The 60,635-nt window shown below is 48.8% G+C and overlaps 1 protein-coding gene across 1 annotated transcript; it reads left to right on the top strand.

Moving 5' to 3' along the window:
- Positions 1-27,366: 27,366 nt before the first annotated feature.
- On the top strand, positions 27,367-56,853 carry Mfsd4a (major facilitator superfamily domain containing 4A). The gene is made up of 10 exons (XM_051147367.1): positions 27,367-27,658; positions 36,045-36,243; positions 37,194-37,445; positions 41,870-42,035; positions 42,392-42,504; positions 43,826-43,999; positions 49,979-50,126; positions 53,101-53,171; positions 54,516-54,636; positions 56,164-56,853. The coding sequence occupies exons 1-10, from the start codon at positions 27,429-27,431 to the stop codon at positions 56,217-56,219; spliced, it is 1,530 nt and encodes a 509-aa protein (XP_051003324.1). The 5' UTR covers positions 27,367-27,428; the 3' UTR covers positions 56,220-56,853.
- Positions 56,854-60,635: the final 3,782 nt, after the last annotated feature.

The raw sequence follows: 60,635 nt of genomic DNA, 5'->3' as shown, positions 1-60,635 counted from the left end.
GTGGCAGGGCTATTGTATAAGATCAAACCAGCCAAAATCTCAACAGGAACTGGGAGGAGATTTATAACATCCCACCCCTAGCTGAGAAGATACTGGACGATATGACTTCTGGGTGTGTGTGTATGTGTTAAGTTTTCTTCAGGGGTGTGGCCCTCAAAGGCTATCTGTTCTTTTGCTGATGGTTCTACACTGTGAACATAAAAACAAAACAAAAACAAAAAAATGGCACTAAGTGAACTCTGTTTTTTGTTTGTTTGTTTTTGTATTTTAAGATTTATTTATTATGTATACCGTGCTCTGCCTGCATGTACACCTGCACACCAGAAGAGGGCTTCAGATCACATTATAGATGGTTGTGAGCCTCCATGTGGTTGCTGGGATTTGAACTCAGGACCTTTGGAAGAGCAGCCAGTGTGCTTAACCTCTGAGCTATCTCTCCAGCACCCCCCTCCTTTTTTAAAAGAGTTCATGAAGTTGGTAGGAAAAGTGGTGAGGGAGTAGGGAAAGAATTGGAGCAGAGGTGTCACAGGCAGATTTGATAAAATCACATTAAATGTGCTTACGAATTTTTCAGTTAAAAAAGTATACAGGGACTGGAGAGACGGCTCAGTTGTTAGAGCACTTGCTGTTCTTCCTAAAGGAAACAAATTTAGTTGCCAGTGCTCATATCAGATAGCTCACCGCCCCCTGTAATTCCAGGTCCAGGAGAAGAGAGGCTGTTTGAATGCTCATGCACACGGTACACATATACATACTAAGACACACACACACACACACACAGACACATAAAATAAACAAAAAAATTAAAAATATATGCAAAGGGGGCTAGAGAGTTTGGTTGGTCCATAAGACTTGAGGACCTGAGTTTGGATTCCTAGCACCCATGTGCTAGGAGAAAGCCAGCATAGTGATACACACCTGGAGAGCCAACCTAGTCAAAGCAGTGAGCTCCAGGTCCAATGAGAAACCCCCGCCTCAAAAAATAAGATGAAGAACAATAGAGGAAGATACCCAGTGTTGACCTCTGACCTTTATATGCATGCTAACACAGTGTATCCAAATGCAAGTCCACATACAGGAACATGAAGACACATGTAACACATACACGCACAATACAGGAACACGAAGACACATGTAACACACACACACACAATACATATTGATAGGTGTGGCAATACCCACCTGGAGTCCCAGTGACTCTGGAGGCTGAAAAGGCTGAAACAAGAGTTTCTCAAGTTCCATGTCACCCTGTAACTCAGTGGTATATTCTCGGCATGTCACAGGCCCTGGGTTTATCCCTAATGCCGCATGCAAAATTATAGGTACAGTATGTAGTATTGAGGGGTGTTAGGGAGGCAGCTTGGTGGGTAACAACACTTGTCGTGTGAGCATACAGACTTGTAAGACCCATGTAAGAAGGCAGGCATGGCTGTGTGAGTCTATAACCCCAGCACTGGGGGCTGGGAGCAAAGACAGGTGGATCCTGGGAGCTCAGTGGTACCAGCCTACTTGAAAAGGCAAGGTTCCAGTTCAGTAAGAGACTCTGGCTCAAGGCAATGATGTGGGGAGCAAGAGAAGAAGACATTGGACATGCTGTTGTGGCCTCTTTATGCATGTGCATCCATTGTACAGGGACGTACATCTACAGATAACACACACACATCTGTAACACATGCACAGAATTAGAACAATACACACACACATATGTAGACAGTATGTATTTTTTATTTGTTTTGCTTTGAAGTGCTGGTGATGAGCCCAGGACCTCCCACATGAGAGGTCAGTGTTCTGTTGCTTAGCTCTAGCCTATGATCCTATAGGCACATAGTGTAGCAAAATTCATATTTCATATTCAAGATTATGCTATACCGGTTGAGCACCCCTAAACTGAAGATCCAAAATACTCCACAATCTGGAACTTTGGGAGCACTAATATGACTTTATAAGTGGAAAAGTCCGCACCTGCCCTCATGGGCCAGGTTGCAGTTAAACTATAAGTGTAACAAAATGTTGTCTGAAAGTATCTTCAGGTGGCCGGGGTGGTGGTGACTCATGCCTTTAATCCCAGCACTTGGGAGGCAGAGGCAGGTGGATCTCCATGAGTTCGAGGCCAGCCTGGACTACAGAGCAAGTCTCAGGACAGCCAGAGCTGTCATTACAGAGAAACCCTGTCTTGAAAAACCAAAACCAAAACAACAACAACAAAAAGTGTCTTCAGGCTGGGACTATAGCTCAGTGGTGGAGTGTGTACAATGCTTTTGGTTCATTTTCAATAATAGTAATAGAAGAAAGAGCAGCAGCAGCCACCACTGCTTTTAAGTGTACATTAAGCCTAAATAAGGCAGAGACCTGCCTGCTGCCACATGGCACAGGCAGGCCATAAACACACACGCACACACAGAGGCTCACCTGCTGCCATGCAACGTAGTGTGGGAGAAGGAAGATATGCAGAGACCCACCCATCATGCCATGCTGCCCAAGTAGGCAGGGAAAGAAGCACAGGGGCCCGCCAGCAGCCATGACATATGGACAGAGGAGGTCACCCAGAGGCCCACCAGCCACGTGGCCCGCCCGCAGCAGGAGCCACTACAATGTACAAGTGTGTGATGGACAGATGGGAGAGAAAGGGCAGCAGAGCAGTTTGAGCACTGTGAAGAGAGATGGAGCTGGAGACTCGAGGGTAGCGAGGAACATCCTGCTGTGAGTAGCCAGCCCTGCCACCTGGGGCCATTGTGCTGCTGCTAAGGGCCATGTTTGGGCCCTTGGCCATGCAGTGGTCGGTGTTGATGTCTGTGGGTCGTATTATCACTAGAAACCATAGGGACATCCCTGGTCTGGGCAGCTGCTGGGGGCCATATAAATGTCCAAGGGCTGTGCAGGACCTGCCCCACATCCCTCACTGGTCTCTGTCCTCGGGAGAGCTGGCCCTGAACCTCATCTGGGCAGCACAGCAGAGCTGGCCCTGGTGGCAGGGGCTCAGGTGAGCTGGCCCAAGGACTTGAGCACTGAGCGTTCTGGCCTTGCCACCTCTGCTGTAAGGTGGTACAGGTGCACACATGGGCGCGTGCGCGCACACACACACACACACACACACACACACACACACGTACACAAACGTCTTGAGCATGGGAGAGCAAGCCCTGCCCCTCACCGGCTCTAGCACTAAGGAAAGTAGGCCCTGCACCTCGCCTAGGCAGCACAGTAGAGCTAGCCCTGATGTCGAAGGCACAGGTAAACCAGCCCCAAGCATGTGAGAACGGTACTGAGGGTGTGAGAGAGGGAAAGCTGGCCCAACCTCCTCACCAGCCACAACACTTGGGAAAGTAGGCCTTGTTCCTCATCTGGGCAGCATAATGGAGCTGGCTCTGGTGGCATGGGTGTTTGTGAGCCAGCCGAAGGCAGGAGAGCAGGGGAGCTGACCCTGCCTGCTGCCAGAGGCAGCACTGGGCAGTGCTGGAAAGCTTGCCCTGGTGGTGAGGATAAGGGAGAACCAACAGGCTGACCAGCTTGGCAGATCCAGGGCTTTGAGTTGGCCCACCCCAAAATCTACATCATCTGTGAACTGTTAGAGGATGTGAAAGGGCTGGTCCTGCAAATCCAAAGCTGCAGGATCTCCATGACACAGGGCAACAACAGGATAACTGGGAGGAGTTCTGGGGAGGATCCGGTATTGATGGTGTGGCAGAAGCCGGAGGCCTCGAACCAGACCAATGACTCATTGCAATGGACATTTGCAAGTGAAAATGTGTAGACGGAGGGGTGTACTGTGGGACACACTTCAGCTTCCGTGATGAGATGTTTTCTATGTTTTATTTTGTTGCTTGTTTGTTTGTTTTTATTTTCTGGGGGATGGTTGCAAGTCCAGAGGGCAGATATGAGGGGGAAGGAGAAATGAGTGAGACTGGGATGTGAAATTCACAGAGAATCAATTAAACACTTCGGGGGGTGGGGGGGAAAGTAAGTAAGCTGTGATCTCATCTACAAGGCTTCTCCTTAGATATGCGTGTTGATATTCTAAAAAAAAAAAAAAAATTTAAAAAGCTTAAATTTGAGGTCCTTCTGGTTCTAAGCATTACCTTTAAGGCGTATTCAGTGTGTATTAAAATAGTTTCTGAATTCAGAGTGCATGTAGATTAACATACAAATTATTTAAAAAGAATGTACTTAGCAGAATATTGTGCTTTTAAATAGTAACTTAGGAGGGGCGGGAGAGATGGCTCTTCACTGACCCCTCTTCCAGAGGACTCCTGAGTTCAATTCTTGGTACCACATGGTGGCTCACAACTATCTGTAATCTTCCAGAGGACTCCTGAGTTCAGTTCTTGACACCACATGGTGGCTCACAACTATCTGTAACTCCGGTTCCAGGTCATCCGATGTCCTCTTCTGGCCTCCTCAGACATGCATGTATATGGTGCGCAGAGACATGTATGCAGGCAAAACATTCATAGACACATTAAAAAAAAAACCCCAGCAACTTGATCTCAAGAGTCTCATTAGAAAAGGCCAGAGCATGCCATCAGTGGCTGTTTTAAACCAAAACTATTCAGCTCTCCAAATTGTCATTCAGGTTGGTATAGTAACACACACCTAGAGCCAGCACTCTGGAGGCTAAGCCATGAGGACGGAGACTTTGAGGACAGCCAGGCAGCAGCATCGGTTTTTGATCTGAGGGTTGAATAACCATTTCACAGGGTCGCATATCAGATATCCTGCATACCCGATATTTACATTACGATTTATAATAAACAGTAGCAAAATTACAGTTATGAAGTAGCAATGAAAATAATTTTATGGTTGAGGGTCACCACAAAATGAGGATTAAAGGGTCACTGCATGAGGGAGGTTGAGAACCACCGAGCCAGTGCCATGTGGTGTGACTGCCAAAAATAGAATTTAAATTTTAAAATTGCCATTTAGGCATGAGGGTAGAGAAACGCCGCCGTTGAGACCTGCAGATTGCTTGGCCTAAAGATGGCATGGCACATCACAGCAAGATGAACAGAAGAAAGAAGGAAAGGAAAGAGAGGAAGGAGGTCTGGGCCTGAGCATCATAGAGTACAGGATGTCTCAGCCAAAGTAAAGTGCAGAAGAGCTCTAAGCCTAAAGGAAAGCAGAAGGGCAGGGCTCTGTGTGATGTGTCAGGAGAAAGATGCCCAGCTCAGAGTTCAGGCCTGAGTAGTTTGTCTCTGTGGGTGGGACGTCTCAGAAGTAGTTAGGGCTTCCTTCTTGAGTGGATTAATCCATTCATTGAATTAATGGATTAAGGGATTGTCTTAGTCACTGTGCTATTGCTGTGAAGAGACATCTCGACCAAGGAAACTCTTACGAAAGCATTTAATTGGAGCTGGTTCAGGAGCAGTAGCTAATTGCTACATCCTGATCCACACATAAGCAGAGAGCAAGACTGGGTCCAGCATGGGCTTTTGAAACCTCAAAGCCCACCCCCCCCACCCCCCAACCCCCCATCCCCAGGAACATACTTCCTCCAACAAGTCCACGCCCCCCTAATCCTTCTAATCCTTTCAAACAGTTCTACTCCCCAGTGACTAAACATTTAGATGTATGTATGAGCCTATGGGAGGCAGTTCTCATTCGAAGTTCCACAGGGATCAGTGGGTTAATAGAGAGGGTATCTCATGATAAAGTCTCCTATAAAAGCTGGGCCAGTTGGGTCATGTGCTCCTCTTTGACCACATTCTGCACCGCGCTACCTGAGAACTCGGCTGGTAGATCAAACAGGTGTAGGCCTGACCGTGGGCCAGAACTGGGAGCCAATGCAAACTCCTCTGTTTTACAAGTTACCAGCCTGGCAGCCTGTTATTAGCAATAAAAATTACCCTAAGACACTGAGGAAATAGTTGAGGTACATAATTTTAAAAAGTAGAAAGGGAAAGGAAAAATGATTATTTGAAGCTATGAAACACGAAGGAAACAGGAGAAAGGAAATGAGTGACAGGCTACCGGGTGACTTTGCAATAATATTTACATAAGTATTCACAAAATGTAAATGACACCCTGGATTTAAACTTCTGAAACCAACCCATTGGCAAACTACGGAAGATCTGATTATGGTTAGAAAATTAAAATACAAATGCTATTTTAGAAAATTACAGGTGAGATGGCTCTGTGGGTCTAGACACTTGCTGTGCAAGCCTAACAGATCCCAGTGCGATCTGGGGAACCCAAAATAAGAATCAGCTCCCCAAATTTCTCTCTCTCACTCTCCTTCCCCCCAACCCAACACACACGATATGTATAAAATAAAAATTTTAAGTGTAAAATCATTAGGAGTGGTGGGGCACGTCTATAATCCCAAAGCTTAAATGACAGAGACAGGAGAATGGCAAGTTTAAGGCCATCCTAGTTACATAGTAAATCTGAGGCCAGCCTGGGCTATGAGACCCTGCCTCAAACAAAAATAATAAAATAAAGAGATTGAAGTGTGTTGCTTGAAGTGACAAAGATAACTAACAGACCTAATTTTATTTAGGGTAACTAAATAAAGACAGCTATCTAGTCACATCGGCAGTGGGAGCTGTTGTTCGGATGACGCACGTGCGCTCAATTTTCAGTTTTCATAGTCACGAGTCAACAGAGCATGTTTAACCGTGAGAAGCCGGGGGGGGGGGGGCCACAGCACGAGCATGTCTCAGAGACCAGCACATTGACCCTAGAGCAGTGATTCTCAACCTTCCTAACACTGTGACCCTTTAATACAGTTGCTCATGTTGGGGTGACCCTCAGCCATAAAAGCATTTTTGTTGCTACTTCATAACGGTAACTTTGCTACCGTTTGAATTACAGTGTGAATATCTGGGTTTTCTTTATGGTCTTAGGCGACCCTTGTGAAAGGGTTGTACAACCCTCCCCTCCCCCCCCCACACACACGCAAAGGGGTCGTGACCCACAGGTTGAGAACCACTGACCTAGAGTAAGCATCAAGAGTTGAGAGCAGTTGGGAAACACAGGCTGGGCCAGCTGGGCAGGACATGTTTGGGGAGCTCTTCTGTTCTGATATATTTTTAACTGTGTGCATACATGAGGTTGATATTAAAATGAAGGAACACTATGAGACAGAGGAGAAGGCGGAGGCGAGAGCTTGGGGCGGTAGCTGAGCCTGGAGGCCGATTCAGATGACACCAGACTCAGCAAAGACCAGGTCAGGCGGAAAAGCAGCTCAGGAAGATATTAGCTGAGCCAAGCCAGTGCTCTGATGAGGACACTGACAGAGCAAATGCTCTGATTTTTACAAGGAGACAGAAGATATTTCTGGAAACTATAGACCAAGTGGCTTGATATAGAATCCTGGCAAAATTCTTGCACAGATTATTAAACAGATGGCTTGGGAGTGTTTTGTGGTTTATTTTTATTTATACTCTGCCTCATTCCAAAAAGAGGGCTTTGCAGTAGTTTATAGAGATTTGTACAGTACAACAAGGCAGGAAAATTAGTGAGAACAGGGTCTCAAAAAACTACATATGTCTGTGATTATAACACAGGGGGTGGGGAGGGGGGTCCTGGGTGAGGTAGGAGGAGAACCATGAATTTAAATGTGGCCTAGGCTACATAATAAGAGCCTGTATCAAAGAAAGAGGGAAGGAAGGAAGGAAGGGAGGGAGGGTGGGAGGGAAGGAGGAAGGAAAGAAGGAAGGCTCCTCAACAGATCACAAGTTCAAAATCATCTTTGGCTACAGTGAGTTTGAGGCCAACCTGGGCTACATGAGGGCCTATTTCCAAAACGAAAAAAAAAAAAAAAAAAAAAAAAAGATGAGAGGTGCATATTTTTACTAGGACATGGAGGAACCTTGAACATTACTCTGAGCAGGATAACTAGGCATTAAAATCTGCATGTTACTTGATTCCATCTATGTGAAATTCTCAGAACAGGGAGTGGGAAGATGGTTCAGTCAATACAGTGTCCGCACCTCAAGCATGAGGCCCTGAGTTTAGATCCACAGTACCTACGTAAAACGCCAGCTGCTGCCGTGCACACCTGTAATGCCAGCACTCGGGAGACAGAGACAGGAGGATCCTGGGACTTATTCGTCCGTCAGCCTAGCTGAACCAGGAAACTCTAGTTATAACTAGAGGCTCTGTCTCAAAAAGTAATGTGGAGAGTTACTGAGCTGAAAAATATACACAACATCAACCTCTGGCCTCTACACACACACACACACACACACACACACACACACACACACACACACACACTCCAAAACCATGCAAATCCATAGAGAGAGAAACTATGGCAGTGGTAATGATCTTGCGCAAATATAACAAAATTCACTAAACTAGACACTTTAAAAGGTGAATTTTGTGGTATGTGAATTATCTGAAGCCAAAACAAACAAACAAAGAAAAAACAAACAAACCTACCACTACATTGGAAAAGCGGGGGCAGGGAGAAGAAAGACGGAAAATAAAGAGAGCTAAGCCTATACACCCATATAGAATGTAAAATTCTATGCAAGCAATACAGTTGCTTTATAACTTTGACTGTGTGCAGTTACTACAGGCCTGGAAAACTGCATGAGTTAAATGATTCCCAGAATCCTTTAGTTAAACACCAACTGGTTGCTAAGGAGATCACAGCTTTCTCTGCTCCTAATGCCCAGCAGAAATCTTTCTATGTGCTTTCATGAAGAGGAGCCATTACAGTGATACCCCCTAAAACTCCAGGAGCCACACAGCTCTGTCCTGGGGATATTCAAGTTAGACATGGAAACCAAGTGTAATTCACTGAAGACATTTAATAAGAGGCCTCAATGGTGTGAGCCCCACAAGCAGGTCTCCTGACATAACTGTGTGTCTGGAGCATATAACCCTAGCCTAGGGTTATAGACCTTAGCAGCAGCTTCTACAAGTGGTTCTCAATCTGTGGGTCGGGAGCCCTATGGCAGGTCACGTATCAGATAATCCTGCATGTCAGACATTTACATTATGACTCAGAACAGTAGCAAAATCACAGTTAGGAAGTAGCCATGCAATGATTTTATGGTTGGGGGGTCGCCACAACATGAGCTGTATTAAAGGCTAAGAACTGCTGGACCTAGGTAGACCCTCCCAAAGGGGGCTTGCAAAGCCCCGAAAGTAACACCCAAGGAGCCTCTGCTGATCTTCACGGTCGAAAGGGAAAGGGTGACTTAGGGTCACTGACTCAGTTTGGACACTCCCAAGGACAGTCCTGGTGTCACACACAGCAGAGGAACCATACTGTATCCTAGTCACAGCTCCAAAGGCCTCACCAGCTATCAAAGGATCGACTCGGAAAAGAAAGAACAGCTGACAAATCCCTGCAGCTTTCTGCCACACCTCTGGCTTGTTAACCTGAAGCCAGGAGAAGTCCTGACTCCCAGCATTCCCAGCTCCCCCAGAATGGCCCCAAACAGGCATCTCGGCATATTGCTATGGTGCCATTTTGTCATACATTCAACTACACAGATCTCTGAGCAAAGATCTGGCTTCTTCTTGAGGTCTACCTATGGGCTTAAAAAAAAAAAAAATGCTAGTGGCCGGGCATGGTGGCACACACCTTTAATCCCAACACTTGGGAGGCAGAGGCAGGCGGATCGGTGTGAGTTTGAGGCCAGCCTGGTCTACAAAGCGACTCCAGGACAGCCAAGGCTAACACAGAGAGATCCTGTCTCGAAAACAAGACAAAATGCCAGTGTAAGAGTTCTAGTCCCCAGACATTGTTCTTTTTTGCACTATAGATTCTCTGGTGCCTTCTCAAACCTTGCACATTGGAGTTCCGTAAAGCCAGTCACCACTGTGAATATTTCTAGGTGTACCAAGTCAAGGCCAGATGCCAAGTCTGTAATAAAGGCTCTAAGCACAAAGCCGGACGGTCACCCAAAGAAAGACAGCTTCATTCAGTTTCCTGTCCGACTGGATACTTGTCTGTGCTCTTCTCTGTAGTTAATAATACCTCTTCTTATTCTCGGATTAAGTCTCTGGCCTCTTTTAAAATTGCTGTTTTTATATAAACACCAGTGACGCAATAAGACAAGGAGTCCATAGGCTCTTACAAATACATCCTAACTCCAAGACGAGAGTAATCTGCCCAACCCGAGTGCACTAGAGCCAGAGAGACAATCAACTTCCTCTCTCCCTGGGCCAGTTTCACTAACTGTGAGGTAACACGAAGAGCCGTAGCTGAGCTCCATGAAGGAAATGACTAAGCAGCCCAGTGAGTCACTGGCTGGCCTAAGGCTCATTAAACCCCTTGGACCATGTCTAATTTCATTGACAAAACAGCGAAGGCCTGTCTGCTCCTTTTAACTTCCACTGGCTGAACACCTCAGGCAGGGCAAAAGTGCAGAAGCCAAAATCAGCATACATATAAGCAGGGTGGGTACCACGGAAGATTTGCGCCGAACGGTGCTTGGTTTCTCCTTGCTTCTGCCACTTTGGGGGCCATTAGAAACCCTTCTCTAACTTCTGTTTTATGTCTCTTGTTAGTCTGGCTGGTTTGTGTGTGTGTGTGTGTGTGTGTGTGTGTGTGTCTGCGTGTGTTAGGGTGAACATGGGGCAGGGGAGAGTCGGTGTACATGTGTGTCTGTGTGGAGGCCAGAGGTGTTTGTGTTTTCTTTTTGCTTTTAAAGACAAGGACTCCATGCTGTAGATCAGGCTGGCCTAGAACTCATGTGTAGCCTCAAACTTGCAGCAATCCCCCTGCCCCAGCCTCCTGAGTTGTGGGATCACAGCAGTAAGCCATGACTGTTCATCCCCTCTGAGCGTTTAACGTACTTATTTAAGTTCTGTGTCTTCCCGACGTCTCCAGTTCCAAGTTAAACTAATGTTCACTGGTTGGGGGGCAGGGTTTCAACACACTTCAGACAGAGACCTAATGTCACCAATCTTGTCCCCAGTACATCAGGCAAAAAGAAATGAATACCTCCAAGGACAGATGTGGGCAATGCCCATATATTACCCAGAAATAGTCATAGAAGGCATTAAGGAGGCAGAGCTCTCTGAGGTGTGGATGAAGTGACAAGGATGCTCATGGGGACTGTCCCAGTTTGCTTCTGTTTCAGTGATAAACTCCATGACTAAAACCAGTGTGAGGAGGAAAGGGTTTATTTTACCTTACAGTTTTATAGTCCATCACTGAGGGAAGCTGAGGCAAGAACTGAAGTAGAGACCATGAAAGAATGCCGCTTACTGGCTAGCTTCCGCTGCCTTACTCGGCTTGCCTAGACGGTCCAGGCCCTCCTGCCTAGGTATGGCACCACCTACAGCATACTGGGCCCTCATACATCCATTAGCAATTTTTTTAAAAAGCCCTCCAGACATGCATATAGGCCAATCTGATGGAGGCAATTCCTCACTTCCCAGCTCGGGGACCTCTGAGCCCTGAATTCATATTCTCTGAAAGGAAGATACGTCCCACCCTCTCCTGCTGACGGTGTATGTAGGAAATATGCCTTTCCTAGACTCCTGCTCTCATCTCAAAGACTAAAGCCTTCCAGGCACAGGATGATGCTATCAGGTCCTTAAAGAACTGGCTGCCTGTCTGTGTCTTACACAGAAAAGTCTTCACGTGTCAGGAAAGAAACTTCTTAAGATGCCATTCTCATTATTAATAGAAAATGCATGGGACTCCAGACCATGCAGGAACCTGGCGATGGATCCTGTCCTTCTGCGGATGCAGAGCAGACAGACATCTCACCCAGTGCTGGAGCGAAGCCTCTTACCCACTGCAAAAAGAAAAAAGGAAGGTGTGATAGGTCGCACTCTATAGCCTAGGCTGGCCTAAAACTCACTAGGAAGCCCAGACTGACCTCACACTTGCAGTGATCCTCCTGCCTCAGCCTCCTGAGGATTGAGCCCCCTGAGTCAAGCCTTCATTTTCAATTCTATTATTACCAGGTTAGAAGGTTCCCTACTTCCTGTATCACCGGGGGCTTTCAAAACACCAACGCGTGGCCACACCAAGTGATCATAGCCAAGTTCTGAGATTCCCAGGTCATAGACAAACATAGCTCCTCAGTGATGAACGTGGGATCCATCCTCACTCTGTTATGGATACAGAAGCTGTTCATCACATGAAAGGGCAGTGAGGGGATGGAGGGAACACAGGCTGCCCTGTGTTGAGGTAGGCGCTCCCAGCTCTCCTGCATCCTAAAAATTACAATCAGGACAAAAGTCAGAGAAGAGAATGGACCACTCACTTCAATATTTCCTCACAATCTGGATGAGTCTCGGTTACATCCCCCCAGCACTGTGAGGTACCACCCTTACTCCTGCCTGAACAGCTGGAAGGGAACCCAACGCTGCCTGGCTGAACTGGAATCCAAAGCCTGCTGACTGGCAGGGGAGCGGAGCGCTGAGCTAGACAATGCTGGAGCCAGGCAGTGTCTTTAAAACAGCAATTGGAGACGCCTTGTACACACTCTCATTTCGTTCCGTGTCAACAGTCACAGCTGAGCAATTTGGCTCCTGACACGGAAGTGTCAGCCTTGAGTTGGCACAGCAAGTGTTCGGCCACCCAAACCCAACCCATTCCATTACTCCCCATGGGCCAAGTCCTACTTTCGGATTGAAAACATGGACGGCACATAGACAAGGCAAGAAGGCTTGACTGATTCTATAGCGACAGGTTTGTAAATTGAGGCAGACTGTGAGAGGCAGACAGCCTCCAGGGAAGGGTCTAGACTTGGAGGCAGATCTGGGTTCAATACACAGTTCAGCACTATCCGGCTACGTGGCTGTGGGCAAGGCACTCGCCTTTCTGAGCCTCACTTTCCTGGTCCATAACAGGGATAATAGCTGCTATCGCACAGAATCACTATGAGGGTTAGAGATGATATTTGTGCAGACACGAAGATACCTGTGATATGTGCGTTATGATTAGGTTTAACTGTCAGTTTCACAACCTAGAGTCACCAGGCAAGACCCTTATAAAACATTATCTAGATCATGGTAGCCTGAGGTTGTGTCTTCGGAGAACTGTTTTGATTGCTAATTGATGTGGGAAAGTCCAGCCCCTTGTGGGTGGCACCATCACCTAGGCAAGGGGTTCTGAACAAAGAGGAGAAAGCTGGCAGAGAGCAAGCAAGTGGGCTGCATGCACGGTTCTATTTCTCGCCGTTCTTGACTGTCAGGGTGTGAGTTGAGTTCCTGCTTTGACCTTCCAACAATGTAGGATTTATAAGCCAGATGCTTCCTTTCTCTCCTACATTGCTTCCCCTCCCAGTACAGTGTCACAGTAACAGAAACGAAACTGGGACAACTAATTGCTCAGAGCAAGAATGTATAAAAAACTAAACCCCAAGTAGATAGCAAAGAGCCAGATATTGTTACAATGTATTTCAGGAAGCTCCTGTATGGAAGGCTGTATTCAGAGGTAGGGCTTAAGGGGTCACCAGGGCTCTGCCTTTATCAAGGCTTTAATCAACTGATGGACTCAAGACCGGGACAGACAGTTGGCAGGGGTTGGAAATGGGTCACTGTGGATGTGGCCTGGATGGACATACCTTGTTTCCAGTCACTTCCTGTCCCTGTGAGGTGAACAACTTTGCCCCTGCACAACCTTCAGCCATGATGCTCTACTACACCTCAGGCTTAAAGCACCAGATCTAGCTGGTCCCAGACAGACAGACAGACAGACAGACCCCGCCAAACCATGATCCAAAAAAGAAGAAAAAAAATTTCCTCCTTTGGATTGTTTCTCTCTAGTGTGTATCACAACAAAAGTACAACCGACACAGTCTAATTTTAAAACGATGCAAAAGTCCCAGAATGGCAATGCACACTGTAATCTGAGTACTTTGACGAGACAGGAGGCTCCTGAGTTCAAAGCCACCCTGGGCTACATAGCAAAACCCTGCTTGTTTGGGTTTTGTTGCTGTTTGCTTGTTTGAAAAAAAGCAAAAGCAACTTCTATAAAAATACTAATGATATTCTTTATGCATAGGAAAAGCTCCTAAAATTCATATAACACTACAAAGAATCCCCTCCCCCAAAGTTACATCAGTCCTGAGCAAAGAAAATAAAGGTGAGGGGAGTTGCAAGCCAGACTTCAAACCATACAACAGAGGATATGCCTGTAACAGCGTCATTCAGAAGCTGACGGAGGAGGAGGAGGACGGTGGCTCTGAGGCTGTAAACACCAAACAAACAAAAGCCACAGAGCAAATTGCAAAGCTATAGGAACTCAAACAACATGGCCTTGACATAAAAACAGATACACCTGGCCCTTGGGAGGCTGAGACAGGAGGATTGCCACAAATTGAAGGTGCCTCTGGATTACATAGTAATAGGTTCCAGGCCAGCCAGGACTACAAAGATAAATAAGACACTGTATCTCAATATAAAAAAAAAAAAAAGAAAAGAAAAAAAGAATGATTAAAAAGGCTATGTACAGAAACACAGACACTCTATTGTTTCATATGTAAGTGGAAAGCAAAGCTTTGTCCTGGGGCTAGAGGTGAGGTTCAGTGGGGTGGATCCCCAGCAATGCAAAAACAAAGCTAATGTCAAGGAATACAGAGTAGGGCCAATAAGATGGCTCAAGTGGTAAGGGCCCTGATGCCCTGAGTTCAAGCCCCTAGACTTACATGTTAGAGGAAGAAAAAGGATTTTGGAGACCTGTCCTCTGCTTTCTTCACGTGTGCCACAGCGCATTCACACTAGCACCTCCCCAACACACAAATAAACAAATGCAATATAATTTTTTTTTTTAAAAAAAAGAACAAAATAGAGAGCTTATGGTGCCTTGCGAAGGAAAGACAAGACAGGAGCCCAACACAGGAGACTGGAGGTGGGAACTGAAGCAGAACCCTGCTTGCTGTCTTGCTCAGCTTGCTTGGTTGGTCTGGACCAGGCTGGCCTCAAACTCACCTCTAGATGCCTGCCGCTGCTTCCTAAATGCTGGGGTTAAAGGCATGCATCCCTATGCATAGCCTTCGGCTTGCTTTTCCATTCAACACAGCTACCTTAGCTCGTGAGGCACAGCATGCCTGTATGGAAATATCACAACATACAATGTAGCCATGATAATTATACAGAAATTGAAGTTTTTCACTTCAGAGGAAAAAGTGGGCAGAAATCATTAAGGAGCATTCCCTCAGAGGCATGCAAATGGCTAATAAGCATAGACGATGCCAAGCCTTATTGAACACGAGGGAAATCATCATTAAAAGCCCTGAGATGCCAGCACTCCCCAAAAGGACAGTTAGCATTACCTTGACCCTAAGTGACAAATCCTGAGAAGATTGGGGAACATTAGTAAGCAATGACAACCGTCACACTGTAAAGTTCAGCCACTTTGAGAAGCTTTGGTGGCAACTAAATAGGTCTAGTGTTCTGACCTAGCAGCTCCGTTTCTGAGCATGCACTCAGAAGAACGAGAGCCACCGTCCACCCACCAAAGACAGTGTGGGGGTGTTCAGCTGCTGTCCACCCACCAAAGACAGTGTGGGGGTGTTCAGCCACCATCCACCCACCAAAGACAGCGTGGGAGTGTTCAGCCACCGTCCACCCACCAAAGACAGTGTGGGGGTGTTCAGCTACCGTCCACCCACCAAAGACAGTGTGGGAGTGTTCAGCTGCTGCCCACCCACCAAAGACAGTGTGGGGGTGTTCAGCTGCCATCCACCCACCAAAGACAGTGTGGGGGTGTCCAGAAGAACCTTGTGTGTTGTAGATTCTATTTGCAAACAGTCCACCTGTCCAGCAAAAGCAGTGGGGGGTGAGGAAATATGGCGGGTCGTCCCCAGAACATATCACTTGGCAGTGAAAAGGAACCAGACACTCTCTCACAGACATCACTCAATAAGCGTTCAGGCCACTTCCTGAGTGGCACTAGAAATGCCCTAAAGAAGCAAGCTTAAGTGTGTAAGTCTGTGGAAGAGAGTTTGCCAAGCATGCACTAGACTCTGGGTCCAATGGGCAGTGGTGGCATGCACCTTTAATCCTAGCACATAGGAGACAGAGGCAGGAGGATCTCTGTGAGTTCCAGGCCAGCCTGGTCGACACAGAGAAACCTTGTCTTGAAAACAAAACAAGAACGCCTCCCACCTCAGCAAAAACAAACAAAAGAAGTTATCGTATGCCAATGTGTTCAGAACAGAATAGGCCTGAAACAATTACTTGTCAGACTTCCAGACTAAAGGCCTATAATCCTGGTACTCCGGGGGCTGAAGGAGGAGGATCTTGAGTTTAAGGGCATCCTAGGCTACACTACAAAACCTCATCTCAAAAACAAACAAACAAATGAAACCAAAGCCCAGAGCTGGAGACGTAGATCAGTTGGTCAGTCCTGGCCTAGTGTGCCTGAAGCTCAGGGCTCCAGCCTCAGCACTATATAACCAGGGTGCACACTTAGGACCCCAGCTCTGGGATCCAGGCGGTGCTGTTCAAACAGACAAACCAATCAAACAAAACAACAACAACAAAACACCCACACACTAGAATTTCCAGCAGTCTTTAGGAGCCCTGACAGCATCCTTTCAAAAGTCACTCACTGGCCATCGGAGCACCCCTTGGTGGCCAAATGACTCTGCTGTGAGTGAGCATGGCTGCCAGAAGTGGAGAGTATCCAGTGGCTTCCCAGTGATTGGTGCTGTTGAATAGCCAGATGGGAAGCAAACTTCCTCTTCATGGCCCTAATGCGCGGGTTCTAAACCTCAGCCCCCTCCCAGCCCTTGGAAGACTGCTTAGACACAGCTACTGAGTCTCTCCCAGTTCCTAACTCGGCAAGACCTGCATCTCTAGCAAGTTCTTTGGACGTGCTTCGGTTGCTAGACCCTGTATACGCTTTGCTAACCTGCAGCGTGGCAAACAGGGGGCTGTTCGCGATATCGTTGAATTCACGGGGACTGCCGGAGATGTAGGGCCCCAAAAGCCAAGGGCTGGCCTTGGGTTCAGTCCCACCCCCCCCCCACCCACCTCCCCCCCCCCCCGCATGGTTTAAACCAGCTGTGATGGTGCATGCCTGCAATCCTAGCACCCAGGAGGTGGGAGTGAAAGCTCAGAAGTTCAAGGTCATCCTTGGCCACCTGTTTGGGGGGTGGGGGTGGGAAATAAGACAAACTAGAAGGACTGGCTTCTCACAGAAGAGAAAGGATTTCTGTTGCCTGACTTGTGAAAGAAATAATGTTTTTTTCATAGTCGTCCCCCCCCCCTACAAAAAAAACAATCGATGGGGACTAGACTCTATGCTGCATACTATTGATGGTTTCTCTCTGTAGGAGTCACAACCCTTGCCCATTTTAGAGAAGAACACACTGAGTATCTGTCCCTGCAGATGAGACCCCTCTGACCACAACCCTGGATGTGGTCAGGCTGAGACTGAACTGCTATCTATAAGACTGGGGGTGGAATTCCATTTTCCAAAGGGAGATCACAGGAGACAATCTCAGACGTCCTCTGGACTCTCTGAGCTGGCCTGGCTGCAACCAGGACTTTTAAACACTAGCACATAGTGCGAGATCCTGAGCAAAGGCTCTCACGGTGTTTTTCTTATCTATAAGATGCTTTCTCGGTCATCTCCCCTCTTCTCACCCCTCGCGTCCTCTTTGGCACCTGCCGTGACTACACCCTCCCCTTTGCAGGCAGGCAGGCCAGGCACGTGGACTTCACGTGGATATTTGGTAAAGGAGGTTCTCTGCCCACATACCTGCCTCTGCTCTGTTCGAGCTCATGTGTGGGAAGGTGGCCCAGCTATCAAGGTAATGTTCTTGGCACCAAGCTATCTCACATGCCCCGTGCCAACCTCTCCCCCCACCCCACCCCCATCCCATCCTCCAGCCTATAAAAGCTTTTTCCACATTGCCACCAGCAAGGCAATGATGTGGCCATGACAGTACTGAAGGTGTGGAAGGAGTGACCTCATGCTTCAGGTTGCCCACAGGAATGGCAGAGTGTTCTGACTGACCTTGAACTGCTCTGGGCAGGCCTGAGACTCTGCAGGGCCTCTGGGTCACTTAGAGGATCCTCAAAGCATAATGACAAGCCCAAGCCCAGTGACAACTCCCGCTGAGGGCATCAGTCCTTTTCTCTTTGCACTATTTTTTTTTTCTTTTTTCTTTTTTCTTTTTTTTTTTTTTTTTTTTGGTTTTTCGAGACAGGGTTTCTCTGTGTAGCCTTGGCCATCCTGGACTCACTTTGTAGACCAGGCTAGTCTCGAACTCACAGCGATCCACCTGCCTCTGCCTCCCGAGTGCTGGGATTAAAGGCGTGTGCCACCACGCCCGGCTTGCAGTATTATTTTTACTTTGAAAGTTTTTTCTTTTCTTTTCTTTTCTTTCTTTCCTTTCTTTTTTTCTTTTTTTTTTTTTTTTTTTTTTTTTTTGTTGTTGTTGTTGTTGTTGTTGTTGTTGAGACAGAGTTTCTTTATGTAGCCTTGGCTGTCCTCTGCCACAGTGCTGGGATTACAGGTGTGCACCACCACGCCCGGCTGAAGGTTTTCAATTCCAATAGAAACAGTGACAAAATCAAGCTGGACAGTGTGGATGTAGACACTAAGAAATCCGGCAGCCGCGAGGAACAAAAGGGGCGTGGTGAGGGTGTGGTCAGCTTCTGCCCCTCCCACTGACCCCTCCCACTCCCATGGGAGGGACTGCAGGTTGATGCAACTGCCAGTCAAGTGCAGGAATTAATTCGGTGTAAGGAACTAGGGGGCAAAGGCATCCAGCAAGTCACAAACTCTGTGTTTTTGTCTTCAAAGAACATCAGTGATAGAGATAGGTTACCAGCCCCCATGAAGGGACCCAGGAAGGTCAGAGGCACTTCAGAACAGTTGGCTTTTGAAAAACAGCAGACTTATCTTCAAGCTACAAACCCTTCATTTCTGTGCACTCTTTCCTCCCTGGTTTTTCCCATTTCAGGGAGAGAGGGTATCTGAAATTCCTCCCTAGAGCTAATGAGAGATGGGGGGCAACTCCCTTCCAATTTCTAAGGAAACCGAAGGCATGGTCTTTTGTTCTCGCAAGACTACGGATGAAACTCAGGACCTCACACATTTCGGGCAATGCTCTACCAATGAGCTACACCTGTACCCCTAGAAATGGGCATTTCAATACACAACAGAGGGCTGGTGGGATGGCCCAGCAGGTAAAGATGCGTGCTGACGAGTCTGAAGGCCTGGGTTTCATCCCTGCAGGCCACATAGTAGAAGGAGAGAATTGGCCCTTGTAAGTCGTCCCCCGACTTTCACACAAGCACAGTGACATGTACAAGCCCCCTCTCTCCATCAATTAAAATGCTTAAACACATAGCATAATAAAAAAAATAGAGTGAGATGTGGTAGCATCTGATTGCCATGTTCATAGTTGGGATTCTGAGGCAGAAGAATTGCTCTGAGTGCAAGGGCAGCAAAGTCCGTGTCAAAAATAATCAAGGCCTGTCTTAAACAAAACAAGAAAAAGAAGGGGACACAGGAGAACCTCTGCTCTTAGAGAACTTGCTTTAGTTGAGAGATAAGGCATAGAAATATAAACCCAAAAGTTGTAAAGAAGTTATGCAAATAACAGCTCTCAGCTGTTTGTGCAGCTCTCACTGTCCTGTTGGCAGGCGGGATATCCTGGGAAGGGAGGCAGGGGAGCAGGGACAGGAAGCTAGAACTTAGGGTTCTGCCTTGCAGCCTAAGAACTCGGTGGGCACTTGTGAAGAACTGAAGGCTGCTTGTGTGCAGTAGGCCGGTGGCGGCACAGCTGGGACAGACCCGGATGAGAGCTAACTCAGAAGATGGGCAGGGTGAAAGAGGAGTCAGGCACAATGTATCTGGGGAAGATTCCCAAAGGAATATGAAGTCGAATTGAAAATTATCATGAGATTAGCTATGGTGGAGCTTGGGGGAGTGGGGGGCTCACTCTATTTGAATATTTCTATTTTATTTTCACATTTTATGTATTTATTTTATTGTGTGTGGGAGTGTGGACACACACATGCCACTAACAGGGGTCTCAGGGGTCAAACTCAGGTTTTCAGGCTAGGTAGCAAGTGCTTTTACCCACTGAGCTATCTCTCCAGCCCCTCAGTTTGTTTCTTTTTAGAAATATTTTAATTGGGGGGAGGCAGTTGGTTTGTTTGTTTGTTTTAAGACACAGTTTTTCACCAGGCACGGTGGCTCACGCCTTTAATCCCAGCACTCAGAAGGGAGAGGCAGGCAGACCGCTGTGAGTTCGAGGCCAACCTGGTCTACAAAAGGACCAGGACAGCCAAAGCTAACATAAAGAGACCCTGTCTCAAAAAACAAACAAACAAACAACCCATCACCATCACCACTAAAAAAAGACAGAGTTTCTCTGTATAACAGCTCTGGATCTCCTGGAACTCACTCTGTAGACCAGGCTGGGCTCAAACTCACAGGCTCTCCCTGCCTCTGCCTCCCGAGTGCTGGGATTAAAAGCATGCATCACCATGCCCAGGTTAATTTTTATTTTATTCTTATGAATATTTCATCTGTATATATGTCTTGCAACACTTGTGTGCCCCTTGCCTACTGAGGCCAGAAGAGGGAGTGGAGTCACAGACAGTTGTGAGCCACCACGTAGGTGCTGGAAAATGAACTCCAGGAACTCTGGAAGAGTAGCCAGTGCTCCTAAGGCCCGAGCCATCTCTCCAGACCCCAGGCTGTCTTTATTTTAAATGCACAAGGAGGGCACCCCTTGGCATTCTAAGTAACCACCACAGACTAAAACGTTTATTATTTTCTTTTTGAAAATAAATTAGTATCATACATTAGTTATATACAATAAAGGGCTTCATGATGGTGTTTTAATGTGTGTACATAAAGTAAATTGATTATATTTACCCTCCCCACGACCCTCTCTTGTCCCCTCCCACTTCCGCAGACCCCTTTCCTCTTCCCAACTAGTCCTCCTTGTATTTTCATATCATGCGTGTGTGTGTGTGTGTGTGTGTGTGTGTGTGTGTGTGTGTGTGTGTGTTAGGGTTAGGGTTACTTACCCAGGACAGGATTATTTATAGGAACATGGGTGACTTACCAGAGACCACATCACTGAAGAAAAGGCCTCTTTCACCTCCAGCAAACCATTAGCTACTTAAAGATTCTTAAGGCAGGATGGGGCCCTGAGAGCCTCCCTTCCTCACAAAAACTAACTTTTGAGGAGATTTTAAATAAAACTGGAGCCATAAGCCAGGTGTGGTAGTGCATGTCTTTAATCTGGATCTTGGAAAGCAGAGGCTGGAGGATCTCTGAGTGTGAGGCCAGCCTGGTCTACAGAGTGAGTTCCAGGCCAGCCAGGGCTACACAGAGAAACTCTGTCTCAAAAACCAAAAAGTAAATAAAAAATAAAATGGAGTGGAGGACAGTTTAAGGAACTGCTGATCTATGCAAACATTAGGCTGCTGCATAGGGGTGTATTATTTATTTTTTGAGGTAGGGTTTCATGCAGCCTAGCCAGCTCTCTCTATAGCCAAGGTGACCCGGAACTCCTCTCCCTACCTCTCAAGTGCTGGGACTATAGGCCGGTAGCCTCTTGGCTAGGAAGACAGAATTCTCAAACTGGCCATGAGAACCTTGAGCTGGGCCAAGGCCTCAGAAGCTATCAACATCTTTTATTGGATACGGTAGTTTTTACAGTCTCATAAATGACTAACGAACTTTATACCTGCAGACGGCTCAAAAGCAACTGTGGCAGCGCATGAGCAGTAGCTCTTTGACAGTCTCCCTCCTCTGTGTAGCTGTGCCCCCCCCCCCCCCCCCCCCCCGCCGTCCTGAAAGTATGTATGATGAATCTCACTGGATCACTCACTCATAACTGGCCGACCTGGGGTTTTCCTCAACTGTAGTCTAATAAGACCCCAAATAAAGTTATCTGGCTTTCACTGTGCTGAGCTTGAATTTTTCAAAAGGAAGTGGAGAGTATGTGAAGCTGGCTGGAAAACAGAAGCCCTGAAGGAGAGAGGGCTCGTCCCGTGCCCCGCCCTCTCTGTGCCCCGCCCTCCCCGTGCCCTGCCCCGCCTCTGCTCATCTGCTGGATCCACTTCTCATACACATCGCCTCTTCCTTGCCATCCTCCCAGGCAGAAGCTTGCCCTGGCCTCTCAAGTCCCTTTGGCAGTGTCTACTCATGGCTGCCCCCTCTCCTCACTCGATGCCTCCACCCAAAGCCCTACAAAGTACAGCCTCCAGCAGCCTCCACCGAGTACAGATTTAAGGTGTAGGGGTGCTTGCTTCGTTCTTGCTTGCTTTCCTTCATTACTATTTTACTATAGAATAGCTGACACACAACAAAACGTCTCCATGTTAACTGCGCAGCCCAGTAAACTTTTGCGGGTGTTTCTAACTGGGTAATGTAGGGGTAAAAGGAGATTGCCTCTGTCCTTCAAAAGTTTGTTAGAACAAACCGAGGAGCATTAAATAGGATTTAAAACCCTGTATGTGTTTCATCACAGGGGTGTGATTACCTACCCAACCAATGTCACTTGGAAACTTAGGTTTCTCTTTTTCTATAGGGAAGAGATAACAGACACATTTAGACAATGTTAAGAGCCTTTAAGTGAGTGTTAGGAAGTAGCTGGGTCTGGAGACAGTCTCTTGGAGTCCAATGAGCACAGGAGAGACAGCTGTCATCTTATGTAGAAGTACAACCAAGTGTGCTCTAGTGCCCACTCTTCCTTTTTTTTTTTTTTAAATATCTTTTTATATTTTGATTTTTCAAGACAGGGTTTCTCTGTGTAGCCTTGGCTGTCCTGGACTCACTTTGTAGACCAGGCTGGCCTTGAACTCACAGTGATCCACCTGCCTCTGCCTCCCAAGTGCTGGGATTAAAGGCATGTGCCACCACTGCCTGGCTTTTTAAATTCTTTTAATTCTTAATTTGTTCACTTTACACCCCAATTTTAGGCCCCCCCCCCTCGTCGCCTCTCAATCTCACCCATCCTCTCTCCTACCCTCTCCTTCCCTCCTCCTCCTCTAACATCAGCCTATCAAGTTTCATCTGGACTGCCTGTATCCTCTTCCTCTGTGGTCTGGCAAGGCTGCCCTGCCAGGGGGAAGTGATCAATGTGTGGGGACCAGAGTCCATGCCAGAAGTAGTCCCCACTCCCCATATTGTGTGACCCACAAGGAGACTGTGCTGTCTATCGGCTACATCTGAGCAGAGGTTCTAGGTCCTCACCATTCATGGTCCTTGGTTGGTGTGCCTCAGTCTCTGCAGCAACCTCCTCCTCCGCCCCCCCCCCCATTTGTTGGCTCCATTGGTCTCCTTGTGGAGCTCCTGACCCCGTCAGGTCCTTCTATTCCCCAACTCTTCCATAAGACTCCCTGCGTTCCATCCTGAAGTTTAGCTGTGTGTTTCAGCATCTGCTTAGATCCCTTGCTGGGTGGAGTCTTTCAGAGGACCTCTACGGTGGGCTCCCATCTCATTCCTTCTTTTCAATTGCTTCTGGTGTCTATTCTATTTGTCCTTCTGAATGAGGATTAAGCATCCTCCTGAGGGTCCTCCTTGTTATTTAGTTTCTTTAGGTCTGTGTATTGTATTATGTGGCTAATATCCTCTTATAAGTGAGTATATACCACGAATGTCTTTCTGGGTCCGGGTTACCTCACTCAGGATGGTCGTTTCTAGTTCTAGCCATCTGCCTGCAAATTTCAAGGTTTCCTTGTTTTTAATTGCTGAGTAGTATTCCATTGTATAAATGGACCACAGTTTCTTTACCTGAAAACAGTTGGGGGACATCTAGGTTGTCTCCAAAATCTGGCTATTATGAATAAAGCTGCTATGACTATAGTTGAGCAAATGTCCTTGTTGTATGGTGGTTATCTTTTGGGTATATTCCCAGGAGTGGTATGGCTGGGTCCTGAGGTAGCCCTATTCCCAATTTTCTGAGAAAGCACCAGATTGATTTCCAAAGTGGTTGTACCAGCTTGCACTCCCACCAGCAGTGGAGGAGTGTTCCCCTTTCTCCACATCCTCACCAGCATGTGCTGTCACTTGAGTTCTTGGTCTTAGCCATTCTGACAGGTGTAAGATGGAATCTCAGGGTCATTTTAATTTGAATTTCCCTGATGACTAGGGGTGCTGAGCATTTCTTTAAGTGTTTCTCAGCCATTCAATATTCCTCTGTTGAAACTTCTGTTAAGTTCTATACCCCATTTTAAAAATTGGATTATTTGGTTTGTTGGTGTTTAATTTCTTGAGTTCTTTATATTTTTTTAATATTAGCCCTTGGTCAGATGTAGGGTTGGTGAAGATCTTTTCCCAGTCTGTAAGCTGTCGTTTTGTTCTGTTGGCAATGTCCTTTGCTTTACAGAAGCTTTTCAGTTTCATGAGGTCCCATTTGTTAATTGTTGACCTTAGAGCCTGAGCTATTGGCGGTCTGTTCAGGAAGTTGTCTCCTATGCCAATGAGCTCAAGGCTCTTCCCCACTTTTTCTTCTAACAGATTTGGTGTGTCTCATTTTATGTTGAGATTTTTAATCCACTTGGGATTTAGTTTTGTGCAGAGTGATAAATAAGGTTCTATTTGCATTTTTCTACAAGTGGACATCCAGTTAGACCAGCACCATTTGGTGAAGATGCTGTGTTTTCCCCCACTGTAACCACTCTTCCTTTTTGAGATGGATGATGGGATCCCTCTGTAATCCATCCTTATTGCTGTTAAGGGATTTCCACAGAGCCCTCTCTGCGTGCCTAAGGGAGAGCAGCAAGGAAGGGCTGTTCAGGGAAGGCTGGAGCTTGAGCTCAGTGACAGAACATGCATAGGGCATGGAGTAGACACTGCTGAATCTGGTCCTTAGCACCAAATGGGGAAACAAACAATGGGAAGAAGAAAGGAAAGAGGAAAGGGGAAAGGGAGAGGTGGAGAGGAGAGAAGAGGGGGAAAGAACGGGTTACAGGGTCTTGATTTTAAACACTTTAAAGCTTTTGATTTTATTTATCTCAAATTGCTCAGCTTAATAAGAACAACAAAAAAGGCACTATATTGGCAGTGTCAATCTCTGAAAGTCAACAGACCCTCTATTCAGATCAAACTATAAAATATTTCTAGCACCCCAGACCAGACACTGAGCTGTCTCACCATTACCAGGGTCATTGCCTCGTGGCAGAGATGCCAGCCATAGGGCAATGCTGCTGGGATGCATCATCTAGAAAAACCACAAGTTCGGGGTACACTCTGCCTGGAGACATAAAACCCCTGTGTCCAGATCGTATGTGTGAAGTCCCTACACCCAGATCACATGTCAAAAGGACTAACGGTGCAGAGTAGGGGGGCTGTTCTGTGAGACTTTGGGGACCAGCTACATGGAGGAACATTTCATTTTGCTGCAAGATTCATTCTACACAGAGCAGGTGCACCATGGACATGGGGCCACTGGGAGTGACAAGCAGGGGCTGCAGAGATGGCTCAGCAGTTAAGATCACTGGCTGCTCTTCCAGAGGACCCAAGTTCGATTCCCAGCACCCACATGGTGCCTCACAACTCTTTGTAACTCCAGTTCCAGGTGATCTGGCATCCTCTTCCAACCTCCACAGGCACCAGGCATGTACATGGTGCACAGGCATTCATGCAGGCAAAGCATACATAAAATAAACAAATCTTTTTTTTAATGCATTAAAAAAAAAAAAAGAAAATGGCAAGCAAAGTCTCCATCAATAGAAATGTCTGTCAAGAACAAAGCAACCTTGAGGACAACATCTTTCCTATTTTGGTGAGACTAAAATTCTGAATGTAAATCAATATCTATCATATCTCATCTCTATCAACCTAAAGCATCTATCTAGACCTAAAGGCATCTTAACCCCTAACCAATTAAGCTTAATTGTAAAACTAAACTATCTGGTCTTCAATCCTATGAGAGACTTATAAATGTATATGTTTAAAAGAAGAAGCCGGGCGTGGTGGCACACGCCTTTAATCCCAGCACTCGGGAGGCAGAGGCAGGCGGATCACTGTGAGTTCGAGGCCAGCCTGGTCTACAAAGTGAGTCCAGAATGGCCAAGGCTACACAGAGAAACCCTGTCTCGAAGAACAAAAACAAAAACAAAAAAACAAAACAAAAAGAAGAAGAAGAAGAAGAAGAAGAAGAAGAAGAAGAAGAAGAAGAAGAAGAAAGCAACCAAGCTATCACCAGGATAATGAGGTAGTCCTCTCATCTCTGAGCTGCCATGGTTCTAGAATTTCACAGCAGCTGGAGCCTCAAAAGCTAGCGATTATGGGTTTTATTTCTTTCAGATGATAACTCTGTAATTTATTCCACGAACTGTAAATCCTACCTACCCTTTCTGCCTAAGTTAGTCCCTGACATCCCCAACAGAGCAGACAAGCCAGAGGGACACTCAGTGTAGCCTTTTCCTCTGACAATGCCATCTAGGGCAGGATGGGCCAGGTATGGGTAGCACTTTGAGGTGATGTGGGTGCAAAAGAAGTTGACTGTCTGCCCTTCGTGCCAAGTTACCATAGAAATCACCTAGCCACACTCTCTCTGCGAACTTTCAGGCCTGGTACCCCTGGCTGGATACAAGCGGGCACGATGTCACAACCTCCACCACTATTAGGACATTTGGCAAGAGAGACACTGAAGGAAGGGCGTCACTGCTCTGCTCCTAGGTCCTGCCTGATGCAGGCACCATATAAAAAGCTCCCTTAGGAGCAGGACCACACACACAACTGTCCAGGGCCCCTGGGGTCGGCAGCAGGGTCCTGGAGGGTAAAGCCCCTCTACCCTACCCAGGCCTTTTCAAATGGAAAGAGAATTCTGCCTGAGGAATTATCTCAGAATTACTCCAGGAGTCCTAGGGTTTCTGCCCTCCCTCGCTGTGCTGTGAAGAAGAAATAGACCCCTGAACAGAACCAGGCCTTCCTGCCTGTCACACCTGTGATGGGACAGGTGCGGGTGATGCCCTCCCACCCCCAAGCATAGAGTGGAGAAGGCATACGTTTCTAGGACTGGGGATATTTGTCTACCATGCTCTAGGCCTTGGGGTCAATCCCAGACCCTAAAAGCAGCAAAACGAATGTCCAAGTTTCTGGGGTGTTTGTTTCCAAATGACAGTGTGCTGAACCCCTTGAGGTTCCAAATGAAAGGCACAAGAAAACAACGTACAGATGAGGCTACTTCTCCCCCCCCCCCCCGTAGAGGGGAAGGGGTGAGGGTAGAGGGCGGAGCTGACAAATCCTCGAAGTCCACCTGCAGCACCACCAGGACCAAGTGATGAAGATTCAGATCGCCAGGCGGAAAGGCCGCGGTGTAGGGCGCGTGGACCCTTTGGATCGAGCTGGTGGGTCGCGCTCCCGGGTAGGTTCCAGCCCTGGGGTGGGGTGGGGGGGCCAGGGACGCGAGGCGGGGCTGTCCCCGCGGCGGGACTCGTGCGTCCGCAGCGCCCCGGACTGTCAGGCGTCCTTGCGCTGGCTGAGGGCGGGGCAGCCGCGCGACGCTCCCCTCCTCTCCTCGCCTCCTCCCGCCCGGCCACACTCGGCCCTGGGCTCGCTGCGAGCTGCCGGCCGAGCCATGGGCTGCGACGGCCGAGTGTCTGAGCTGCTCCGCCGAAACCTGCAGCCCACGCTCACCTACTGGAGCGTCTTCTTCAGCTTCGGCCTGTGCATCGCCTTCTTGGGGCCCACGCTGCTGGACCTGCGCTGCCAGACGCACAGCTCGCTGCCCCAGATCTCCTGGGTCTTCTTCTCGCAGCAGCTCTGCCTCCTGCTGGGCAGCGCCCTCGGGGGTATCTTCAAGAGGACGTGAGTATCGCGCCGCGCGCCCCTCTACATCCCCGCAGCTGTGACCACCTGCCCAGCTGGTCTGAGTCTTAGGCCAGGGGCTGCCTCCCTCCCCCACCACAAGCTCTACCGGAAAACTCTCCCGGGACTGAAGGTGACATCTGGGCTATGTATTTGTCTCACTCACCCCTAGAGAGCTTAGAACCGGTTCGCCCTTGCTCACTGCGCCCACCAGCCAAGGAGTAATGGAATGTGCAGAGCTGTCTAAGATGCTTAATGCTCTGCTTCTCTGAGGTTTTGTAGCCTCAGCGCCGGAGGTGAACTTGGCACTGAGGTGGGAAGACAGTTGGCAGTGCCAGCTCAGGGGGGCAGTTCTCAGTGGCAGGACTGGTCTGTGGTTTGACCAGAAACCCATTGATGGCTCCACTCATAGTAGCTCCACACCAGTTGATACAGGTGGTCCCTTTACCTAGGTGGTAAGGTTCCTGGGATCTCCTAAGGGAGAAAGGACACGCAAGTCAGCGGAGGCTGAGCCCCTGGGCCCCTGGGACTAGGGCCAGCTAAAGCAGTGTACAGCCTCTCATCCATTCTCAATCTTTGGTACCCAGGACACCCCTCTGCACCCCTCCACCTTGGTACTCCTCCTTGGCTTCTGCCAGGACAGAGCTCTGGTCTCTCCTTGGCACTCGGAACGACACCCTTTTGGTGTCACTCTCTGTACAGCCGGGAATAGAGACCTAGAACTGAGGGAGGAATGAACAGCGTGTACACCAGGGACTGTTGTGTGGCCTTCCCCGTTCTATTTCTTGAAGGAGCAATTATCTGGACTGCAAAACCACGGTTGGGACACCTATTGCAAAAAATATATAATAAATAAATAAATAAAAGATGAATATGGCAGCCATTCTGGGGCCAAAGGGCTTTAGGGGCTCAGTCCTCCAGGTGTGCAGCTGTGGGAAGATGCAGTACAGGTGTCAGTACAAAGTGGACCCCAGTCTAAGCAATCCAGAGCCTGCCACACCTCAGCAGTTGGAGAGTGACTATTTTCACTTCCCCCACATTCTCCTGCAAATGCTTGAGTTCTCAGAAGCACGGCTCCCTGTGCCTATCAGCGGTTTCTTGTGGGTTTGGGATGGGATCAGATGTACAGGAATTCTGAAGATCTGTTCCTCCCAGAAAACTAATGAAAAGGAAGAGAGGATATCTCTGAATGTCAGGGGGGCCCTGTTTTTGTTTGGGGGGGTTGGAGTTAGAACCCAGGTAAGCATGCATGTAGCTCCCTGCTGCTGAGCCACACACGCAGCCCTCACAGATGTTGGGCTGGGCTGTGTTCCCGTCCTTAGAGTTTTTTAGGATCGTATGTAGCACAAACAGGAAAGAGACTGAGGATCATTCTAAGTGACAGGTTGGCAAGCCCACTTTTCTGAAATGGGAAGAGATACACACCCAGCTGGGCCACCTCCAGGGCCCCTCTAGGTTCTTTATAGTGAGTGTCAGGAAGCCACAGCAGTGTTGACAGCAATAACTAACCATGGGCAAAAGGTCTGTGCCAGCACTATCCTTCGTTGGTTTTGTTTGTTTTGTTTTGCTTCTTTTCTTTTTAGTTTGTTTGTTTGTTTGTTTGTTTTTGAGACAAGGCTTCTCTGTGTAACCTTGGCCGTCCTGGACTCACTTTGTAGACCAAGCTGGCCTCGAACTCACAACGATCCGCCTGCCTCTACCTCCTGAGTGCTGGGATTAAAGGCGTGCACCACCATGCCCGGCTTTTTTTCTTTTTTCTTTTTTTTTTTCCAGGCTAGCCTTGAACTAGCAGAGAATCCACCTGCCTCTGCCTCCTGGAGTGCTGGGATTACAGGTGTGGGCCACCACACCAAGGAATTCTTAGTTCCTATATATAACTACCCATTCAATTTTCACCGCAACCCTGCAAAATAATGCTATTGTCTTCATTTTATGCACAAGGAAGCTGAGACACAAGAGGGTTAAGAAATTTAGCTAGGTGTGGTATTCCCAGCTCTCTGGAGGCTGCTGTCAGGAGGATCTTGAATTGGAGGCCAGCCTGAGCTACATAGCAAGACCCTGCCCCAAGCAGCTAAAAAGAAAAGAAAAAAAGAAAGGAGGGAAGGAAAGAGAGAGAAGAAAGGAGAGAGGGACTTTGTGGGCTCTAAGGTCTGTAGTCCCAGGCGCCTTATGAGTGTCTGCAGGAGCTCTACAGTTGAGGTTTGAGCCAGACGTGGCTATCCCATGATTCTTCATGGGCTGAGTATTCCTGAGCTCTGACAGTGCCTGGGAAGGCAAGGTGAGCCTCTGGACTTCCTGCTGAGCTCTTCCTGGGTAGGGCTCCTGGTGGTTTGAGTTTAAATTCTGAGTGAGCTTCAGCCCTCACAGCGTCAAGACAAAATGTCACCAAGAACCATTTTGTTTGCTAAAGAGCAAAGCAGGGTTCTGGTGGGGGGGGAAGGGGAAGACCCTGAGTGTCAGCAGTGATGCCCCCTACCTGGCTAACTCTGGGCAGTCTCCCCATTCCCACCCCCAAAGTGAACTGAAGCTCTGCCAGCCCTGACGTGGCCTCGCCTGTCTCCGTTGAAACGATAATGTCTCTGCAAGGAAGTGCTTTTTCAGCTTAAGTGATTACCAGTGAGCATGCCAGGCTGGCACTGGGAATGAGGGATTGCCTTAACGAATCTCAGGGGCCAGCTGTGGAGAGGGGGAGGGGGAGAGTTGACACACCAGAGTGCCTTCTTTAAGGTGCTGCAGTAGGCCCTATCCATTGCTTAGTCCAATCTGAGAGCTCTGGGCTACAGGGGTTGGAGTAGGTCCTCACGGCAACCCCAGCCTTCCTCCCCTCCCTTTAGCAGAGTCAAAGAGCTTGACCATTAGAGCAGGCCATCTGCAGGCCCAGCAGGAGGAAGAGCAGCCACAAGAAACTGAACCAGAGCCTTCCTAGGAAAATCTTATTGGGCACAAAGAGGAACCCTAGAGAAGAGACTTAGAAAGCCACCTGGTTGGCAGGGTGACTAGGCTTGCGATTTGACAAAACAGGTAAAGGGTATCTGGACAAAAGATTAGAGAGGTTTGTTTTTCCTTGTTTTGTGGGACCTGTCTAACCACCCCAGGCAGTTGGGAAACCCCCTTATCTCGGGGGCATCAGTAGATACGTGATTTGAGATGGTCTCCAAAGACTCTCAGCCTCCCCATGGCTTCTCCCCTGCACTAAGCCGCTGAGGGCCAATTGACGCCCTCCTTATCTATCTTTTTTAATCTAATTCCTTCTTATCTTCAATCCCCACACTACCTGGACTCATCTAAGAACCCCTCCCCTGCAAACCCTGTAACAAACTGAGTCTTCATATCCCTCCGCAGAGCCAGCTCCACCACCCACACGCATCTCAAGTCACTGGCCTCTTGCAGTCCCTGGAACATAGCACCAAGGGTTCCCCTCTCTGGCCTGGGCTCTGATTGGCCTCGGCTCCAGAAAGCCTCTGCTTGTCCTCTCAACAGCATGTCCACCTTTCAGCATGTTACAAACCTGTGCCAGAATCTTACTGGGAGTTCAGCATGGCACAAGTTCTTGTTTAAAAACCATCTCACAAGTGTATGCCTGTAATCCTGGTGCTCGGAAGATGGTGACAGGAGGATCAGGAAATCAGTTATCCTCCACTACAGAAGGAGGCCAGCCTGGACTATTTGAGAGCCTGTCTCATACAGAACAAAACAACAACTAAAATGCAACATGAGTTACCTTGAGTCCAGCAAGTCTACTCCTCAGTATATGCCCATGAGAAGTAAAAACATCTGTCCACACAGAAATGCATGCATGGATGTTTACAGCAACATTACTCATAGTAAGTGTGGAAATAAAGTATTCTTTCATAAGCAGAGGACCAGGTAAATAAAACATGGCATAAACAAAGGGGCAGGCAGCCTATGGAGCCATCCTTACAGGGTGTCTCATTCAGTCAAAGTAGAAGCTCATGGGGGTGGGGGGTATGTGACCACTAATAGATATGCAATTTCTCTCTGAGGTGACAGAAGTACTCTAAATTGAGGCTGGACACAGCAACATACAGCCATAGTCCCAGCACTTGGTAGGGTGGTTAGATGGTGTGTGTGTGTGTGTGTGTGTGTGTGTGTGTGTGTGTGTGTGTGTGTTTTGAGGCAGGAGGATAGTGAGGCAGGAGGCAAGCCTTGGCTATATAGTGAGATCCCATCTCACAAAAACAATAGGCAAACCTGAAAACTTAAACTATGATAATGGCCCCACCACTCACTACAAAAAACAAAACTAAGCTGTACAAATAGTTGAATTTTATAGTATAGAAACCACATATCAAAGTTTTCGTTTAAAAAATACCTCAGTACTACTCCTATGAATTAATAGATTCATTCAACAAATGCTTCTTAAGCCACACACTGTTTCAGGGTTAAGGGTTCCAGGCAAGGTCCCTGCCCATCCCAAAAGTCTATTCTGGAGGGCAGTGTGTGAGGGTGAAATAGGTTAGGGATAAAGAGTGCCAGAGTGGAGTTGTGGGCTACACTAGCTAGGTGCTCAGGGTTAGGTCACTTTGGGAGGTGAAATTAAGATCTGGCTCCTGAGGAACAGGTCAGTTACGTCAGGAAGTTGGAGAGAGGTATTCTAGGCAAATAGACCTAAGGTCCGGCTCAGGTCTGTGGCAACTTCCCACATGCCCAGCACCCAGTGAGCCATTGAGAATGGTGCAGCTGCCCAGCAGGCAGTCCTGCCCCCACCCCACCCCCAGCATGGGGCCATGAACAGACAGGCTGAAGCATTAGCATGGAGGCCTGAGGTGACTGAGTTATAGGGAGCCCTCCTCCCTCCATAAGCTGAGAGAAAATACCTCACTGATCTTAGTTCCTAGAAGGATGGGCTCTCTGGCTGCACTTTGACTTCCACCATTCTGTCCTCTAGGCCTTTCCATGGGAAAGGTGAGATCCGGAACATCTCTCCTACGGAAAAGGACTTCCTGAGGAGAATATGGTATCCCAGACCCAGGTAGCATGGAGTTGGGCTCAGCAGCATTCTTCCCTAGCTGGGGTCAGAGAGCAGGAGTGGGCCCTGCCTGTGTGAGCTATGCAGTCCTGTCTCTTTTCACAGCACCAGGAAGCCAAGAACAGGTGCCCAAGGCAGGGACACCCCAAGGTGGTCACATGTGTACCTGGCAACCAGTACTGACAGAGGGTTAGCAGTCTACTCAAGGTCACAGCCAAAGTGGCCTAGCAGGCAATGCCACCATAGTCACAGCCAGCATGTGGGGAGGAAGCTGGCCCCTCCTCTCCACTCCCATTTAAACGTCATGTGAAGCCATTAATAAGTAACTTGACCATTTATCAGGTTTCCTGGCATATGTTTCTTAAGCCTGGGAGGAAAGAGACACCTTTAACTAGCCCAAATTCACACCTGAGTTTCAGCAGAGGGCAGGCCAATGGCACTCTGCTGTGCCTGGCCTCAGCTGTGGGTCAAGACCCTGGGCTCGGTTCTGTACCACTCTCTTCCCATCTAGACCTCAGTTTCCTGATCTTTAAAGTGAGAAGGTCTCTCAGATGCTAGCCGCTGCTACTCTCTAGCTGCGACACTGGAGCCAGGGGGTAGGTTCCTGGATCAGCCTCCGGGATCGCTCTCAGGGTACTGCAGCAGGAACAGAGAGAGGCGGGAAGAATCCAAGAGTGGGCACCGGTCTTCGCCCTCTTCTTGCTAGCACATATCCTGGGCCCTGCATTGAAGTAGCTCTAGGCTGCAAGCAAGGATGGGCACTGGGGAGGGAGCTATCTGAGGGCTTGAGAAGGAGCACTTGCTGTCCCCAGTTAGAGTGGAGGAAACTGAGGCTTCACGTGGCTAGGTGGTAGAGGCTTGCCACGGGTCACACCATTGGTCAGTACCAGAGGTGAGCCTTGATCCCCGTGCTTTGACCACACATTGCACTGCAACCTTGATGTCAAAGTGAGGTTTTTGTTTTGGCTTGGTTTTTGAGACAGGGTTTCTCTGTGTAACAGCCCTGGCTGTCTGTCCTAGGTTCGTTTTGTAGACCAGGCTGGCCTTGATCTCACAGAGATCCACCTGCCTCTGCTTCCCAAGTGCTGGCATTAAAGGCGTGTGCCACTATGCCCGGCATCAAAATGTTTTTAACATTATTACTGTGTAATCTTTGGTCACCCACTTTCCTGGAAAGGGGATTACTGCAGCCATCTAAAATAGACAATGCCTATGCTTTAGTCTGGCCCTGGGAACAACACATTATTCTAAAGAAGTTCCGCACTGTCCACACGCATAGCCCTACGGCACCTGCAAGAGTGAGCTGCTGGCCGACTTTTTGGCCCACGAACTCAGAACAAATGTAGGGTCAGCCTTCCAGGCTCCAGCTGCACGCCTAGACTCCAATCACAGCCCAAGCCCTGGCAGGAGACACAGAGAAGGGATTTTCCATATCTGCTTCCTCCTAGCCCGGGTTCACTCATAGGCCCAACGGGCGCAGGCGTGAAGTCTCACCTCACGGTATTTTCATATGTCTATAACCCTGAACAACTGTCAGTGGGTTTCGTATACGGTAACACCAGGCATTACCCATCCTTCTTTCCCCCTGCTTCCCCGTGGTTTTTGCCTGTCACAGCTTACTGATCGCAGGTCCCACCCCTCGCGAGATTTTGCTGCAAGCCTGAGTACTGTGCTGAACCACTTCCACACAAGCCAGGCTCCCAGGATGCCCGCTAGACACACACAAAGCACACAGTCTACCACCGAGCCTCTCTCTCAGCTCTCACCCAATTGATTGGTTCCTTCTATATTTTTGATACATGTTCATGCTATGTAGCCCAGGCTGGTGTTGATCTCTCCACCTTCTTTCCTCTATCTCCCGAGTGCTGGGATAGCAGGCCTGTGGAATGTGTTAGTTTCTCAGAGTCTTTGTACCTGACATGGTGAGTGAGGCAGTGGCGGTGGGTTGGGCAAAGTATACTTAGAAGTGCCTTTTGCTACCACTGAAGTTGATCCTCAAGAAGCTGCCTGTCTCTGTCTTATAGTAGGAAAGGAAGTGGAGGGGAGAAGAAAGAGAGTAGAAAGGAGCGGGGTGCTATTTCCAACAAGTTTCCTGTAGACAGGCATGCCCTGTGTAACTGGGTCCAGGGGAAGAGGCCAGTGAAATGTGGTGTCACGGACCAGGAAGCAGAAACATCAGCAAGCACTACAGTGTGGCGGCTGGGTGGTCAGGGCAGGGCCCAAGGGAGAGCTGTAAGTCTGCGGCCCCACATAGACCACCCGCATTAGAGCCGTTTCTCCTCCATCCTCTTAAGCCAGGCCTTGAAGCAAGTAAGTCCACCCCCAGGTTCCGAGCGGGAACGAACAGACAGGAGTCATGACCAGTAATCTCCCCCAACAGATCAGGCTGGAAATGAGAAAATAACAAAATAACGAACTTCTGCTATCAACAGAACTGTCCTGATAAAGGCTTTAATCAGATACAAGGAGAGGAGATGGCTGAGGGCCAAGGAGATTGGAGTTAAGAGCTGGCAAAAGACAACCTGCTGCATCTCTGGGGGATCTTCCCCCACTTCCCTTCCAGTGTTCTGGAAGCTCAGAGATCGCCTTACCCCACCTCTCCCCTTTTCATAATCTGAAGACGTTCTTCCGCAGCCTCCAGAACCTTCTTGCTGCCCAATTCTGCCCCCCCCCCCAAAACAGCACATTAGCCTGTAGGCTGGTCCTAAAACATACGAGTCTTTGATCATTTCTCTGAGCATTGGGTATCAGGCAGAATCCCCTGCCAACAGGACTTTGACATCAATCTTTCATGAGGACAGCCCTCAGCATGCCTGCGTAGAGCTTTTCTGATGTCTGTCCGAACCGGGCACTGCTCAGAATGGTCTCAGGAGGGATGGCCCCTGACCTCTGCCCTTGAAGTGGAGTCACCAAATTAACCACATTCTGTGCCATGGCTTTGGTGCTGGCAGTCTGGCCCTGCCTGGAAGCACAGCTCTTGTCAATTCCTGTGGAGGGCCCATGTTCCTTACCTGACCCTACCCTTACCCAGCTGAGGACTTCCAGGCTCAGCCTCATTCTGGGTCCCCAATCTTTATTTGTAGCTGTGTGGCACTGCTCCCTTGAGATGCTCAAAGTAGCCTCCCTGAGAGGGACAGGGATATTATTGCATAGAACTGCTTAAAGAGAATAAGGTTTAAGCAACATAATAGTTGGGCTTTGTGAGCACCAGTATGACATCTGGTGTACTCATGGCAGCCGTGAGAAGCCTCTGTGGTACTGAGGACAAGAGCCTACTCAACCACCTGCTGCAACCCCCAGCTCCTTCCCTGCTGGCAGCAGACCGGTGGCAAGGAGGAGGGGCCTTCCAGTAAGGCTCTGGCCTCCTCCACTAACTCCAGCTCTTCCCTTGCCCAGCCTGGCCCAGTCACTATGGGCCCTCTTCGCCTCTACCATGGCCATCTCCCTGGTATTTGCTGTCATCCCGCTCTGCCATGATGTGAAGGTATTGGCCTCAGTCATAGCACTGGCGGGCCTAGCCATGGGCTGCATCGACACCGTAGCCAACATGCAGCTGGTGAGGATATACCACAAGGACTCAGCCGTGTTCCTTCAGGTGAGTTGCACAGCAGGAGGCTGGGTAGTGAGTGGGCCAGTTGCTGGGAGCCCCCCTCCCCCCACCCCCCAGGCCGTTCCCAAGGATGGTGGAGACTCAGCCGGCCCTGGTCACCATCAGTAACCTGACACTGGGTTTGGATTTCTTCATTTCTCCATGGGTGATCTCTGCCTGCCTTGTTGGCCTCACCTAGGAACCCTGGTGTTAACAATTCCCTAGCCAGGAAAGGCAATTGGACTCAGGGCTCGCTGTCTGTCCTCCCATCTCTCTCCCCTTCTCCTCTTTCCTTCCAGTTACCCAGTGTATGTGGCAGTTACCAAACAAGGCAAGCTCAGGGAGTAGAGTTCATGTTGGCTCACAGTTCAGGGGAACACAGTCCGTGATGATGGGGAAGATATGGTGTCAGGAGTGGCTCAGTCCTTGGCACCAACCAGGAAACAGGGAGGGGAAAGCCAGGGTTTGTCTGGCTGTTTCCTTTTTCTTTTTTTCACCCAGTCTCAGACCCCAGATGGTGGTGCCACCCATATTCAGGGTGGGTCTTCCCGCATTGGTTAAGCCTCTGAGGGAAAGCCTTCACAGACACACCTAGACCCTAGGCACATCCTTAGTGCCCTAGGTTTTTCTTAGTCCAATCAAGTTGACAACACTGACCACCACGACAGGAAACAACACCAATGAGAAGTAAGGTTGTGGAAATAAGAGGGGGAGGGAGGATTGCCCTATATCACTCCAGTTACCCCAAGAATCAAGAGTGGTGAGAGTGGCAAAGGGGAGCTTTTTTTAAAAAAAAAAATTCTTCCTTCTCTCTCCTGCTTCCTGTGTCTCCCCCACCCAACTCTAAGGTCAGGCAGGGGACCCCTGGATAGGGCATAAGGAAAAGGTGAAGGGACGTGGCACCCTCTAGATGCCAGTCCCGAGCCAGGCTGAGCTGTGCCCACTCCCCCACCCAGGTCCTCCATTTCTTCGTGGGCTTTGGTGCTCTGTTGAGCCCCCTGATTGCTGATCCCTTCCTGTCAGAGGCCAACTGCTTTCCTGCTAATAGCACAACCAATGCCACCTCCAGAAGCCACGCATCCCAGGTTCTGAGCCAACAGCATGCAGCAGCAGCCCAGCCTTGGTCAAACCAGACGCTCCCCAGGCCACCCCTGAAGCCTTCGACAGAGAACGTGTCCTACGCCTTCTGGATCATGGCCCTCATCAACGTGAGTGTCCCCGGTGCAGGTGGGGTAGGGAGCTGGGGACAGTGCATGCCTCCCAGCCCAGCTCCATAGCACAGAATCTTCAGACCCAAGAAACATGGCAGGGTCCACTGTGTGCAGCCAGGAGGGAGGAGTGGCCTGGAGGAATCACCTCAAAAGTCCCTCATTGTTGGCAGTTCTCAAGAAAGGAAGGCACTGGGCGTGTTTAGACCATGAGAACCAGGGTCAGCTTCCAAGTTCTCTGAGGTCTTGGAGAAAACCAGGCCTTCTCATCCATGGCCACAAGGCAGGTGGTGGCTTCTTCTCTAGGGTCCTTCATCAGTGATGGAGCTGGGTGAGCTTAGGAGTGAGCGCTGTTCCTTGGGTTCTTGCTTTCTTGGAGTCATAGGCCTGTCAGCTGTAGTAGGAACGGCAGACAGACTGTCCTAGTTTGGTTCTGTGACCATGCAGGAACAGTATTCACTGCCTTGGTCCACATGGCTTATTCAGCTTACTTATTTATTTATTTGTTTTTAAAGATTTATTTATTTATTTATAAGTATACAGCGTTTTGCTTGCGTGTATGCCTGTACTCCATAAGAGGGCACCAGAGCACATGGTTGTGAGCCACCACGTGGTTGCTGGGAATTTAACTCAGGACCTTTGTAAGAGCAGCCAGTGCTCTTAATCTCTGAGCCACCTCTCCAGCCCCAGCTTGCTTTTTTTAAACAAGCAAGCACTACTTGTTCAGGTAGTGGTACCCACATCAACAAGATACAATCAAGAAAGAAACATCAGTCACAAACATCCCACAGGCATGCCCTCTGGCCAATCTGATGGGGCCATTTTCTTAATTTAGCTCCCCTGTTTCCAGGTGACTCCCATTTCTATCAAGTTAACAAGAATCTAAACAGCACAGGGACCACTGATTCTGACCAGCTTGTATACTTTTGTGCGCCTGGCCAAGTCAGCGTCGACTCTGGCTTCTACCTAGAAACCTCCAGGTCTCTGTCACTCAAGAGCATCCCATGTTAACCCAGGTGGAGCAGAGGGGAGGTCTGGATCCTCCTACCCATCAGCTTTGGGAGTAACAGCTCAGACCATCTTAATTGCCTGTCCTCCTGGTTCTGACCTATTATGGGCCTGGAAGTAGGATATTCCAAGTGGCCACTAGCCTGGCTGTGAGACAGAGGCCCTGTGTGGGGCTTGCCCAGGGCCTCTCTGCAGTAGGCCTACCTGGTCCTCCAGAGGCAGTTGGCTACTGCGGTGTGTCAAAGGAATGCCAACATATGGCATTGGAAGGGCCATAAGCCCCCCACCATAGTTGTCCTGGGCGTGCTGAGGGGTGACATACCTCACTGACCTGATGTCCTAATAGAGAGCTAGAGAGAAGCCAAGTCTCAGCAGAGGCTCACCGCCTCCAAGCCCCTTGGCCCTGCTCCTAAATAGCCTTCCTTTTCCTGGGCTGGGAAGACAGTGAGCCCTCAGCAAGATACAACTTTCTGGGTCTGGGAGAGATAGCTCAGTGGTTAAAAGTACTCACTGCCCTTCCAAAGGACCCAGGTTCAATTCTCAGCACCCACATGGCGGTTCACAACTATCTGTAACTCCCTTACACATACATGCAGGCAAAACACCAATGCACATAAAATTAAATTAAATTAAAAGATACCACTTTCCCTCTGCTCTGTCCCTTTCATGCTTGTGCCCACATTTTGGATCACGGCAGCTTTGAACCTGTGTCCTCTAAGAGGTGGTCCCTGCTAAGGGAAGGATCCCCCATTGTACAGCCTCAGTGCTAGGACTCCACGTGCAGGAAACGCCCTCCCCACCCCCATGCCCCCCACACCCCCCCCCATACAGGCCCCGGGGGGTCTGTTCTCCCACCGAGGTGCCGATTGGAGGCGCTGCTTGCTACGAGATTTCTGGGAATTTCCCTATTTGTGCCTGAACATAAAGAGCCGACCGTCGAAGAAATACAGCAGTGAATGTACAGGCTTCCTTGTGCTCCCACACGTACACACCTGCCTGGCATTGGCTGGCTTCAGGGTGGCACTGGTGTCCCTGAATGAAATTACCATAAAAGCTGGGTGTGTTCCTGCCAGCATGCCAGGCAGTCTGCTGTGAAGCCCTTCCCTTCACCCACCTCTCTAGAAACGCCTCCTAAGTGCCAGGCCTGAGTGCAGATGCTTCCCCCTTGGCCTTCCCTCAGGCCACGAAAGCCTCTGTGTGTGCTTCCTGTTTCCCCAGTTACTGGAGGAAGGGCGGAATCTCCCCCATAAGGCTTAATCTCCTCCAGTACAGAGACACAGGTCTCTTGCCATGCAGGGCTCCGTGTGTAGCATCATAGCTACCAAGGACACTATTGTTAATTGTGAGAAGGGGTTACACTGCATTGCTCAGGCTGATCTTATACTCCTGTCTTTTTTTTTTTTTTTTAAAGATTTATTTATTTATTATTTAAACAGTGCTCTGCCTACATGTATGCCTGAACACCAGAAGAGGGCATCGGGTCTCATTATAGATGATTATGAGCCACCATGTGGTTGCTGGGAATTGAACTTAGGCAGGACCTTTGGAAAAGCAGACAGTGCTCTTAAGTTCTGAGCCATTTCTCCAACCCTTGTACTTCTGTCTTTTGGAGTAGATGAGACTCCAGGTGTGTGGCACCATACCTAACTGTGACCTTGACTAGCTTTTGAGTGTAGAAAAGAGCCCTTCAGGTCACCATACCGAGCCAGGTGTAATGGCATTCGTCTTTAATCCCAGCACTCGAGAGGCAGAGGCTGGTGGATCTCTGCTAGTGGACTACAAAGTGAGTCCAGCTAGGGCTACACAGAGGAACCCTGTCTCAGCCACCCCATCCCCAAAGATCACCATAGGGAGGTGTTAACATGGAGTTGGGTGGCTTTTTGTCTTTAGGCTGGTGTGAGCAGCTTTCTTAGGGGGTTTGTGGGCTCCCTAGGAACAGGGCACTGCCAGGTTGGGTGTCTGCTTGGCTTCCATGCCTTCCTAGCTCATTTCTGGCTCCACTTAAGTACTTCTGGGACTTTCTGTTGGCTCTCTGACCTTCCTAAGCAAAGGAGCCAGGCTACAACCACAGCAGGAAGGACAGCAGTTAGACCTGATTACGAACTTCCTGGCAAGTGAAGGTGATGAGACCTGGCCAGGGACACCTGAGTGAGGCAGCGGCTGCTTCTCCAGGCAACCTCAGAAGTAGGAGGAGTTTCCTATTGGGCTAGGGAGCACTGTTGGGACTAAGTGAGTCAGTGTGAAGAGCAGAGAGCTAGGCAGGGGGAGGGAGAGTAGGCGCTTACACACGCCCGTGTTTCCTAGCTTAGTCACCAAGTACCCTCCAAGGATATGCCACCCTTTCAGCAGCTCAGAGGTAGGAACACGCAGGCCAGGACCAGAATGCCTGCCTCTGGGTGTCTGCTTGGCCTGCCGGATGCCTTCCAGTTCTAACAGTGTGTAGCTATAGAATAACTTTGAGCCCCATTTGCCCCATCTGGAAAATGCTATTAAAATCTTTTCAGCACCTTTGTTTCCCACCCCTTTGGTAGTACTGGAGATAGAACCCGGGTCTTAAATTTAGTAGGCAATGTCCACTGAGTTACAGCCCCCTGGGTATGAGTATTTTGTCTGCATGTAAGTGTACCTCTGTGTGTGTGCGTGTGTGTGTGTGTGTGTGTGTGTGTGTGTGTGTGTGTGTGTGAGAGAGAGAGAGAGAGAGAGAGAGAGAGATAACCATGGACGCCAGAAAAGGATGTCTGGGGCTGGAGAGATGGCTCAGAGGTTAAGAGCACTGTCTGTTCTTCCAAAGGCCTTAGTTCAATTCCCAGCAACCACATGGTGGCTCACAATAATCTACAATGAGATCTGGTGCCTCTTCTGGCCTGCAGGCACACATGTGGGCAGAATACTGTATACATAATAAATAAATCTAAAAAAAAAAAAAAAAAGAAGAAGAAAAAGAAGAAGGGTGTCTGAACCCCTGGAACTAGAGTTACAGACAGTGGTGAGGCACCATAAGGCCACTAACTAAATCTAAGTTGTCTGCAAGAACAGCAAGTGCTCATAACTGCTGAGTCATCTTTCTAGACTCCCACCCTCAGCCACATTTTACAGAGCTGGGACAGACTGGGGAAAACAAACAAACAAAAAAAAAAAAAAAAGAAGAGGCACTTGTGTTTGGAATAAGGGGTTAGCAGCCAGTTGCCCAGCACCTGGCCAGAGCAGCAGAGGACCCTTGTGAGTATGTAAGCTTTGAAAGGCTTCTCCAGCTCCTCTGGGGGGGATGGGTGTGGCCAGGGCCAGCAGTGCTCACGCCAAAGCCTATGTGGTATCTAGATTCCTGGCTCACAGGCTGGCAAAGGATCGTCACTGAGGTGGGCACCTTGGACTGTGAGCCTTGCAGCATGGCCCTCCTGACCCTCTACTGCCCTCAGCTCCCAGTGCCCCTGGCCGTTCTGTTCCTGCTGTCCAAGGAGCGGCTGCTGACCTGCCCCCAGCGGAAGCCACTGCTCCTGTCTGCAGACGAGCTTGCATTGGAGACCCGGCCTGCTGAGAAGGAAGACACCTCCTCACTGGCCCCCAAGTTTCAGCCACACCCAGGTGCGGGCTCTTGTAATCTATTCTGGCTGCCCCCAGTAATCTCACACCCAGAAGGCGAACCTAGAACCACCACCACCCCTCCCCGCCAGAGCTAGCGGTCAGAAACAATCTTTGGTCCTGGCAGTCTTGTGAGGTAAGTGATGGAGCCACCTGGCCAGAAGAATGAAAAAAGGCAGATGCCTCCTTCCCACTCTTTCCTGGGTGGCTTGGCCTCTGCGACAGTTCCTCCAGGAGTGGGTAAAGATCAGCAGCTGCTCCTCACAGGTGCCTGAAAGCTAGAGGAGGTGGAGGAAGCAAGTGGGGGCCCCCGGGTGAGCAGAGGTTGGCTCAGCCCTACCCTTTCATGCCTTTTTCAGGGCAGGAGGACCTGTTCTGCTGCCAGGGAAAGAACTTCCGGGGAGCCCCATGCTCTTTCTTCGCCATCCACATCACAGCCGCTCTGGTCCTGTTCATGACAGATGGGATGATGGTGAGCCTTCCTCCGAAGGAAGCTTCTGCCCTGATACCCAAGTCTGGACTGACAAAAACGAGAGAAGCACATGGAGGTCCACAGGACTTCACCTGCCGTGCAGTGAACCAGTGTCCTGCCCATCTCCCACAGCGCTCACAGCCCACAGACACAAGACTCTGTTCTGTTCTTGCCATTCGTTTGTTTGTTTTGGTTTTGGTTTTTCGAAACAGGGTTTCTCCGTGTTAGCCTTGGCTGTCCTGGACTCACTTTGTAGACCAGGCTGGCCTCGAACTCACAGCGATCCGCCTGCCTCTGCCTCCCGAGTGCTGGGATTGAAGGTGTGCGCTACCACACCCGGCTGCCATTTGTTTTTATTTTGTTAATTGAAGCCGGGGCGTGGTGGCGCCTGGGGAGGCAGAGGCAGGCAGATCTCTGTGAGTTTGAGGCCAGCCTGTTCTACAAAGGGAGTCCAGGACAGCCAAGGCTACACAGAGAAACCCTGTCTTGAAAAATCAAAAAAAGAAAAAGAAAAAAAAAAAAAAGAGGGGGGGGGCCTATCTGGTGTTGTGTTTTGTTCCCAATTCTATGTGGCCCAAGATTTTTTTTCAGTTTTAGTTGCTTCACTTGGTTTTGGTCAGGATAGAACACAGCCTAGGTTGGCTTTGAACTCTTCATCCTCCCAAACGCACCACTCCCAACTGTGACCCACAGTTTTGAAAGCTCGCAGCTCTGCTGCCCTGGGAGAGGCCATACTATATGAACTCCTGGGCCACTTGGCTTCTTGGCATGTGCTACAAATGGGAGTGTCACAAGCAAATGGCACACGCCAGCCCAGCTGTCCACTCGATGGGTAACCTCTGCTTCTCTATCTAGTGCCCATTCCAGAAGTCTTCTAACTTAGGGCAGCCTCTAATGGTAAAGTGATTGACTGCTGGAGGAGGGGGCACTCCTAAGCGAAGGCCCTATCCACACACCCTAGCTTACATTACGCTGGGCTGACTTGCACTGCTCATGTACCCACGGGTGAATGTGGGCCTGTCTCCTTTCTCTCCTTCATTTGTAAAATAAGAGGATAAGCCTCCTAGCCATGCCTGTCTGCCGGGCCCTGTGGGGATCCCCATAGGGACCTAGTGACATCTCAGGTGCTCCTGCGACACCTATTCTGTCCTCAGCTTGGGTGTGAGCACACTATGTGATCTCAGCTCCCAGGGCATCTTGGGATGAGCCACTAAAGACAGGACCGGTTGGCCTCTGCAGCCCTCCCCACACACCCCCCACCCCCACCTCAGCTGAGGCGTTAACATGCTGAGTGAGGTCTGTTCTCTCCACCTCCCCACAGGGTGCTTATTCTGCCTTTGTGTATAGCTATGCTGTGGAGAAGCCTCTGTCTGTGGGACACAAGACGGCCGGTTACCTCCCCAGCCTCTTCTGGGGTTTCATCACCCTGGGCCGGTTCATCTCCATCCCCGTCTCCTCAAAAATGAGGCCAGCCACCATGGTGTTCATCAATGTGGTAAGTGGCCAAGTGGCCTCCTTTCCCTTCTTAAAAATGCAGACTCTTGTCTGTTCCGGCCTTACCACTGCCCAAGACATTTGTTCAGCACTGTGTTCTGCCAGGACAGTAAGGAGGTAGAAATGGAGGAAAGTTACCTGCAAAGGAAGGATGGCGCTCAAGGAAGAGAAGCCTTGGAAACTTCCTTCCCCCTTGGAAATCTGGGCCTCTGATTTACACCCTTAAGAGCATGAGTAGAGGAGACCGTGGGTGGTGGCTGTGGAGGGCAAAGCAGACCCCAGCTGACACCTGCAGCGATGGCAGCGAAGGGTGCAGGTGCCAGCCTCGGTCCTCCGGCGTTTCCTGCATTTCTTTCCCACAGTGCCCAGCTGTTTGTAGCCGTCTGGCCCACAGAGTGATTTGCCTCTGGCAGCTCTTCAGGTGATTCTTAGGTGACTGTACTAGCATGCAGCCAGGCAAAGGAACTGGCTTGGCTGGGAACAGGGTCTGGGCCAAACAAGAGACCAAGATTTATGTCCTGAGCCTGTCTCACACCTGTAATCCTGTAATCCTGGGGCACACCTGTAATCCCAGCACTTGGGGAGGCAGAGGCAGGCAGATAGTTGTGAGTTCAAGGCCAGCCTGATCTACAAAGGGAATCCAGGCCACCCAAGGCTACACAGAGAAACCCTGTCTTGAAGGAAAAAAAAAAAAATTTGTGTCCTGTTGTTTGTCCATGTTACCATCTATGACAAAGGACTCCAGATTACAGAATTCCTTGGGTACCAACCTCCCACCAAGGCTTGGACCATTTCTGTGACATGCCTGCCAGTCTCTGTTTAAATACCTCTGGGGCTTGGAAACTCACTCCTTTTCTAGGAAATTCACTGTAAGCAAGCGCTTCCCAAGCTGAAGAGACAGCCCAATGGTTAAGAGTACTGGCTGCTCTTCCAGAGGACCCAGGTTCGATTCTTAGCACCCATATGATGGCTGACAACTGTGTGTGAATCCAGTCCCAGGGTACCTACAGCCTCTTCTGTCCTCAGGCACTGTAACACGGGGTGCACATATATGCAGGCAGACCACCCATACACATAAAAATTTTTAAAAACACTTTTTTGTTTGTTTGTTTTTGTTTTTCGAGACAGGGTTTCTCTGTGTAGTCTTGGCTGTCCTGGACTTGCTTTGTAGACCAGGCTGGCCTTGAACTCACAGAGATCCATCTGCCTCTGCTTCCCAAGTGCTGGGATTAAAGGCATGCGCCACCATGCCTGCCTTTAAAACAACAACAACAACAACAACAACAACAAAAAAACACTTAAAAAAGAGAATGACTTCACAGCTAGGTGTGAGGGCAGTGAACCCCTACAGTCACTGCACTTGGAAGGCAGAGAAAAAGGATTGAGTTTGAGGCCAGCCTGAGCTATGTAGAGAGAATTTTTCTCTAAATAAATAGTAAATAGGTAAATAAAATGCTTCTGGCTATAGTCAGGGAGACGTTTACTCTTGCAGAATAGTTGAGAGAAGGAGGGGTTTGGATGAGGGTGGAGCTGGGCAGAAAGACCCCCTGATGTTTCATGGACAGAGTGGACAGGGCCCACCCATCAGTACGCTGCCATGCTTGAAGTACATATAAAGAGAAAGGTGTTATTTTGGCTCTTACTTTGGGGTGTTCTAGTCTATGATCTAGTCTATGGGGTGCTGGATAGCAAAGGCTGGAGTACGGCTGGGCAAATGGTTAATGTCATGAGGCAGGCAAAAAAGGCAGAGGCGGGGCTGGAGAGATGGCTCAGAGGTTAAGAGCACTGGCTGCTCTTCCGAAAGTCCTGAGTTCAATTCCCAGCAACCACATCGTGGCTCACAACCATCTATAATGAGATTTGGTGCCCTCTTCTGGTGTTCAGGCATACATGCAGTCAGAGGACTGTATAGATGATAAATAAATCTATTTTTTATTTAAAGGCAGAGGGGAAGGTGTAGAAGGATCACAGTCCCCTTTAACAAGATGCCTCCAGTGACCTAAGGAGTTCCCAAAAGGCTCTCCTACCCATAACTTTAAGCAGCAATAATAATACTCAAGCCTTTATCTGTGGGTCTTCTGAGATCCAAAGGACAACAGGCAAGTGTTTTCCTCCCTTAGAGCTGAGTATTTCGTTTCTTGTGCTTAAAGTCGCCTCTGATGACACTTGAGCCTGAGAGTCTTCGCTAGCCCTTAACGCACGCACAGCAGCGGCTAACCACCCTGTGGGGCTTCCCCAACCCACCAATCATCTCCTTTCTCCTAGTTATCAGGATGATGTGCCCAGCCCCAGAGGCTCTACCACCTCAAGGACTCCATACAGCTAGGTGCAGGCACTCAAAGAGGCCCTTGGTGCTGAAGGCTTTCACAGCTTCCCAGTTCTGAGTTCCACTGGGCCACCAGGGGTCAGGATGGTTTTTTAGCAACTCTTGAAAAGTGGCGTTAATCTTCAGCAGATTCTAGCAATGATGCCTGCTTTGTTCCTGGGTTACAGGGGGAAACTGAGTCTTGGCAGGGGCAGGGGGGTGGTATCTGTGGTTTTGGTGCTGCCAAGGATATGCTATGCCACTGAGCTATATACCAGACCCCAGAGCCAACACCTAAATGCAACTGGTAAACAGCAAAGAAGGAAGGAATAGAGTGTGCAGATAGTTGCTGGGCAGAGAAAGACAGCTAGAGAAAACTCCAAGTTCAGTGTGGGTCACACTGCCAGTGGTCCAGGGGATGCTGTGTCTGTGGAGCAGCTTCTTATGTCTGTCTGGAGTTCGGGACCAACATCATGGTTTTAAGGACAGTAATCATCCCTAGCATGGACATATTTGAATCTTGTGGCTGTAGCAAATAGGATGTGGACAGAGACCCCATGAAAGAATCCTGGTCATGCTTGGGAACTGAGCAGAGAGGAAGAACAAATAAACAGAGCTGTGGGGTCATCTTTGCAGAATAAATAAGTTCAATTTTGAGCCATAGATATATCTGTGACTTCTGCTCTTTCAATTTAGTAATTTACTACTATTATTATTGTTTTGTGGTTGTTGTTAGTGTGTGTGTGTGTATGTGTGTGTGTGTGTGTGTGTGTGTGTGTGTGTGTGTACTCAGGGGCACACATAGATCATGGTATGTGTGTGGAGGCCAGAAGACAACTTTGAAAAGTTGGTTTTCTCTTTCCAGGGTTCCAGGGTGTTGTGTGTGGGTGCTTTGCCTGCATGTATGTATGTCTGTGTGCTTCTTGCATGCCTGGTGCTCACAGAGGCCAGAAGAGGGCATGGAACTTCCTGCTACTGGAGTTAGAGATGACTTTGAGCCATCATGCAGGTGCTGGGAATCAAACCCAGATCCTCTGGAAGAGCAGCCAGTGGTCGTTAACTGTTGAGCCATCTCTCCAGTTCCTGCTTTTCTGTTGGTTTTGTTTGAGACACGGCCTGATGATATAGATCAGGCTACTTCTAAGTCATGATCTTCCTGCCTCAGCCTCCTAAGCCCTAGGAGTACAGGCGTGCACCACTATAGGTCGCTGCCTTTATATTTTTGCCACATGAGAGAAATCCTTCAAGCTGCCTCCCCATGGAGAAGAGACGTGTTCATCTTCAGCCTCTGATTCTTGGTGATCTTCTCTAGGGCAGGGAGGGCGTGTCTGAGGGTGATTCTAGAACACAGAACTTCTGAGAGATCTCGAAGCAGAGCTAATGAGGTTCCTGTGCTGGGGTCACTGGCCTCCCTTTTCTAGTGTGAGCAAAATACCCCAAGATCTGCTGTGACTTCCCTTCCTTTCAGTCTGCCCAGGCCTTTATCTCTGACTGGAGGACTGGGCTCTGGATAAGTTGTGATTTTTTTTGTGTTTTGTTTTTGCATGATTTTTATGTCCTTGGAATGCAATTTGTTTTTGTGGTGCTGGGGATTCAGCCCAGGGCCGTGAACACCCAGGGTTAAGTGCTCTAACGGTGATCTGCATGCACAGCCCAAACCCAGGAACATTTTCCCATCAACACTAGGACTTGGTATAGAATATGAAGTTTCTATAGAACACAAAGCTGGGGCTGCAGCTCAGTGGTAGAGTACTGGCCATGTATGCATTAAGCCCTGGGTTCGTCGTCATCATCGTTGTCGTTGTCGTTGTCGTCTCCTAATATTTTGGGAAATACTTGTTGGAAGCTCAACACTTTGCAGTCTCTTATATCGTTTCACTACCAGCCTTGGCATTCCTTGCTAACTAAATGGTGGGGTGGGTGGGGTGGGGCAGGGCAGAGAAAATAAAAAGGACATGACTCCTCCTAGGTATGGTGGACAGGAAGGTTTATTGTAGGTAAAGGGAGAGCATAGTTAGAGGCAGAGACAGCTGGGAGAGTCCAGAGTGGACACAACTCTAAACTTGGCCATGTAAGGAGAGGGAGGAGGGGAGAGGGGAGAAAAGAACCAAACCAAGAGGCCAGGAGGGTAAAGAGTAGACCATAAAGAGATCAAGTAACCAAAATGGCTGGATTATATAGGGAAGGCCAGCCCCTGGGCTAGATAAGTTTAGGGTAGGGAGTGGGGTATGTCAGCCATACCCTGTAGCATGTAGGGACTGAGAGATGCTGAGAGAACCTGGCAGCCGGGTCCACTTTGATGTGTTAAATAGGCACCTCAGTTAGCTGACTCTGGTTTGAGACCTAACACTAACTTCTAGGGTAAAGATAAGAATACAGGGGGTGCTGGAGAGATGGCTCAGAGCTTAGGAACTCTCACTGCTCTTCCAAAGGTCCCGAGTTCAATTCCCAGCAACCACATGGTGGTTCACAACCTTCTAAAATGAGATCTGGTGCTCTCTCCTGGCATACAGGCAGAATCCTGTATAATAAATGAATAAATAAATCTTAAAAAAAAAAAAAAAAAAAAAAAAAAAAAAAAAAAGAATATAGAGGGCTGGAGAGATGGCTCAGAGGTTAAGAGCACTATCTGTTCTTCCAAAGGTCCTGAGTTCAATTCCCAGCAACCACATGGTAGCTCACAACCATCTATGATATCTGATGCCCTCTTCTGGAGTTTAGGCACACATGGGGGTGGAATACTCTATACATAATAAATAAATAAATCTTAAAAAAAAAAAAAAAGACAGGCTGGGTGTGGTGGTGCGTGCCTTTTATCTCAGCACATGGGAGGCAGAGGCAGGCAGATCACTGTGAGTTTGAGGCCAGCCTGGTCTACAAAGGCTACACAGATAAACTGTGTCTCAAAAAAAAAAAAAAAAAAAAAAAAAAAAAAAGAATATATTGTTCATAGAGATAGCTACTTTAGGCTTCCACAGTTGGGAAACACTCACCTAAGACGGCAGACTCCAAACTGTGTGCTTCTCTGCTTTCTTCCCCAGATGGGTTTTGCATTTAAAAAACAAAAACAAAACAATTTTTTAAAGTACTTAGAAACTGGGTTATTTTAGCAAAAATCTGCCTGTGGGGCAGGGGACCTTGCTGAACCGGCAATCCGAGCTGTCCGTTTGTTAACTCTAGGAGACACCAAGCTGGTTGCCACAGCCATTGATCCTCCTGGGTGCTTTTGTTGGGTTCCCAGAGGGTGGGGACCCCAATGTCTACCACCCAGGCACGCCACTGGCTCATGGCTTCCTCACTCTGGACCCTAGAACTCACGTTTCAGAGGAAGGGGATGGAAGAATGGGTGTTAGACAGCCCACCTCTACCACCAAGACAGGCACTGTTGGTGACCTGGATTCAGAGAAGACACTTGGAGACCAGTGGTGCTTATTCCCCCCACCATCCCACCCCACAGCTCCCCCGCCCCCCATGCTCACTGGGTGCTGTGGGGTGAGAGTGCAGTTGCATCTCCCTGTGCTCTCTAAATCCCAAACTAGGAATGTTGCAGGTATCCATGAGACCACAGGGTGGCGCATGGGCCAGTGAAGACGCCCCTGCCTGAGTGTCCTTTCCCTTCCTAGGAGGTGGCCTGCTTTGTGCCCTCTCTCACTGCCTCTGCTTCTGCCATGACAGGTGGGAGTGGTGGTGACATTCCTGCTGATGCTCATTTTCTCCTACAATGTCCTCTTCCTGTTTGTGGGGACTGCAAGCCTGGGGCTGTTTCTGAGCAGCACCTTCCCCAGTATGCTGGCCTACACCGAGGACATCCTCCAGTACAAAGGTGAGTAGCAGAGGCAACCCAGGAGCATGCTGTCTGCAGCTGGCGGCCACCTCCTCGCCTGCCCCCAGCTTGCTGTGGTATTCTAAGCCTGAATTTCCTGTTCACCAGGAAGATCAAAGCACCTCCTGGCATGGGTGGGTCCACGCATGTTTATTCATGGGGGGTCCTGTCCATGGCTTTTTGTGTGTCCTGCGTGTATCCTTGCAAGCTGCAGGGAAGCCATGTGGCTTCCTCGTCTGTCTCTTTCTTCCTACCACATGATGGCAAGGTACCATGTGTGGGTCTACAAGTGACATTTTGGGGCTGTCACAGTGTCCTGTCTGTAACTCAGAAAGAAACAATTCACGTGGTCAAATGAGCCAAAGAGACAAGCATCTTTGAGTTTCTGGCTTCCGGATCCTCTAAGTGGGGCTCAACACGAGGCTGAGATGCATCTCGGATCAGGGGGGAAATTATTTCAAATTGTGATTCAGAAGCAGCCCTGGCCATGATGGAAGTGAGGGCAGAAACACCATCAGCCAGTGTCAGCACCCAACCCATGAACACATCTGTGTGCTACTAAGGACATCGTGAAGAACGGGGACATGCCCAGGAGACACGCTCCCGGCTCCTCCCTGGGGGACCAGCGTACTCAGACTCTAAACTCAAGAGAGTCAATTAGGTGGTGAAACAATGTCCTCAGGTCAGCTTTGAGAGATGAGCTCCTGTTCCAGGAGGACAATAACAATGCCGGGATGCCGTTCAGTTCATCTTCCTGACACTCCTCATGGTCCGGGCTTAAATCCAGCCTTGCTCATCATTGCTTGGCATATTTAGCAGTGCCGGCCTTTACCAATATCCGGTCCTCTCCTCAGCCTTCGTAGGTCTGGACTTGTCTCATTTCCCTTCAGTCTTGTCTCCATCTGACCTACTGGCTCTGCATTATGAACCCCCCGGAGTTCTATACTACAAACAGGGCCCATGCTCCTCTGAGTGGGGAGGCGGCCTGTTCTGACGGCATCTACGTGTGGGGCTATCACAAGGCCACTCTCCGTGCTGCTGCAGAGTGTCCTCTGAAGCACAGCTGGCTGTAGTTTCCGAAGCTCTTTTTCCTGAAGCCTCTCAGAGCTGCAGTCTAGCCACACCAGCTACTTGGAGTTCCTTGATGACACAGCAATTGCTTTGCATCACCGAGTTTTGCCCATAGCCACACTTAGTTTGGATTGCTCTCTGACTCTCACCCCATGCCCTTCCAGGAAGTGTCTCTGATTCCATAGAAGGAGTACCCCCCCGCGCGCCCGCCTTTGTACCTGGCCTGTCCCTGCTGTACAACCCACATCACAGCTTCTGAACCTATGCTTTGTCTTCCCCAACATAGTCCCACGAAGGGACAAATAGAGAGAGTGTAAGCTTCGAGGTCATCGCAGACACAAGCATCAGTTCTACCTCCATATTTGCAGGTCTATGACCTCAAGTGACATCATCTGTTGGTTTTGTTTTGTTTTGTTTTTTTTCCTCATTGTGCCTCCATTTCCTTGTCTGTCACATGGTGGCTCACACACACACACCTGTAACCCTAACATTTGGGAGGCGGGAGCAGGTAGATCTCTGTAAGTTCAAGGCCAACAAGGGCTATGTAGTGAGCCTTGATCTCAAAGGAGGAGGAGGGAGAAGGAGGAGGAGTAGCCGCCTACCACTGTTGGGCTGGGTTGCACCTCAATGGCGGCGGAGTACTTGCCTCGCATATGGAAGGCTCTGGTTTTGATCCCCCAGCAAAACAAAACCAACCCCAAACCTAATGCTAATCCCATAGGAATGCTCTGCATGGGAGAAAATATAAAGCTCTTGATGGCTTGACATCACTGGCAGCTAGCTCACAGGGCTTCCTGCTTGCAAGTTTGTGGCACTATACTGGATGGATGGACAGAAGGACCTCGGGGTGTCTCAAAAGAATGCACAGAACAGTCGGAAGCCCTTGGAATTCAGAGACGGGAATGAGTGGTGCTCGGTTTAGAAATCTGATGGGATGTGCGCTGCCCTGGACAGAGAAAGGGGTGAAAAGGGGAAAGGAGGATGTTGAGGAAGGATGTGCCAGGTCAAAGGACAATGTGCAAGCAGGGATTGCCAAGATGGGGATTGGCTAGAGGGAGACTCAAAGAGCTGGAAGGTGGCAGAGCCCTCAGCAGATGTGCAACATTGGCCATAGCACTAGTGATAAACTTTGGTGTGTCCCCAGGGAACCAAGGGGGCAGTCACCCTCCTGGAATATTATTGTCTGGTGGAGAAGGGAGGTCATCCGCTAGTGGAGTCACAATGTGCAGGGCACATGGACAGTCAAGGATAGAGGAGAAGCTGCCATTCCACGTGTGGTGACTGCGGGAGACGTTCCCAAAGGAAATCTAAACTCAGACAGCACATGAACTGGAGGAGAGCAAGAAGTCTCCAGCAGGCGGGTAAAGGTCCGCATCTGAGACAGGCAGCAACACAGGTCATGGTCGCAGTTTATCCTGGCCGAAGGGTAGCCTGGGAGCCAGCAGTGTGAGAGATGACCTTGCAAGGCACATAAAGCATTTAGACTTGTCCTGAAGGTTGAGGGACCTGGCTTCAAGTGTTTGTTCTGGGACAAGCTACAAGATATGTTAAAGGGCACGTGGCAAGGGGTGTTATCACTGGCCCTAAGACTCCAAGTCTGACGCTAAGGTTAGGGTCTGAAGGTCTCAGGAGATTGTTCTGGAAAGGCAGGCTACAGTCAGACTAAACAGAGTCCTGAATGCCAGGCTATGCAACTATGAATGATTGATGGTTCGAGAACAGGAGATATAGGAAGAGCAGATGCATTACTAAAGTAGGTCACAGGTCAAAGTCTGAGATGTCTAAGCAACCCACAGTGGTCTCTCAGACCTTCCAGAGGCATCCCAGAACGGTCTAGATCCTGACAGCTCACTCCTGCATCCTCGGCCTGCTCTCACCCAACCCTCTCTTGTCGTTTGCTTAGGTTGTGCGACTACAGTGCTGGTGACTGGGGCAGGTATTGGCGAGATGGTCCTACAGATGCTGGTTGGTTTGGTAGGTGGGGGTCCTCTGGGGGGTGGTTGGGGAGCACTCCTCCAAGCAGGTGAGAAGCCACCTTGAAGTCCAAGTTGTCACTTCCTTAGTTCCCACATAGCATGCAGGAACCCACCAGGCTGGAGCTGGCGCTTTCCATTTCTTAGCCAGCCAGACTCAAAAGCCAGGCCTCCTGAGTGTGGGATGTGGAGACCTTAATGACCAAATGCATGAAGCCAAAGCAAACACGGCTGTCTGGGCCTGGGGCCAGCGGGCTCCCCCATGGGAACGCTGTTGGCTCTCAGAGCCCGGACGGTGTGCCCTGCTGCCGGCAGTGATCTTCATCCTGCCCAGGTCCGTACCTCCCAGTCTGCAGCAATGCTACCCAGGAACTTGCTCATGTTAAGCATCTGTTGTGACCACTCCCTAGTTCTCCGTCAACATGACTATGTTCCCTTTGTTTCCCAGGAAATCAAAACTTAAAACCATTACTTTCCTTGACTACCATAACACAGATGCCAGCCTTTTTACAGCACAGGGGCCTGAAACATAGATAAACTGAGCAGCTTGCCCTATGTCGGTTGGCTTTTGGTAACAGCCAGGAATGCTGCAGAGCCTGGGTTGTGCAGTTCCCTAAGTCTCTCACAGCCACTGGAGCCTCTTTTTTCTTCCTTCCAGTCTAATGGAGAGGAAGGGTTAAATTTTGGATGTCCTCTGCATTGAAACGCTATGTCTGGAGTCTGATTTGGTGTGGCTTCTTTCTTTCTGTTTTTGTTTTGTTGTTGGTGTTTTTCAAGACAAAGTTTCTGTGTGTAGCCTTAGCTGTCCTGGACTCGCTTTGTAGACCAGCCTGGCCTCAAACTTACATAGCTCCCCCTGCCTCTACCTCCCAAGTGCTGCTGGGATTAAAGGCGTGCACCACCATACCTGACGTGCTGTGGTTTCTTAAGTTGATGGGCTATAAAAGTTATTTGCTATTTTGACATGTTCTAAATTTTCTTAATAAGAAGTTAAAAGAACACACACACACACACACATACACACCTTCACAAAGTTCCAGTTAGACCTATGGGTATAGAAACATCTCATATGTTTAAAATTTCAGTGATCACATGGAGTTTCCAGAATGTTCTAGAACATGGAGCTGAAAGAGTATACGGGGCATAGACAGGTCCAACTCTGGCTTTACAGCAGGATTTATGCCTTTTACCAAATTTGTAACCTTGGGGAGATCTCCCCGCCAAGTGCCTGTGTCTGGTAGGATGGCTCCAACTTGGCGGAGAAGCTGACAAGGGCCCGAGGCAACCATTTTTCCCATACACCACCACGTGGGAATCTAATGGCTACTCTGTTCCTCTCTGACAGGTCTTCCAGGCCCAGGGCAGTTACAGTTTCCTGGTCTGTGGTGTGATCTTTGGCTGCCTGGCTTTTATCTTTTACATCTTGCTCCTGTTTTTCCACAGGATACACCCTGAACTCTCATCAGGTAAGAAGAAAACGTGTTTCTACACAGAGGAGGGAAACAGATGCAGGGGGAGGGGAAAGAACGTGATTTTTAACAATCAGAAGCGCTGTTCCATTCCAAATGAAGTGTAAGGAAGTGTTTTTCTTCCCTTTCCCCTCTTCCTGCTTTCCTTGTGGTTGTCCACGCTGGGCTGTGAAGGCAGCAGAGGGTAGAACAGGCTGACTCATGGCTTCTCCATCAGCAGAGGGCAGGGACTGTGGATCTGTCTTCCTGTAACCCTTTACAGTAGCTCCTAGAGCCAAAACTCAAGAGCAGGAGAGGATGGCGCCTGCCTCCCTGGCTGGAGCTTGGCCCAGTGGCCTAACTGGCCACTTCCTTGCAGTTTGGGGTTTTGATTCTTATCCAAATTGCTTTCTTCAAAAAGAAATCCTTTGGGCCAAATGGCAGGCTATTTTTGCAACTCCGCGTGTCCCTTGCCCAGTGACTACAGGCATGCATCAGGCTGTTCTTAGCAGGAGGTGCCCAAGCCGGGCCAGTGCTCCCTCAGTGAAAGCAGAGTAACAGAAAAGGATTGAAGGGCAACTGCCCACATCCCCCTCTCTCTAAGTAGCCACGTTCACGCTAAATACTAAGTAAAGGGCCAGAGGTGGTGGCCTACGCCTTTATAATCCAAGGACTAGGGAAACAAAGACAGGTGATCTCTGATAGTTCCAAGACAGACAGGGCCACATAGTGAAACGCTATCTCAACAAAAACAAAAGCAAACAAACAAACAAACAAACCCACAATTCAACAAAACCAAAAATTAACTATAGAGGTCCAGCAGGAGAGAGGACACCCTGCTTTCCCAGAACAGTCTCTGAGATGGTAGGTAGTGGCTACTGTCCAGCTTAGCCCTCTGTACAGAGCTTTACTTAATTTATGCAGTCAGGATGGCTCAGCAGGGAAGGGGGCCTGGCCACAGAGACTGGCACTTTTGAGTTCCTTCGCTGGGACTCACATGGTAGAAAGAGAGAACTGACTTCTGTAAGCTGTCCTCCGATTTCCACACAAATACCGTGGCACACATATACAGACTGTACCCTTGAAGAAAAAGGAGGAGGAAGATGATGCTAATTGTGGTGAATACCAAACGCCTGACAGTTCCCACGTTCCTTTCTTGGTTTTTTGTTTTGTTTTTTGTTTTTTCAAGTCAGGGTTTCTCTGTGTAGCCTTGGCTGTCCTAGACTCACTTTGTAGGCCAGGCTGGCCTTGAACTCTCAGTGATATCTGCATGCGCCAACACGCCAGCTCCCATGTTCATTTCTTATGGGACATAAACAGGCTCCCCCACCCCCAGACGCGTCTCAACTAACTGCCTCTAGCACTTCCTGACTTCCGTGCTGTGTGTGTGTGTGTGTGTGTGTGTGTGTGTGTGTGTGTGTGTGTGTGCGCGTGTGCACAGCAGAAAAACAAACCGTTTGCTTGCTTGCTCTCAAGAAAGAACCGTTGCAGAGCAAGCCGGGGCAGCCCACATCTGCTACCTGTGCTGTTTCTTTTCTTTTGTAGTTCTTACCCAAGACAAACCCCTTGGTGTGGAGAACGCTGAGAGCTACCAGAGGTGAAGACCTCAGCTTCCTGAGCAACAGGGTGACCAAAGTGACACAGGAAGCCAGGGTCGCAGAGGAGGCCTCTCTTGCCACCTTGTGTGTATCTTCTCCTTTCAGACTTAGCCAAGAAGTTGAGTCCTGGCCCCTGAGTCTTCCTTGGACAAATCGAGCAGCATCTGCCTGGCACTTTAGTTAGTCTTCTTCTCTGGTTTGGACCTGTAGCCTAGGACAGCCAGATAGGAAGACGAAGGAACGCTCACACCTCTCCACTCATCACCCCGTGCATGGCCTAAACTCTGGGTTTGAGATCACTTTTAGTTGAGTTTGGGGGAGGGGGAGAAGCTGAAATCATAAATCATTAATCACTGCTAGATGTAGATATGTTTTAAATTAATCAAAACCCTCTGGCATGTAGAAAAGGATTGTATGTTCTTCACTTACCCATGGCCCAAAGTCCCTCTCATTCCTCCTACAGAAATTAGTAGTTCATCTGTGTCCTCAGACAGCCAGAGAAAAATGCTGAAGCTTGCTTTGAGACCCTAGACCAGTGGTGCCCTGGGCTGAGTCAGACTAGCTTTAGAAAAGCAGACTGTTGAATTTTTATTTTGAGACCTAGTTGGGGAGCAGCCATGACTAAAACTTTTTTTTTTTTTTTTTTACTGAGACAGCATTTCTCTGTGTAGCCCTGGGTGTCCTGGAACTCGTTCTGTGTAGTCCAGGCTAACCTCAAACTCAGAGATCCACCTGCCTCTGCTTCCCAAGAGCTGTGATTAACGGCTTGAGCGCCACCACTGCCCAGCTTTTAGAAAATAAATTAATTTGTAACTAAACAAAGGTAACACTGAAAACATCACTTTTAAATTTTATAGACGGATGCTCCTGGCTGGTGTCACTATGTCAGTGGCAACGAGGCGGTGGCACTTCTGTGACAGAATGCTGCTGGGCTCCTCTCAGCTCTCACTGACAGCCTGATGGTAATCTGAGGTCAACCACGGCACAAAAATGACAAAAACTACACATCATGCATGGCTGTCCCTCCTTTGGGAATAGATGATTTTTCAGCATCTCACTGCTAATAAGCAATGCTAATTGGTTCAGAAAGCACAGTGGGGAGGGGGCGGTGAGTAAGATGAACCATCTTATTTTTCTTTACTGAGATCCTCAAGTTGCAGAGGCAGCACTAAGAATTTTTAAAAATAGCTCTGGAATTTTATACCTTTTATAGAGGAAAATTTTATACTGTGTCAAAGTCTTTTTTTTTTTTTTCCGTATAAATCTAGGACTATTGAATAACTCAGGCCATGCAGTATACAGAGAACAGTATCAGTATACAGAAAGCAGTGTCTGTCAGGAGTTCCTGGTTCTATACAGAACACACAGTGCTAGTCATACAGAGAATGCAAGAAAGCAGGCTCACAGGGCTAGGCGCAAGGCTGCAGGAACCACTGTTGTGGCTGTTACAGCAACTTCTGGAAGGAATGAAACGTCCCGTCACAGCCACTGGTTTATCCCTGCATTCTCTGTGGACACACCTGTGTTCATGTGAAAGTTAAGTGGATCACGGCCCCGAGGGCTGGAGTTCACACACCAGACACCAGCAGAGCAGAAATGATCAGGTGTGACCCTGGACCTCCCGCCTGCGCCAAGCATTTCCAGCTTCCCTGGTTTGTTTTTTTTTTTTTTTTTACCAGTAAGGAGGCATTCCTAAAAGCACCCTACCTCACAGGAATTCTAAGAGAATTAAAGAGCGTATGGACTATCTGCTACATGCCCAATATGGGAACTGCCTACTGACTGCTCACGTTTTTACTGAGCATTTAAGGCCTCATAGGCAGCTTAGAAACTATCCACATTTGGTACAAACTCTAAGTCAAACAAACTCAACTTTGAGACGCTGATGGTTTAAGCGAACCCTTTTAACTATATTTATAAATACTTTTAAAAGTACCTGATGCTAGCCAACTTGAAATGTGCACTCTAACTGTAGTGACTGACCTGGGCAAAGAGAAAGAGGTTGTATTTTTTCTTGTAGTTTTCCAAGAAAACATCCTTTTTTATATAGATCTAGAAAGAAGAATTGCTGGTTATATCTCCATTGGTGATGATTGGTGTGTTAATATAGAAGATAAATGAAAACAAATCTAATGCTTTCCTAAAATAAAATATCTTAAACTGTTATTCTAGTGTGTCATCCATCACAAAGGGCAGCTGACCTTTTTTTTTTTTTTTTTAACAGCTGACCTTTTATACTTATGCTCAAATGATCTAATGCTTATAGTTTCGTGTGGTACACACACACACACCCCTCATATATGATACATACATGACAAGTGTATATGTATGTGTACATGCAGGTACAGGTTTGGGGGCTTGGGGCAGTGCTAGGGATGGAACTTGGGGTTTCATGCATTCTAGACAAGCACTCACCACTGACCCACACTTCTAGCTCTCAAGACTTTCGTCATTTTAGTGTTGTGAAGTCTCCCTGTGCCCAGATTCCTTCTGCAGACCTGGGATTGTAACCCACCAGCACACCTGTTCCCTAAAGGAAGGCACAGTCGCATAAAGGGGTTGTGGGCCTTTGACTTCTTGAAACTTTTTTTTTTTAATGTACATTAGTGTTTTGCCTGTATGTATGTCTGTGAGGGTGTCGTAACCCCTGGGACTGGAGTTACAGACGGTTGTGAGCTGCCATGTGGGTGCTGGGGTTTGAACCCAGGTGAAACAGGTCTTTTGCAGCCCAAAATAGACTAGATCTTGCTATGTAGCTCAAATCACCTTGGACTCGCAATTTTCCCATTTCTATATCCCAAGTGCTAGGATTACAGACAGGCATGCATCACCATAGCCAGTTTATGTGGCTCTAGGGAGCAAAGTTAAGAGTACACACAGGAGGCAGGCATTCTAGCAACTGAGCTATATATAGCCTCAGCTCACAGAGGTTTCTTACAGAGAGACTGCATTGACTCATTCAATAAATAAGTAAGTGCCCACATGTTCAAAGCAGAGGCTTAGGTGCGGGTTCAGAGGTGAATGAGAAGTCGCTGCCACTCCAGGACTGCAAGGTCGAAGCCATAGAAACAGCAAGTAAATATATTAACATGTTATAGGGTGATGGGGTACTGTAAAGAAAAGGCAGGGAAGGGGTCAGCATGAGGAGGCCTAGAGATGCTCAGTTATCCTACCAAAAGAACAGCATTGTGCTACACAGGAGCGAGCCAGGTGGGTACCTGGGAATCATCCTGCCACGTAGGGGCTACAGCAAGGGAAAAGGCCTCGAACTGGAATATGTTTCATCATCTGAGAAGCAGCTGGCAGGCTGGCATGACCCAAGCGCAGAGAAGGTGGGCAGTAGCAGGAAACAGGACAACAGGCTAGCAGGGGCCCAGACCAACCATACCAGGATAAGAATGTAGCTTCTACTGGGGAACATAGTAGTATCAGCAGCCTAGGACATAGCATGATTTATGTGTTTGAAATTGTCACTCTGGCTATTTGAATGCTATGGGCTAAGTTGAGATCAGCTCAGGGGTGGAGAGGTGACAGTGACCTGGGCCATGTTGGTAGCATGGTAGCCAGGCTGGTTTACATGTTGGTCCAAGTGAATTCAATTTGAAGGTCAGATGGACAGACAGGCAGACTTTGTTGTTGGACTGAGTGTGTATGAGAGAGAGAGAGAAGGTGCCAATCTCAGAGAAGCCCAAGGCATGTGACCTGTGCCTGGGTATGAGGCCATGTTGGGGCAGGCATGCACGTTGAAGACTCTACCTGGCTTGAGCTATGCACATAACACTTAACAAGTTGAGACCCTGCCAGTATCAACCGAGCTGTGCACCGCCTCCCTAAATAACTCTGACCTGGAGTTCCCTAGCAATCCTTAGTAACTCCCCTCTGTGGCCAAACACATTCTGAAACGTCTGGGAATCTGGAACAGTGGGCCCATCCGGCTTGGACCGGCTTGGGGTGCATACACAATAAGACAAGTGCTGGGATTAAAGGCGTGCAGCGCCATGCCCGGCCGAGGCCACGTCTTTTTAAAAACTGTTTTGCATTATCAGCTTGTGACGCTATCTTGGGTATCAAGGCAGCTGCTAGATTTGGGAGCTAGAGCTTTAAGAGAAGTTACGTAACTTACAGTGTTCAAAGCCAACGGGCCAAATGAAATCACCCAGTTAGTGGTTGTAGGGATAGAGATTGAGCCCCATGAGGTCAGAATGAGAAGGCAGACCAATTCTGGAGCCAATGTGGTTTCCTGGAAGGTATGGGAAGAGCAGCTCAAGAAGAGGTCAGAACTGGTGAGAGGTTCACAGGACTGAACAAGCCCTGGGCCAATCAAGAGGGGCGCTTTGGTAAATGACAGCAGTGTATTCAAAACACACGGGATCAACACACATACGATCCAGGACCATGGCCAGCATCTGCCTGGACCCT

This window comes from Acomys russatus, chromosome 6, assembly GCF_903995435.1.
Source record: "Acomys russatus chromosome 6, mAcoRus1.1, whole genome shotgun sequence".
NCBI lineage: Eukaryota > Metazoa > Chordata > Mammalia > Rodentia > Muridae > Acomys > Acomys russatus.
The sequence above is the reverse complement of the archived record's forward strand: the minus strand, read 5'-3'. Positions and strand labels throughout refer to the sequence as shown.

Bases quoted from the DNA above. Each gene is read 5' to 3' on its own strand.
- Mfsd4a (XM_051147367.1), top strand. From the start codon at position 27,429: ATGGGCTGCGACGGCCGAGTGTCTGAGCTGCTCCGCCGAAACCTGCAG. The intron at 36,244-37,193 runs GTGAGTTGCACA...TCCCCCACCCAG, and splicing joins ACTCAGCCGTGTTCCTTCAG to GTCCTCCATTTCTTCGTGGG. The intron at 54,637-56,163 runs GTAAGAAGAAAA...TTTCTTTTGTAG, and splicing joins ACACCCTGAACTCTCATCAG to TTCTTACCCAAGACAAACCC.